At 48.3% G+C, this 71,179-nt stretch overlaps 2 protein-coding genes and 1 long non-coding RNA gene across 3 annotated transcripts; 2 read left to right on the forward strand and 1 right to left on the reverse strand.

Annotated features, from left to right (window-relative positions):
• Window positions 1–10,224: 10,224 nt before the first annotated feature.
• Window positions 10,225–31,138, forward strand: FSIP2 (fibrous sheath interacting protein 2). Its single transcript, XM_054039758.1, has 3 exons — window positions 10,225–12,399; window positions 27,567–28,067; window positions 31,094–31,138. Exons 1-3 carry the CDS (start codon window positions 10,225–10,227, stop codon window positions 31,136–31,138), a joined length of 2,721 nt encoding a protein of 906 aa, XP_053895733.1.
• Window positions 31,139–31,461: 323 nt separating this feature from the next.
• Window positions 31,462–38,358, forward strand: LOC128843731 (uncharacterized). The gene is made up of 4 exons (XR_008446337.1): window positions 31,462–31,568; window positions 32,562–32,620; window positions 36,769–36,826; window positions 38,159–38,358. It is a non-coding gene; the product is annotated as an uncharacterized LOC128843731 (long non-coding RNA).
• A 7,579-nt stretch (window positions 38,359–45,937) lies between these two features.
• On the reverse strand, window positions 45,938–56,007 carry RPS4X (ribosomal protein S4 X-linked). Its single transcript, XM_054040342.1, has 7 exons — window positions 55,806–56,007; window positions 55,144–55,221; window positions 54,276–54,456; window positions 53,354–53,451; window positions 50,313–50,484; window positions 48,144–48,301; window positions 45,938–46,103 (listed from the first exon to the last, which is right to left on the reverse strand). The coding sequence occupies exons 1-7, from the start codon at window positions 55,989–55,991 to the stop codon at window positions 46,002–46,004; spliced, it is 975 nt and encodes a 324-aa protein (XP_053896317.1). The 5' UTR covers window positions 55,992–56,007; the 3' UTR covers window positions 45,938–46,001.
• Window positions 56,008–71,179: the final 15,172 nt, after the last annotated feature.

The raw sequence follows: 71,179 nt of genomic DNA on the forward strand, positions 1-71,179 counted from the left end.
AGACGGGTGAGTGGCGGGGGGCGGGGGGGAGACAGGCACATGGGGCTTGTACTCACTGCGTGGTTCCCTACCGGGTCTTCGGCAGCACTTCTGCGGCAGGTCCTTCACTCACTCCGGGTGAAGGACCTGCCGCCGAAAACCCGGAGCGAGTGAAGACCCCCCTGCCACTGAAGTGCCGCTGAGGACCCGGTAGGGAACCAGTTCTTAGAATTTTGGGAGCTCATCACTGGGTGTTTGTCCAACCTATTCTTAACAACCTCCAATGACAAAGATTCATAACCTCCCTGGGCAATTTGTCCCAGTGCTTAACCACCTTGACAGGAAGTTTTTCCTAATGTTCAGCCTAAACCTCCCTTGCTCCAATTTAATCCCCTTACTTCTTGTCTGGTCCTCAGTGATTAAGGGGAACAAATTATCACCCTCCTCTTTTTAACAACCTTTTACCTACTTGAAAACTGTTATGTCCCCACATCCCCAGTCTTCTCCAGACTAAACAAATCCAATATTTTCAATCTTTCCTCTGACAGTATTTCTTCTGACACTGAAATAAGGGTGCCTGCCATCACATGTCTGTATGGGCTGGAGGCTGATAACACCCAGCTCTTATCTAGCTCTTTAGATTTCAAAGCACTTTACAAAGGAGGTCAGTGTCATTAGCCCCATGTTCCAGATGGGGAAACTGAGGCACATTGAGAGGAATTGACTTGCCCAAGGTCAGCCAGTAGGCCAGTGGTAGAGCTGGGAATAGAACCAAGCTTTCTTGCATCTCAGTCCCATGGTCTATCCACTAGGCCACATAGGGTGACCAGATATCCCGATTTTATAAGGACAGTCCTGATTTGGGGGGCTTTTTCTTATATAGGCACCTATTATCCCTCACCCCCGTCCCGATTTTTCATACTTGTTGTCTGGTTACCCTAAGGCCACACAGTCTAAACCTCTACTTGCATCCTTCCTAAACGGTCCATAAGTGCTGTGTGGCATTTGCAAGCTGTTCAGAGAACTTATGAACAGTTTGGGAAGTTTGCTGCCAGAGACTTGGACACTGCCCATGGTGGAGGCAGTATACCTAAAATTCCTCTTTTCTGGACAGCGTAATTCTGCAAACCATTTAACAGTCTGTTGACCAGTCTCCGAAAGGTTGCACCAGCATTTACCAGACCAAAAGGTAACACTGTAAATTCATAGAGCCCTATATCAGTGATAGAAGCTGATTTTTATTGTGCTTCCCCCTCTAAAGGGATCTGCCAGTAACCTTTGGTTAGATCAAAGGTACTGAGGTACTTGGCTTGGCTCAGCACATCCAGCATGTCATCAGTTCTTGGCATGGGATATGCATCTGTTATAGTGACAGCATTAAGTTTCCTATAGTTTACACCAGTGGTCCCCAACGTGGTGCCCGCGGGCGCCATGGTGCCTGCTGGGGCATCTATGTGCGCCTGAGTACTGGCTGGCAGATGAGCATCCGCCAAAATGCCACCAACAAGCAGCAGCATCCAGAGGCGTCGCCGCCGAAATGCCGCTGATTTTCGGCAGCATTTTGGCGGCAATGCCTCTGGATGACGCTGCTTGTCGGTGGCATTTCGGCGGCGACGCCTATTGACATTGCCGCTTCTCGGTGGCATTTCAGCGGGTGCTTGTCCGACGGCCACGGTCTGCGGTGGCTCATCATCTGGCGCCCGCCAGATGAAAAAGGTTGGGGACCATTGGTCTACACAAAATCTTACAGTGCCATCCCTTTTGGGGACCAAGACCACAGGGGAAGCTCACGCATTGTTAGATTCCTTAATCACCCCCAAGGTCCAACTTGCTTTGTATCTCAGCCCGAATTTGCTCCTTCACCTTGCCGGTGGCCCTGTAAGGCCTGGAAGGGGGCGGGAGGCTGAGTCCCTTTCGTGAGGATTCTGTGGGACAGCAAGTGTGTCCTCCCTGATTTGTTGGAAAATACCTCACTCTATCTTTGCAGCCTTGACAACGCTTCCCCCTTTTTGACTGGTGTCAGCTCACTACAGATTTCCATACTTTCCAGAGTTGACCCATCTTGGCATTCTGACATCAAATCAGTGAGTGGGTGTGCCTCAGTTTCCCCTTTGACACAACAGATCGTGTTTACCCCGGCCACTCTACTGTGATAGGCCTGGAGTCTGTTTACATGTACCAATTGGGGCACAGTATCATCAAGGGGCTTTTTAACTTTTTAAGTGTCCTCACTCACCACTTCCACCACTTTAAAGGGCCCCTCCCAGGAGTTTTGCATTTTGAACTTTTTTGCAGGGCTGAGTACCATGACCAAATCTCCTATTTCAAATGTGCATTTACAAGTATTTTTATCATACCACACCTTTTGCTTGGCATGACTGCTCGGAAGGTTGTTTTAGACAATTTCCATCAACTCCCTCCTGAACCTCTGGACATACTCAGTCATGGGTTCTTCCCTCACCATGTTGCATCCTTCCCAAGTATCCCTGATGAGATTGAGAGGTCCCTCAAATACTGTTTTACATCATCACTGCAAATATTCAGGAATTGTGCTTGAGTAATCAAATCACACATTTCTTCCAAGCTTGTAATGCCTTTCCCCCCACTTATCTAACAAATCTCTCATTTCATTTACATAAGCCACATTACTCAATCCAGATCCTCTCTTAAAACTCCTGAATTTAACCCTGTAGGTTAACAATCTGAAACTGTTTCATCATCAGTTGGCATTATATTGAATATGTCCAGAGCTCTGCCAGTCAATTTTGCTACCAATGTGGTCATTTTTTGATCTTCAGGAATTGCATGGAGGGTGCACAGTCTCTCAAAGGTGATGAAATATTCAGCAATATCACTGGATTTATCATGCTGTGGACATAATCGTTCCCATTTATGGATTTTTGGGGAAGTGGAGCCAGCTGCTGAAGGGTTCTGTCTCTTCCACTCCATTACAGTCAGTTCATGCTTCTGGGTCTCAATCTGGTCTTGTATTTCTGTGTCTTTTAACTCCAAAGCTTGTTGGTGTGCAGCCATTTTTTCATCAGCCTCCAGCTGCCTGAGTTCCAGGGCTAACCTCTGGGTTTCCATGGCTCTTTTCTGAGCAGCTTCCTCCCTGGCTGCCTCTGCCACCATAGCCCTTCTGTGTGCAATCTCCTCCCTGGCTGTCTCTGCTTCTTTGAGCCTCAATTGAAACTCACGGTCCTTTTTCTTCTCTTCTGCTTCCAGTCTGGCCAGTTCTAGTTTTGAAGCTGCCTTACTGATAGTCATTTTTCTGTTTTTTTGTGCTCATTTCCCTCACCCAAAAGAAACAAACAGAAATAACAAATCAGTAACCACTTTGTCCGTTCTCCAGTCACCACAATCAAAACTCACTTAAAATCACTACCAGTGTTTCAAAGCAATCATCTGTGCACAGATTCCTGCTCGACTATGCCACTGTGATAGGTTCGGTCACAGAGACCCCCTTGGGACTGCCACCTGATGTTCTGAGACTACCTCTGAGCCCGTTTTCCCTGCCAGCTTGGGACTTCAGTACGCTGTCTTGTTAAGCCATATGCAAACACAAACCCAGGTCTGAACCACGTCCCCCAAAAGCTGAAGTCTTAACTGAAAACAGCTTAAGAAGTTCTCCTGTCTCTAGCACCCAGAAACCCAGTTCCCAATGGGATCCAAACCCCAAATAAATCCATTTTACTCTGTATAAAGCTTATACAGGGTAAACTCAAATTGTCCACCCTCTATAACACTGATAGAGAGATATGCACAGCTGTTTGCTCCCCCAGGAATTACTTACTTACTCTGGGTTAATTTATAAGCTAAAGTGATTTTATTAAATATAAAAAGTAGGATTTAAGTGGTTTCAAGTAATAACAGACAGAACAAAGTAAGTTACCAAGCAAAATAAAACAAAATCATGCAAGTCTAAGCCTAATACATTGAGAAACTGATTACAGATAAATCTCACCCTCAGAGATGACCCAATAAGCTTCTTTCACAGCCTAGACTCCTTTCTAGTCTGGGCCCAATCCTTTCCTTGGTACAGTCCTTGTTCCAGCTCAGGTGGTAGCTACGGGATTTCTGCCACCTCCTTTGTTCTGTTTCACCCCCCTTATATAGCTTTGGCACAAGGCAGGAATTGTTTGCCTCTCTGGGTCCCCACCCCTCCTTTTAAATGGAAAAGCCCCAGGTTTAAGATGGATTCCAGTACCAGGTGACATGGTCACATGTCCTGTGAGACCCCCAAGCCTTCATTCTTCCCAGTCTGACTCACAGGAAGGCTTGCAAGTAAACAGAGCCATCTACCAACAATTGTCCTGGTTAATGGGAGCCATCAAGATTCCAAACCACCATTAATAGCCCACACTTTGCATAATTACAATAGGACCTCAGAGTTATATTTCATATTTCTGGTTTCAGCTACAAGAACGATACATTTATACAAATAGGATGACCACACTCAGTAGATTATAAGCTTTGTAATGATACCTTACAAGAGACCTTTTGCATGAAGCATATTCCAGTTACATTATATTCACACTCATTAGCATATTTTCATAAAATCATATGGGGTGCAACATCACAACCACCACATAAACTCTTGTGTTTCCATAACTATGGGATGCATTTTGAATTAATATAAAAGTAACGCTGTACGGCACTTGTAGAAGTTGCTAAACTGTGCACATACTAATGTCATTGTTTGCATAGAAACTAATATATTTCAAATAACAGTGAGACTTAAAGAAGGCCCAGAAATGCACAAAATAAATGGCATGAACTATGAAGCAGTGTAGTACAGGATAAACATTTTACTGCCACTTGATTTAGGAATATTCTGTATAATTCACTCATGGCTCTTCCATATGTGAGCAATGTATTCATCCCAAACTCATGGCAATAAATTCTTTTTAGCTCCCGCACGCCATCACATTTCCTATATGTAACAGTTAGACACCTGAAGTTTTTTGTAATTTATTTTCCAGGAGCTAATGCCTCTAGTCGCCCTTCAGTTAATGGAAAGAAAATCTTACTTTCTTCAAAGGTCTGTCAACAGCCTTTTGATCAGATTACTAATAATATCACGAACAAGAAAAGAGCATGTTTTCAGGTATGAACTGATTGCACATACAGATCTCCAGACATAAAACTAAAAGTAACATATGCATGTTGGCATATTGCACATATGAAATGTATTGTTATGTATAAGTCACCAGATGCCACTGTTATCTATACTCTTATAAGTTCTTTTTGTAGCCTGTGAGCGGGCTGTAGCCTTGAAGAAAAGTTGTATTGTTGTTAGTTTTGTGATGCATCGTCTTCTGGGGGAAGATGTTGCAAATGGGAAGAGAGTTTGTGCTCTCTCTCCAACTTAATCTCTCTGGCTAGAGTCAATTGTTGTGGCAGAGTTGCTTCCTGGGAATCAGGCACTGGTGCGTGTGCTGAGATTTTTGAAAGTGGGATTGCCTGTGTGCCGTTTGTGACCACATCTGTTCAAGGTCTGGTGTGTCTGATGTGAATAAACCAGTTACCCTAAGAATATACCCATACTCTGCATCCCTGATTTCTTCTCCAACGGGAAGCTGACTTGCAAGGCCCCAAAATTTGCTACTGCTTGGCTGAGGAACTACTGTATTGTAACAAGGTCAGGCCAGATTGCTACAGGAGAGTGATAGAAGGTAGCTACATTAGCCCCAGATTAAGCAGGTCCCTTTTCCCTGGGTAAGATAACAGGGGCGGTTCCAGAACAATCAGGAACTTGCTGGAAACAATTAAGGCAGGCAGGCTAATCAGGGCACCTGGTTTAAAAAGTACCTCACTTCAGTCAGTGAGGGGTGCGCAAGGCGCTGAGAGTGAGAGGGCGTGCTGCTAAGGATTGAGGAGTACAAATGCTATCTGGCATCAGGAGGAAGGTCCTGCAGTGAAGATAAAGAAGGTGCTGTGGGGAGACCATGGGGAAGTAGCCCAGGGAGTTGTAGCTGTTGCAGTTATTACAGAAGATGTTGTAGACAGCTGCTATCCACAGGGCCCTGGGCTGGAACCCAGAGTAGAGGGTGGGCCCGGGTTCTCCCCTTCCCCCAAAACTCCCTATCTGACATAGGAAGAGTTGACTTGGTCTGTGAGAGACACCGGAGGGGAAGGTCTAATTTGGAAAGGGATCTGGCCTGTCCTTGACCCACTAGGTGGGACAACAGAGACTGCAGAGATTTTTCTCCCTTTCCCCCATGCTGGCCAGTGATGAGGTTAGCTGAGTGAATGGCAGGTTTGTGCCACTAACGAAAGGGGCCAAACTGAGGACTGCCGTGAACCTCTAAGGTGAGAAAATCTACCAGAAAGCACAGGACCCACCAAGGCAGAGGAGGAACTTTATCACAGTATGTTCTCTAAAGTTACATAGTGCAGTACATCTGCACTCTAGATTTTGTGCCTCTGGCCTCTGACAGGTCAGATTTCATTAATTCAAAGTTCTGAGCTAATCATTCCAGTGGCATGAGCCAACACACTGGGGAGGCATCTTGACAGAAACAAGGTATCAAGCTATGTTTTTGTTGCACTGTCCCTGAAGCAGCTGTCCCTGTGGTAGCAATGAAGGGAATTTAGTGTAAACACTGCCTTAATCTCTCTGTGAGTCAGCCAATCTATCAAGGCATACCCAGATTTGTAAAGCATTTGGAGATCTACAGAGAAACATATGCTATGTAAATGTGAAATGACATCATCATCCCCACTGGGAAAAGTAAGAGAGTCGCTGAGTGATTTACCTGGAGGGCACCATGGTCCAGGGGCCATGGCTACTAGATAGGAGCTTTGGGCAAGTCACTTACCTCTCTATTCTGCCATCGGTAAAATGGGGATAATTACTTCACCTACCTCCAGGAGGAGGAATGGGGGCTGGAGGGACATTTAGCCAAAGTTGGCTAAACAGCCCTTTGAGTATATAAAAGTAGGCAGTATGGCAGTATTATTGGTGTTGCTGGATGCCTCTTCCTGCAGCTCGGCAGACCGGAGAGTAGCATGTACAGAGAAAACACAGACCCTTCCATGGTCACTATTGACACACAGAAAACAGCCTGCAGATTAGTTGATTCTCTACCCCAAAGAGAAATATGCTGATTGACAAGTGACTTCTGTGGGACATAGAGACAGTCCAGCACCAGGCACAGGCCCCTGTCACGCATGTGCTGTGCAGGGAGAACAGCTGCCTCCCAGTCAGGTGCCCATAGACATGCTTAGCCACTAGGCAAATATGACTGTGGTGTGCTGTTCCCGAGAGAGGGCCACAGCTGGCCTAGCTGTGTGATGTACTGGGATTACCGAGGCCCAGCAGGGCTGTAAAAGCCTCCTCTGAAACTCCCAGGAGCTCCAGCATGAACTGGCCAGAATGTCTCAGAGGTTTCACCCTCAAGACAGCAAGAGTCTAGGACCAAAGCTTGGGCATCAAGGCTGATCAGTGCAAGTTGTGATGGCCCTTGGCTAAGAATGAGACTCCATCAGACTGTATGAATGCTCAGGACTGTCCAGGAGTTAACAGCTGCACTTTGCTGCACTCTCCCACACAGCACGGGATGGAGTCTCTGACTTCACCCCACAGAATGTGCTCAGAGGTGTGTCATACTCCTAGCCCTCCCTGACACCTGTGGTAGGGACAAACAGGCAAACTTCAGTCACCTTGGGCTCATGGGGTTAGATCCTGGCTCTGTTGAAGTTAACGGCACAAGTTCCATGGACTCCAGTGTGGGTAGGATTTTCCGCAGGGTCTTTGGAAGATAGAGGCTGCCATAACTTCAGAGCTCCAGAGGAAGCAATGTGGCCCTAATTAGTCTTTCACTGGTGAGCCCCTTTCTAAACTAGCCGTTTATAGATGTCACAGCTGTTACTGTCCATCCTAAATGTTTTAATTAGATACAGTAAGTAGTTTATACTACGTGAAGAAGGTAAAACTGGAGTAAATGAACACATTAAAGTGTCCTTTCACATTTGCTTGTGTTGCAGAAGAACAGAACTGAAGACCTGAACAGTAAAATTCAGAATATAATGACATGGTTCCTGGCTGAAGTAACAAGTACCTTATACCCCGCTGTAACAAAGTACGAAGAGCGAATCAGAGCTAAAACACATACGACAGCTGTAGGGTCAGTACTCTCTTATGAGAACTCTAGTAGCTGCAATGAAGAGCTCATTGATGTATTTGGAAGTCTTCCATCCTCCAAGACCAGAAGGGTCATCTTTACAGACACAGGCATAAAACCCACCAGCTCACCAACTGATCACAAGACTGTGACAGGAGGGAAACCAACTCCACTACTGGCTCAAAAATCACCTTTCACACCTCTGACAAGGAGCACACAGGTGTCTCTAGAAAGTGAGTTCCACAAAGAAAATATTCACAAGGGAAAACCAGCAATAACACCTCAGTCTCAGACTGAAAATATTTCTAGTTTGCACAGGAAGGTCATGAGCATGGGAGCTATAGCTGAGTTTCCCAGAAAGAACTTCAAAACAGAGAAGTTTCCGTTTAGCCAAACTTATTTTAAACTTGAATCGACAATAAAAGATGCCAACCCCAAAAAAAGTCTGATTGGTGGGGATATTTCTTCAGCCTTAAACCAAAGTCTTCCTACAGAAGGGATTTTCAAAAAATTATTTGAGCAGGAAAGAGGAACAGAAGCAAATGGCATTGACAACTTGAAGATGCTGCAGGTGGCTGAGAATGTTGTCAAGGACGTTTTTATAAGGGTAAAAGATCTGGATCGTTCTGTTTGCATTTTAAAAAAGGCTCCAATTGAGCTTAGTGAAAGATTGTTCTGTAGTAAATTTAAAAGACCCGAATCTCCAGGGACTTTTCATAAAGATTTCCAGAAAGAAATTGGATTAGTTGCTAGAGAGATTGTAGCAACTGTGTTTGATAACTTCCACAGGTGTTTGGTGTCCTGCATATCCACTGCATCAGTTTCAACTAGCGGAGTTTCCAAATCAGAAAAAAATAGAGTCACGCAATCTGAATTACCTGTTTATGACCCACACTTTTCTTTGGCTTCTATCGATAAAATAGCCAAAGAGACGGTTGAAAGTGTTATATTCACACTGGAGTCATTTGTAGCCTTTCAATTTAAACATGACTTTAAATGTAAATTTTCTGAAATAATGAGACTCCCTGTTGAAAATAGGTCTGGTGCACAACAGAAACCATTCCTAAGGCCTCTCTCAACTCAAGTAGCAAATGAAATAGAATTATCATTTGAACATAAAGTGCCAGGAACTACAAATAAAAGAATTCTGCCCACATTAGAACCCTTTCATAGTTTTTCCGAAGTATCAAGGATTAGCAGTGTGATTACCAGAGAAAGCATACAGAATGCGATTTGCCAAGTCCAAAGACTCCATTCAGAACTGAGCATTTATGCTAAAATTGCTGTTACCAAAATTCTGGAAATCATCAAGTGGAAACCTGAAAAAGAAATTAGCCAAAGAGAAATATCTCCATTTAGTGACATCTCTGAAGAAAACATCATGGCAAGTGAGATAACTGGTGCCATATTAGAGCAATGCAGTCAAAGTCAGATGAAAATTACTTCAGAATCGAAGTTTGGAAATCTTCATATGGAAAAACCTGGACGAGCATTTGGAAATAATAAAATTCCTGGTCAGGGTGTTACAATGTCAGAAGGAATGAAAATGTCTGCTAAAAAATTAGAAGTTGACTTAAGAGAAACCTTTCCACCTATCAGTGTTCCTGGCATGGTGATTAATTCAGATGAAAAAACAGAAATGGAAAAGGAAATTCCACGTAATCTTCCAACTATCCAGTGTAACCAGTTCTCTGCACGGGATGCTCCCACTACATCAGAGAGAACCAGAAAGTCTATTTTCTACACCACAGCTCCCAAACCAAGATCTTCTAGACCAGCACTGGAAACAATAAGAACACTTAGCTCCAGGATAACTCTCCCCCCGATTGGAAGACAATTTGCAAGAAAGTCATTCTGTAAAATAGGCATAAAGAAATCTCCCAAAGGGGAAGCAATGCATAGGTCAATGCATGAAGAACATGGTGAGTTTCTGCCATCATGTGAAACTGAGAATCAGGCAATACAGTCACAGGATGGTATTAATTCTGCTGTTTTTTTGAAAGAAATGTGTAGTGAACTAATAAGCAAATTAATCACTTCTTCTCAAAACATAGACACCCAGGACAGAAAGACAGCTGACACTGATCCTTCTAATGTGATGACAAATTTAATTGATTCAATGTTAAATGAGTGTTCAAAGTCTCAAGTCAAGGAGCTGCCACTGTTGGAAAGTCCGGGCCCCCCACCACAGGTTAGCACATTGGCTACTAAAATTATTCACTCCAGTTTATGTGACATTTTGAAAGAATGTGATTCTGAAGCCTCAGATTATACAGACATTAAAAGTGACCACAGTGCTTCAGTAGAAACATTAGCTACTTCAATAAGGAGAGAAGTTATTGATTACCAATTTCAGGGACCATTGGCAAAAGCATCATCTTCTACTATATTTAAGCCTCTAGAATCTGGGTTAATTTCTGAAGAGGTTTTACAGAAGGCCAACAAACTCAGCACACAATGCCAGACTTCCACCACACATACTATTAGGGTACCACGTGGATTTTTAGAAGATATAATTACCAAACTGTTATCTAAAATTCTCCCTGAACACTCCAACATGTCTTCCTCTGCAGAAAAGGAAAATCAGATTGCAGAATTTGACTTTAATCACATGAAGCTAGTAAGTAAGGTTATGACAGAAATCTCTAAAGATCAGAATTTGATTATTCAGTATGTTAAATGTTTGCATCGAGATGGCGATGCCATTATTCAAACAGTCGTAGAATCCGTGTACAATAAGCTTTTGCCACAGTTTGGATCCCAATTAACAATACAGAAGTGTTTAAAAAGTGGGTGCACAATTCTTTCTGAAGCAATAGCTGGCTTGGTATTAAGAGAGATCTCAAGGAATCAATTGCAGAACTTTTTTTCTGGAGAATTAACACCTCACCAATGTGCTGAAGCGGACAATGTTGTTGAAGATATGCTTAGAGATCTCACCGAACCCTTGGATCACACAAACCCCATAACATCAGATATTAGTGAATTATCTTCTCTCATCATAGAAGAACTGTCAGCTAAACTTTTACATAAACTCTTGTCCATATTTCCCATTTTGGACTTAGATGCACAAAATATTTCTTCAGTGAAGGATGTAACTTCCAAAATAATGAATTCACTGCAAGTGCTCCTTTCAAAAAATCAGATAAAGATTAGTGAAAATATCAATGAACCAGACTCTTTACAAGAAGAAGACAGCAAAGCTACTGGAGATGTTGTCAATTCTGTTTATATGCGCATTTTGAAACAATCTGACTCTGATGTTTCTATTCACAAAGATCTAACAAACAAGAATGATGTTTTAGCTAATAGAATAGCTTCTTTAATGGTAAGTGATACTTCTAAACATGAATTTCAACCCATTTCGGAGGAAGAGCCACCACCCAGTTCACCTTTAATGCTGGAGGCTGTCAATATTATTAAAAAGATTCTTACCAATATAGAGATGCCGAAACATCCCTTGGCATCACATATCCCTGTGTTACCAGTAATGTTTGTGGAAGAAATATTAAGTAGATTCTTGTCTAAAATCTTAAAGTCAACTCACAGCAGAAGCCCAGAAAAAAGAAGTTTATCAAAGACTGAAGTGAATGAAGTTGCTGGGAAGCTGAAACAGTCCATGGAAAAACTAATGTCCAAAAATAAAATCAGTCTTGTAGAAGCAGCAGGTGATATGGCAAATCCAGAACACAACGAGACTCTTAATCAAGTGGCTCATGCTATTTACAATAATGTCCTGCAAAAATCTGGATCTCAGCAAGACTTTTATGATAATGTAACAAGTTCCAGAACAAATTTTCCTCAACAAGTAGCTAGTATAATAATTAACGAAATCTCTAATTGCCATCTAGCACTTGCTTTTAAAGACAATCCACCGATGGTCAGCCAGAGCGCTATAGCACTTGACAGAATTGTTGACAGAGTCCATGCACAAATTTCCCTTCATACAGTGCCTGCACCAGAATGTTCAATCAGAGATGAAAATGCAAATGAGCGACCAACAGAAACCAGGCTACCCATTAAAATAATCCCTTATATTGGAAATAAAGCATTACAAATAGATCCGGACATTGTGTCAGAACATTTAGCAGTTATTTCCATAAAAACAGAGCCTCTTGAGGAGCTGAAAAAAGCATGCTTCGCTTACACTGGACTGAGTATAGCAGACCTGAGAAGAGCATCAGTGGCTGGGAAGAGTCCTGCAGCTGAAACTAGTGGAGCTGAAGAAAAGAGAAAAAGAGAAAGACGTCCCTCTCTGGATGTGTCAGGACGGCTGGATGTAAAACCAAAGGAGGTAAGTAAACAGAGTGAGATTGGCAGTCTGGGGGATATGTCTGTGTCAACTTGTAAACTCCATTTTGTTTTGTGAATGCCCAGTGATGAGCTGCCAAAATCTTAACAACCGGTTCCCTCCTCCTCACCCCGTGGTCCGCCCCCCCGGGGGTCCTGCCCCATCCAACTCCCCACATTCCTTGACGCCCTCCCCCCTGGATTCCTGCCCCATCCACCTCCCTTCCCTGTCCACTGACTGCCCCCTGCCGCCCCATCCAACCCTTCCTATCAATCCTGATGCCCCCCCGGGACCCCTGCCCCATCCAACCACCCCTTCTCTCTGTCCCCTGGAATCCCTGCCCCTGACTACCCCCCACCGCCCCATCCAACCCCTCCTCCTTCCTGACTGCCCCCGGGACCCTTGCCCCCATTCAATCCCCCTGTTCCCTCCCCTCTGACCGCCCCGACCCCTATCCACCCACCACCACCCCGAACTCCCCTGGCCTCTATTCAACACCCCCTCCCTGCTCTCTACCCCCTTACCATGCTGCCTGGAGGTGGCTGGCAGCGCTACAGCCGCGCCGCTTAGCTGGGGCCAGGGCCGGAGCTGCTTGGCTGGGGCCAAGCAGGTCGGCCGGGGCCATGCCATGCCTCCCTGGAACGCTCCTCGCGCCCCCCGCCCCAGCTCACCTGTGCGAAGCCGCTGCTTGCTTCTCACCCCTCCCAGGCTTTCCGCATGAACAGCTGATTCGCGGGAAGCAGGGGAGGGGGAGGACAAGAGGGGTGGAGCATTCAGGGGAGGAGGCAGAGGTGAGCTGGGGCTAGGGGCGGGGTGGAGAGCTGCCGGAGCTTTACCGGTTGTTAAATTTAAAAGCCCTTTTAGAACCAGTTGTCCCGCGTGGGACAACCGGTTCTAAAAGGGCTTCTAAATTTAACAACATGGTGGGGGGCAGTCAGGGGCAGGGGTTCCAGGGGCAGTCAGGGGATAGAGAGTGCGAAACGGCTCCAGCTCACCACTGGTGAATGCCATGATAGTAACCTTCTCTGTAACTGTCCCTTTGCATTGTAACTTCCATCTTGGGTTAAGGCATCCTGGGATGTTAACAACCGGTCTATTCTGGGTAGTGGAGGCTCATGCAAAAGGGTTGGGTGTGGCGTTCCCCTCTGTTTTTATCTGGACCAGTGATCTGCTAGGTCACTCAGATCCTTGACCCTGGGAGTCAGCCTTACCCTGCTCTGCTGTGAGAAACCCCACTCCTGAGCTGTTCACGCAAAGCCTCTGGCATGTAAGCTGTTCCTTGGATTGTGCAACCAAATGACACTAGCCAACATCTCCGGTCCCAGACACAACCCTAGGAACCTCTGTCTTGCAGTGTCCAGTTATGCCCGCTGGACACTGCAAGCTTACATGACTTCGTCAATTTAACAAAGAAATTTATATGTACCAGGCTTGTTATCCCAAGGGGAGTCTCCGACACGCTTCAAACCAAACGCACTGCTTCAGGTAGATTAACCAACAAATTTATTAACTATGAAAGATAGATTTTAAGGGATTATAAGTCAAAGCATAACAAGTCAGATTTGGTCAAATGAAATAAAAGCAAAACACATTCTAAACTGATCTTAACACTTTCAATGCCCTTACAAACTTAGATGCTTCTCACCACAGGCTGGCTGGTTGCCCTTCAGCCAGGATCTCTCCTTTGATCAGTGCTTCAGTCACTTAGTGGTGATGTCTGTAGATGGAGGTGGAAGAGAGAGGAAGAGCATGGCAAATCTCTCCCTTTTATCATGTTTTTCTTCCCTCTTGGCTTTGCCCCTCCCCCCTTCAGAGTCAGGTGAACATTACCTCATCGCAGTCCCAAACTGACCAACAGAAGGGGAATAACTCACTGGAGAGTCCAACAGATCCTTTGTTGTTGCCTAGGTCAGTGTCTTTTGTTCCTGTGAGGCTGGGCTGGGTTTGTCCCATATATGCCCTGATGAGGTGTGAACTGGCCCTCTGCTCTTGGAGAATTTTTGCCTGGGCTTGCTTTAAGCCATGAGGACACATTCTCAGCCTCATAACTATATACATGAAATTACAACCTATAACATTATTATAACAACGATTACTATAACATTACTATAACAATGCTCGGTACATCATGAGCCTTCTGAAGACACCCGACATGACAAACTTTGCATTAGATACCACACAATTATATTATAAGGATGAACACGGGGGTGCTGGGTGTCCCCCCGAGGTACAGAATGTCACAGTGGGAACATGTCCTAGAAAGTTAACAATGAGCCCTCAGCCATGATGCCTGTCCCCTGCTGGGACACGGGGCTAGCTGCAAATAGGGCCACTGAATTTGAATGGATTCTTTTCATGGAAATCTGTCTGGGGAGAAGGGGCAGCTGGAATCGCCCCTGCTCAGCACACAGCTGGGAGAACTTCAGTTTCTCCACTTGACCACCTGCCCAAGCATGTCAGAGACTGGTGCTCTCTAAGCCAAAGGGCTTTTTCCATCACCAGAAACAGAAGACCCAGCTGGAGAGAGTGGAGGAAGGAGGGAGCCTGGGTGGTCAGACTGCAGGGTCTCATTCCCAAGAAGAGTGTCAGACCCAGGGTCTGCACCTGGGAATGCACCTGAGAGACCCAGAGCTAAGAATCATGACCAATCACCTGCCAGACCCAGGGGGCTCAGCAGCACATGGGATTCGGCAGTGGGATCCTGTCCCAACTGACTAGGATCTGTCCAGAGAGGAGGACTGGAGCAGGTTGTGACATAGGAATTTTCATATTCAGATTGATTAAAAAATTGTTCATCCTAACCTCCCCAGGGCCATGATCTCAAAAGCATTTACACACACACTTAACTTTAAGCATGTGAATCCCACTGAAGTCAATGGGACTAAGAGCTTTGCTGCATCAGTAAGGCCCTTTATTTCCAGTTTTTATGGATTTTTATTGAAAAAATCCTGGGTTTCACAAAAGCCATTATTTGTTTTTTTTACTGATTTTCACCCACATTTTGGAAGTGCTGAAACTTCCTGGATTTGGTTCCCTCTCCAGGAGGAGAGATAGTGGCTCGTAACCTCTCATTGACTTCAGCAAGACCAAGATTTCATCCTATGAGTGTCTCCTTTTCTCCTCTTTCTCATAGCCTTTGCTGTGGCAGCCCCTCGGCCAGCAGAGTAGGTTCTTCAGAAGAGAAAGTGGGACTCTGTTTTCCATTCTAGAGCATCACGTTGGATTGTCTTGGGGTTTCCCATGATTCAGTTAATTTAACATTTAGTTTCTCTCCTGGTCCTCCCTCGTCCAAAGGAGAATTCGTCCCTCTCCCTGGCCAGATCCCCGCTCTTGAGACATGTGCACCCTTGGCACCGTGAGCTCCGAACCACAGAGAAAGTCATACACATTGGAGCTACAGGCCAGCCACCTTGGGCACCCGGACATGGGGCAGAAGGCTATAAAAGAACCTATTGCCCCAGTCGCCCTTATTTCCTTTCTTGCTGCCAGAGCCAACTGGCTCCACAACCAGCTGCTCCTTTGCAGTGTTTCTACTTTGCTATTGTTGGTCACGTTAGCATTCCGTTGGTCTCTAGCTAGTGTTAGAGATTAGCAATACTATCTGAGCTCCCCTGCTCCTACCATGGTGCCCCCATTGCCTGACATCGAGACGTTGTTTCAGTCCCTTCACTTGACTGGTTCTGGAGCAAAGACTAAGGGCATGGCTACACTTGCGAGTTAGAGCGCATTAAAGCAGCCCCATGCACTCCACCCTGGCAAGGCACATAGAGCTCCCGGACTCCGCGGTTACAGCGCTCCTGGTAATCCGCCTCGGCGAGTGGAATAAGGTTTGATGCACCCCCGCTGGAGCACTGCGGCACCTGTCAGTTCTCTCTCTACTTCCACAATGCCCTGGTCTGTTAATGAGCTGTGATTGGTCTCCAGAAGTGTCCCCCCACAATGCCTATTCTAGCCACTCTGGTCATCACTTTGAAATCTACTGCCCTACCCTCAGGTGACCAACAATCAGACCTGCCCTTTAAATTCTCTGGGAATTTTGAAAATCCCCTTCCTGTTTGCTCAGCCAGGCATGGAGTGATCTCAGTGAATCTTTCCAGGTAACCATGCCTCCACGCGCCAGGTGATCCCCAGTATGGAGCAAGGGTGAGGTGCTGGACCTCATCAGTGTTTGGGGGGGGGAGGAAGCTGTCCAGTCCCAGCTGCACTCCAGCCGTAGGAATTATGATACCTTTGGGCAGATATCAAGGGACATGATGGAAAGGGGCCATGACCAGGATGCACTTTAGTGCAGGGTTAAAGTGAAAGAGCTGCAGAATGTCTACCACAAAGCCTGTGGGGCAAACCACCGCTCTGATGTTGCCCCTATGACCTGCCGTTTCTACAAAGAGCTGGACGCAATACTTGGGGGCAACCCCACCTCCACTCCGAGTACCACCATGGACACTTCAGAGCCCAGTTCAACAAGGCAGGAGGAGGAGGAGGAAAGCAGGAGCGAGGGTGCTGAGGAGGAGGAAGACACTCCGGCATCCCTAGATGCATGCAGCCAGGAGCTGTTTTCAAGCCAGGAGGAAGGTACCCAGTTATGGCAACCAGTGTTTTGGGAAGGCCAAACACCAGAGGAAGTGCCTGGTAAGCGGCTTTTATTTTGGGAAGGAAGTTATTCAGTGCGGGCTCTTGGGGCGAAGAGGGTTAGGGCTGCATCCATACCTACATGCAGAATAGGGCGTTGATGTGCTCTCTCACATCTCGGTAATCGGCCTCAGTGAGCTCTTCAAAGGTCTCATCCAGAACTTGGGCAATGTGTTTGCGCTGGTTTCTTGGGAGAGCCACTGTGGTCCTTGTCCCAATCAGGGTAACATGTCTGTGACACTGTACCATGAGGGGCGGGAGGACCATTGCTGCACAGAGGCAAGCTGCATATGGGCCAGGGCGGAAGCTGCATTGTAATAAGAGACCCTCCCTTGCTTCCCAGGTCACCCTCAGCAGCGAGATATCTTCCAGGATGAACTGCTGTGGAAAATGTGGGGACAGTGTTGCATATAGAAGGATTAACAGAATTAAGTCAAAGACTAGGGTTTATAATTTTAAAAAGGCTAATTTTAACAAATTAAGAGGACTGGTAAGGGAAGTGGATTGAGCAAACGTATTAATGGATCTAAAGGCAGAAGAAGCCTGGGATTATTTTAAGTTAAAGCTGCATGAGCTGTCGGAGGCCTGTATCCCAAAAAAGGGAAAAAGGTTAGTAAGCAAGAGATTTAGACCGAGCTGGATGAGCGACCATCTCAAAGGGGCGATTAGGAAAAAACAGAAAGCGTACAAAGAGTGGAAGAGGGGAGGGATCAGTAAGGAAACTTACCTTAGTGAGGTCAGAGCATGTAGGGATAGAGTGAGAAAGGCCAAAAGCCGTGTAGAGTTGGACTTTGCGAGGGGAATTAAAAGCAATAGTAAGAGGTTTTACAGCCCTATAAATAGGAAGAAAGCAAAGAAAGAAGAAGTAGGACCGCTAAAGACTATAGCTGGAGAGGAGATTAAAGATAATCTAGGCATGGCACAATATCTAAACGAATATTTTGCATCGGTGTTCAATGAGGCCAATGAAGGGATTAGGAATATTAGCAGCGAGACGGAGGGGGATACAGGAGGGGGGATTACTGTATCAGAGGTAGAAACCAAACTTGAACACCTTAGCGGGACTAAGTCGGGCGGACCGGATGATCTTCATCCGAGAATATTTAAGGAATTGGCGCGAGAAATAGCAGGCCCCTTAGTGATAATTTTTAATGAATCTGTAAACTCGGGGGTTGTTCCGTTAGACTGGAGAATAGCTAATGTGGTTCCTATTTTCAAGAGAGGGAAAAAAAGTGACCCAGGTAACTACAGGCCTGTTAGTTTAACATCTGTAGTGTGCAAGGTCCTGGAGAAAATTCTGAAGGAGAAAGTAGTTGAGGGCCTTGAGGTCAATGGCAATTGCGACAAATTACAACATGGTTTTACCAAAGGCAGATCGTGCCAAACCAATCTGATCTCCTTCTTCGAGAAAGTAACAGACTTATTAGATAAGGGAAATGCGGTGGACCTAATATACCTTGATTTCAGTAAAGCATTTGATACTGTACCGCACGAGGAATTATTGGTTAAACTGGAAAAGATGGGGATCGATATGAAAATCCAGAGGTGGATAAGGAACTGGTTAATGGGGAGACTGCAGAGGGTCGTATTGAAGGGTGAAATGTCAGCTTGGAGGGAGGTCACCAGTGGAGTTCCTCAAGGTTCGGTTTTGGGACCCATTTTATTTAATCTATTTATTACTGACCTCGGAACCGATTGTAGGAGTGGGCTGATAAAGTTTGCGGATGACACAAAGCTGGGAGGTATTGCCAATTCGGAGGAGGATAGGGATATTCTGCAGGGAGACTTGAATGACCTTGTGAATTGGAGTATCAGAAATAGGATGAAATTTAATAGTGAAAAGTGTAAGGTGATGCATTTAGGGATGACTAACAACAATTTTAGTTACAAGCTGGGGACGCATCGGTTAGAAGTAACGGAGGAGGAGAAAGACCTCGGGGTCCTTGTAGACCGCAGGATGACTATGAGTTGACAATGTGACGTGGCGGTGAAAAAAGCCAATGTGGTCTTGGGATGCATTAGGCGAGGTATATCTAGTAGGGATAAGGAGGTGCTGCTTCCGTTGTACAAGGCGCTGGTGAGACCTCATTTGGAGTACTGTCTGCAGTTCTGGTCTCCCATGTTTAAAAAAGATGAACTCAAACTGGAACGGGTACAGAGAAGGGCCACTAGGATGATCAGAGGAATGGAAAACCTGTCGTATGAAAGGAGACTGAGGAGCTCGGGTTGTTTAGTCTGACCAAACGAAGGCTGAGGGGGGATATGATTGCTCTCTTCAAATATATCAGAGGGATAAATACCAGGGAGGGAGAGGAATTATTCCAGCTCAGTACTAATGTGGACACGAGAACGAATGGATATAAACTGGCCGTGGGGAAGTTTAGGCTTGAAATTAGACGAAGGTTTCTGACCGTCAGAGGGGTGAAATATTGGAACAGCCTTCTGAGGGAAACGGTGGGGGCAAAGGACCTGTCTGGTTTTAAGATTAAGTTAGATAAGTTTATGGAAGGAATGGTTTAAGGGGATAACGTGATTTTAGTCAAAGGCAGGTAAATAGTATAATGGCTAATGAGGGTGAGGCTGGAGAATCTTGCCTACGTGCTCGGGGTTTTACTGATCGCCATATTTGGTGTCGGGAAGGAATTTTCCTCCAGGGTAGATTGGCAGAAGCCCTGGAGGTTTTTCACCTTCCTCCGCAGCATGGGGCAGGGATTGCTGGCAGGAGGATTCCCTGCTAATTGAAGTCTCTAAGCCACAGGATTTGGGGACTTCAACAGCAGAGTCAAGGGAAAGGGTAGGGACGGCTTTGTGGCTTGCATCATGCGGGAGGTCAGACCAGATTATCATAATGGTCCCTTCTGACCTTAAAGGGTATGAGTCTATGAGTCTATAGGGGCCCCCTGTAGCTGTTGGCTCTCCCCAAGGCACAGACACCCAGAGGACAGTACAGCCGTTGAACAATCACTCGCCCTTGACCCTGTGCTTACTCACCATTTTGGCAGGTTTCAGAATAGCAGCCGTGTTAGTCTGTATCCGCAAAAAGAACAGGAGTACTTGTGGCACCTTAGAGACTAACAAATTTATTAGAGCATAAGCTTTTGTGGGCTACAGCCCACTTCTTTGGATGCATATAGAATGGAACATATATTGAGGAGATATATATACACACATACAGAGACCATAAACATGTGGGAGTTGTCTTACCAACTCTGAGAGGCCAATTAAGTAAGAGAAAAAAAACTTTTTAAGTGATAATCAAGATAGCCCAGTACAAACAGTTTGATAAGAAGTGTGAGAATACTTACAAGGGGAGATAGATTCAATGTTTGTAATGGCTCAGCCATTCCCAGTCCTTATTCAATCCTAAATTGATTGATATGCAAACTAGATACAATTCCAGCTTAGCAGTCTCCCGTTGGAGTCTGTTTTTGAAGTTTTTCTGTTGTAAAATAGACATCTGCATGTAGGTAAGTGTAGCGGTCAGTAGGTTTCTGGTATAGGGTGGTATAACCCATAACCTCAGCCATGCTGAACACAACGCCATCTACAGCCTCAGAAACAACTCTGACATCATAATCAAAAAGGCTGACAAAGGAGGTGCTGTCGTCATCATGAATAAATTGGAATATGACCAAGAGGCTGCTAGACAGATCTCTAACACCACATTCTACAGGCCACTGTCCTCTGATTTCACTGAGGATTACTTAAAGAAACTACACCATCTGCTAAAAAAACTCCTTGACAAAGCACAGGAACAAATCTGTACAAACACATGCCTAGAACCCCGACTAAGGGTATTCTATTTGCTACCCAAGATCCATAAACCTGGAAATCCTGGATGCCCCATCATCTCAGGCATTGGCACCCTAACATCAGGCTTGTCCGGTTATGTGGACTCTCTCCTCAGGCCCTACGCTACCAGCACTCCCAGCTATCTTCGAGACACCACTGACTTCCTGAGGAAACTACAATCCATCGGTGATCTTCCAGAAAACACCATCCTGGCCACTATGGACGTAGAAGCCCTCTACACCTATATTCCACACAAAGATGGACTACAAGCTATCAGGAACAGTATCCCCGATAATGTCACAGCTAACCTGGTGTCTGAACTTTGTGACTTTGTCCTCACCCACAACTATTTCACATTTGGGGACAATATATACCTTCAAGTCAGCAGCACTGCTATGGGTACCCGCATGGCCCCACAGTATGCCAACATTTTTATGGCTGATTTAGAACAACGCTTCCTTAGCTCTCGTCCCCTAACGCCCCTACTCTACTTGTGCTACATTGATGACATCATCTGGACCTATGGAAACGAAGCCCTTGAGGAATTCCACCATGATTTCAATAATTTCCATCCCACCATCAACATCAGTCTAGATCAATCCACACAAGCGGCCCATTTCCTGGACACTACTGTGCTAATAAGCGAAGGTCACATGAATACCACCCTATACCGGAAACCTACTGACCGCTACACTTACCTACATGCTTCCAGCTTCCATCCAGGACACACCAGACAATCCATTGTCTACAGCCAAGCTCTAAGATATAACCGCATTTGCTCCAATCCCTCAGACAGAGACAAGCACCTACAAGATCTCTATCAAGCATTCTTAAAACTACAATACCCACCTGCTGAAGTGAAAAAACAGATTGACTGAGCCAGACGAGTACCCAGAAGTCACCTCCTACAAGACAGGCCCAACAAAGAAAATAACAGAACACCAGTAGCTGTCACCTTCAGCCCCACAACTAAAACCTCTCCAGCACATCAAAGATCTACAACCTATCCTGAAAGATGATTCCTCACTCTCACAGATCTTGGGAGACAGACCTGTCCTCGCTTACAGACAACCCCCCAACCTAAACCAAATACTCACCAGCAACCACACATCACTGAACAAAAACACTGACCCAGGAACCTATCCTTGTAACAAAGCCCGATGCCAAGTCTGTCCACATATCTATTCAAGTGACATCATCATAGGACCTAATCACATCAACCATACCATCAGGGGCTCGTTCACCTGCACATCTACCAATGTGATATGCCATCATGTGCCGGCAATGCCCCTCTGCCATGTACATTGGCCAAACCGGACAGTCTCTACGCAAAAGAATTAATGGACACAAATCTGACATCAGGAATCATAATTCTCAAAAAACAGTTGGAGAACACTTTAACCTGTCTGGTCATTCAGTGACAGACCTGTGGGTGTCTATTTTAGAACAGAAAAACTTCAAAAACAAACTCCAACGAGAGACTGCTGATCTGGAATTGATATGCAAACTAGATACAATCAACTTAGGATTGAATAAGGACTGGGAATGGCTGAGCCATTACAGACATTGAATCTATCTCCCCTTGTAAGTATTCTCACACTTATCAAACTGTCTGTACTGGGCTATCTTGATTATCACTTCAGAAGTTTTTTTTCTCTTACTTAATTGGCCTCTCAGAGTTGGTAAGACAACTCCCACGTGTTCATGGTCTCTGTATGTGCGTATATATATATATATCCTCAATATATGTTCCATTCTATATGCATCCAAAGAAGTGGGCCATAGCCCACGAAAGCTTATGCTCTAATAAATTTGTTGGTCTCTAAGGTGCCACAAGTACTCCTGTTCTTTTCACCATTTTGGGGCTCCCATGGGTTACATGCGCTTGCTTATGGATGAGCAAATTATGCTATTGTGTAGATTGTGCTTGCCCTTAAGTATGGGGGAAATCATTGCTCTGTCTGGTGTGAACAATGCTGCCTCTGTTAAGTGTTGCATTTTGCTTTTACAGATACAACCTTGAGATCTCAGCCGTCCATGTTATCACCGGCCGAAAGACTGCAAAGAATTAGGAAGAGGCCACGTAGAAGCAAAGACGACATGTTGCATGAAGTAATGCAGCAGTCACTTAACGAGAATCTAAAAGCGCAGGAGTGGAAGGAGGGTGAAAGGAGGATCCGCCAGCAGAATGAGGAGCGCCAGCACAAAAGCGCGGAGCTCCGGCAGCAAAGCACGGATCAGCTGATAAGCATCCTGGAGCGCCAAGCGGAGTCGATCCAGGTGCTCGTAGCCATGCACCCTCTCCCCCCCTGCAGCCCTTGTCCCAAAACTCTTTCCCTTGTGTCCCCATGTCACCTCCAACCCACTTTCCCCAACATCTGGGTTCTTATCGCCACCAGCTGCCTCCAACACCTGTAGCTTCACCACCCAGCTCTGAAAACTACAACCCTTACCCATTGCACTCAACCCCCATCATCATGCATTATAGCCATCCTGAAGTGCAGCAATCATTGCACAGCACTCCAGACAGGAAGGCTGAGTATGATAACAGGACATACACAAATCTGTGATTGTACCATTCCCCACCCCACCACCTTGCCCTTTCTGTTTCCCAGACAGTTGTGTTTCTTTTCAATAAATGGATTTTTTGGCTTTGAAAACATTCTTTATTATTGCATAAAGATACCTTAGCCCAGGAAAGCAACAGGCATTGCAAGTCAGAGTAGCAAACACAGATTCCTATTAGCATTGGAACCACCGCACTTCACTCCTGTGCAGGATACCAAACATTACTGGTGGCTTCCAGCCTCAAATTGCTCCCTAACCCTTGCAGCCCTGTGTTGGGCCCCTCTAATAACCTTGCTGTCTGACTGTTCAAATTCAGTCTCCACGTGCTGAACCTCCAAGTTCCATGCCTGAATGAATCTTTCACCCTTCCCTTCACAAATTTTATGGAGGGTACAGCACGCAGATATAACCATGGGGATGCTGTCATCGGCCAGCTCCAGCTTCCCATACAGATAGCACCAGCGGCCCTTTAAACAGGCAAAAGTACACGCCACAGTCATTCTGCACCGGTTCAGCTTGTTGTTGAACCGCTCCTTGCTGCTGTCAAGACTCCCTGTGTAAGGTTTCATGAGCCACGGCATTAAAGGGTAAGCAGGGTCTCCAAGGATCACAATGGCCATTTTGACTTCCCCTATGGTGATCTTCTGGTCTGGGAAAAAAGTCCCGGCTTGCAGTTTCCTGAACAGGCCAGTGTTCCAAAAGATGCATGCGTCATGCACCTTTCCAGGCCAGCCTGCGTTAATGTCAATGAAATGGCCACGGAGATCCACAAGCGCCTGGAGAACCATAGAGAAATAGCTCTTCCAATTAACGTACTTGGAGGCTAGGTGGGCTGGTGCCAGAATTGGAATATGCATCCCATCTATCGCCCCTCCGCAGTTAGGGAAACCCATTTGTGCAAAGCCAGCCAGAATGTCATACACATTACCCAGAGTCACGGTTCTTCTCAGCAGGATGCAATTAATGGCCCTGCAAACTTGCATCAACACGATTACAATGGTCGACTTTCCCACTCCAAACTGGTTAGCGACCGATTGGTAGCTGTCTGGAGTTGCCAGCTTCCAGATTGCAATTGCCATCCGCTTCTCCACCATCAGGGCAGCTCTCAATCTCGTGTCCTTGCACCGCAGGGTGGGGCGTGAGCTCATCACACAGTCCCATGAAAGTGGCTTTTCTCATCCGAAAGTTCTGTAGCCACTGCTTGTCATCCCAGACTTGCATGACGATGTGATCCCACCACTCAGTGCTCCTTTCCTGAGCCCAAAAGCGGCATTCCATTGTGGTGAGTATGTCCATGAATGCCACAAGCAATCTTGTGTCGTATGGGTTACTCGAGTCAATATCATCATCAGAGTCCTCACTGTCAGTTTGGATCTTAAGGAGTAACTCAACTGCCAAACGTGACATGCTGGTGAGACTCGTCAGCATATTCCTCGGCAGTTCGGGCTCCATTCCTGCAGACCGAAAGGGAAGACAGAGCGCACAGTACAAAAAACGTTGAAAGACTGTGCCAAATGTGGATGGAAGCACAGGGATTGCTGGGATGTGAAGCGATGCAACACGGGGTGTTGGGACAGGACCCAGAATGCCCTGCACCCCCCCAACCCCTTCCCACAAGCCACAGCGCCAGAATGGGAAGAAGTTGGGATAGCTGTCCATAATGCACTGCTCCCAGTGCCGCTGCAAATGCCGCAAATGTGGCCACACCAGTGCGCTTGCAAGTGTCAGTGTGGACAGACTGCAGCGCTTTCCCTACTGCGCTCTCTGAAGGCTGGTTTAACTCAAAGTGTGCTACATCTGCAAGTGTAGCCATGCCCTAAATAGATCAGTAATTTCAAGACTGAGCTTGATACATTTATGGAGGGGATGGTGTGATGGGACTGCAGGTAGCCGATCTGCAACTGCTAGCAGCAAATATCTCCAATGCCTGGTGATGGGACACTAGATGGGGAGGGCTCTGAATTATTAGAGCGAATTCTTTCCAGGTGCCTACCTACTGGGTCTTGCCCACATGCTCTTGGTCTAACTGATCGCCATATTTGGGGAAGGAATTTTCCTCCAGCAGAGACTGGTAGAGACTGTGGGGTTTTTTTGTCTTTATCTGTAGCATAGAGCACGGGTCACTTGAAACTATTATAAATCATGGATTCCCTGTTACTTGAAGTCTTTAAACCATGATTTGAGAACTTCAGTAACTCAGCCGGAAGTTCGGGGTCTATTTCAGGAGTGGGTGGGTGAAGTTTTGTGGCCTGCGATGAGCAGGAGGTCAGGCTAGATGATCATGCTGGTCCCTTCTGGCCTTAAAGTCCATGACAAATGCACCCAAAATAGCAAGGACACATACATTTGATTTTTTACATATTGTGGCAAATTGCCAGCACTACTGTCAAGGCTGCTTCCCCACTCTGAACTTTAGGGTACAAAGGTGGGGGCCTACATGAAAATTCTAAGCTTAACTACCAGCTTAGATCTGGTCCGCTGCCACCACTCCCAAAGTGCTAATTCCCTTCCCTGGGTAGCCTTGAGAGACTCTTCACCAATTCCCTGGTGAATACAGATCCAAACCCCTTGGATCTTAAAACAAGATAAATTAACCATCCCCCCTCCTTTCTCCCACCAACTCCTGGTGGATCAAGATCCAACCCCCTTGGGTCTAAAAAACAAGGAAAAATCAATCAGGTTCTTAAAAAGAAGGCTTATAATTAAAGAAAAAGGTAAAAATCATCTCTGTAAAATTAGGATGGGAAATAACTTTACAGGGTAATCAAACTTAAAGAGCCCAGAGGACCCCCCTCTAGCCTTAGGTTCAAAGTTACAGCAAACAGAGGTAAACACCCTAGTAAAAGGTACATTTACAAGTTGAGAAAACAAAGATAAAAAACTAACACGCCTTGTCTGGCTGTTTACTTACAAGTCTGAAATATGAGAGACTTGTTCAGAAAGATTTGGAGAGCCTGGATTGATGTCTGGTCCCTCTTAGTCCCCAAGAGCGAACAACCCCAAACAAAGAACACAAACAAAAGCCTTCCCCCCAAGATTTGAAAGTATCATGTCCCCTTATTGGTCCTTTGGGTCAGGTGTCCGCCAGGTTACCTGAGCTTCTTAACTCTTTACAGGTAAAAGGATTTTGGAGTCTCTGGCCAGGAGGGATTTTATAGTATTGTACACAGGAGGGCTGTTACCCTTCCCTTTATAGTTATGACAACTACTATGATGGGTCCCGCACTTTCTCTTCTTGTGGGGGTGTTCAGGGCACCATTTCTCATCCCTGATCTGGGGTATTAACTGTCCCACTAGTATCCCAGAGAAGGGGAGTAGAGAGGGAGGGACCCGGGCCCACCCTCTACTCCGGGTCCCAGCCCAGGGGCCCTAGGGATAGCAGTAAACCACTTGAACGAGCGATTCCTTCCCCTGAGCTACTTCCCTCTCCGGCCCTTCAGCTTGGGGGTTTCCTGCCCTCTCTCTCATATTGGTGAACCGGGCGGGCTCACCTGCCCACTACTAAAGGCCCCTCCCCCAGCCTAGCGGGAGGGACCACTGGACCCAGTACCAAATAATTTCCTGCCCTCTCTCTGCTTGGGCAAGGTTTCTCTCAACCCCTTGTGCCTGTGGAGTCCCTCTGCTCTGTACAAGCTGGGCTTCCCTTTACCTAGGATCTTGGTCTTCTGGCCCACCACAGCACTTTTCCAAACTCTCCTCTGCTTCCCTCCAAACTGCTCTCTGCTCAAACACTAAAACCACTCTGCTTCAACTTCTCCAACTGTCTGATTGAAGCGGGGGGGGGGGGGGGTTAATCAGGTGACTGGCTTCAGGTGCTCTAATTGGTTTAATTGGCTTCAGGTGGTCTAATTAATCTGTAGTAGCCTCTCTTCCCTCTACAGGGAATAAGGCTATCATCCTGGGGCTTACATATCTCCCATCTATCACTCTCCTGCTGCCCTCTGGCCATGCTATATCACAATATTTTTCATATTCCCATGGGGGTTTTTTTAGCTAATATTTTTAATAGAAAAAATCAGGATTTTTCTGAGGTCTCAACTGAAGTGAAAAAAATGTATCCAAATGCAAGTCTAAAAGCACCTCCATTTATTTCCTCTCTAACTAGTGAACAGTAGAAAAAAATCATAAGAAAACTGACTCTGAAATTAAGCTCTCTTCAAAAGCTCTCTCTTCAATTTCAGCCTGTCAGCAGAAATTCATTCTGGGACATGTTTAAACCTGACATAGCTAAAGTGGAACTTTTAAAAGATGTAGAGAACCAGCAGGATCTTATCATGCGACTAGTAACCCATGATATTGAGGCAAAGGTGAAGCAGCGAGAAGAGGAGGAAGAGGCAGCTTTTGAACAAATTTTAAAAGTAGAATCCTCTTTGATTTTTGAGAACCAATCACCCCCAGACACAGCAGGGAGAGAGGACATGGCGTCTGCTCGTCCATTGGAGAAGCAGCGATATGAGAGTGAAGCCTCATTGCCAGAAGTCAGGCCAAGCACTAGCAGCCAGAAGAAATTTCTGTCTTTGAGCAAGTGTTGCCAAGCCTTGTCAAACTCGATTCCTGATGATATTGAAGATATCGTCAGAGAAATAAAAGATGACCAGAATAATCTGAGCCTTCTCCCTTCGGCTAGTACACAGGATAATTTAATTGCCGCCCCATCAACTGGGAAAGAGGCTCAATACAAGGTAAGTGGAGTATGTGAAACTTGTACTAGTTCCCCTGATGACACTTGGTCAAGTCCTACCCCTATAGAAGTCAATGATAAAACTCCCACTGATATCACTGAGCGCAGGACTGTTGCCCCATAATGTGACGAGCAGCTCACCCTCGCAGACTGGAAATGTTCATACAAAGGGCTGTCGATAGTTAACAGGGGAGTGGAGCAGAGATCAGAGCTATATCATATTTAAGATCCCCCTTAACGATCAGAAAAAGGAGTCCCTTTGTAATTAAATTTTCAGTCAATATCAACCAGCAAATATACCTGAACATATGAAGAGGGGGGTGAGATCCAGGAAGGGACTTAGGCGGTGCAATGCGGAGTGTCATGGTGCCTGACTTTTAGGTGCCTAGAAAAATCACAGGTGCAATCCACAAAGTTGAGTCAGGCACCTAAGCTCCATCTACTCTGAATGGGGGAAAATAGGCACCTAAGAATACACTCCACAGGAGCCAGGAGGAGATGGAGCCCACCTTGTAACTTTTAGCCCAGTGGTTAGAGCACGCACTTGGGGTGTGGCAGTCCCAGGCTAACTTCCCTCTCTCTGCCAGCGAGGCAGATAAGATTTCAACAGGGGCCTCCCACCTCTCAGGAGAATACTCCCCCAATCAACCCTTGCTCCAATGGCGCTCATTATTTAGCCACCATGGAACAGCCTCAAGAGGATTTACTGAAGGAGCCCCTCACCCCCAGAATATGCCATAGCTCAGAGAACTGTCCTGTCAGGATCCCTGATCAAAGCCTCTCTCCCCCTCTGGAAGAGGGAAGTGAACCCGACTCTCCTACATCCCAGGTGAGTGCTCTAATCACCGGGCTATAAGGTGTGTGCTATCTCCTACCAGCATCCAAACGGGCCCTGATCCAAGAGACAGCCTCCGAGCACACCTACCAGACTGGGCCCCGCATGCGATGTAGTCAGCCCAACGCTTGTCTTCCCCTGGGCTTAGGCACAAGACAAGCATGTGGACCCCTTATGGGAAGCAGCAGCATGAATGCCCAGAGGTAGAAACACTGGCTCAAAGGGAATTTTCACCCTGAACATTTAGGCACCAAGTGAGTTAAGCCAGCTACAGGGTTTGGTGGGAGTTGTGTGAGGAGCCAAAACTGGGACTCAGGTGCCTAAACCCAAGATTAATGCACTTAAGTCTGGGGTTTAGCCACCTAAGTACTTTTGTAGATGCCACCCTGTACATCTTACTACACAGTGGAAACATAAAGGGCTTGTTTAGCTCATCTGGACTCCTACCTGTCCTCTCATCCTGCATGGCGTCTCCCACCTTTTGTCTGAGCCACGCTTTATTATGAGTCCTCTAGGTTAAATTTATTTTTAATGTAGGTTATTTTCTAGCTCTGGATTAGAGCTCCACAGGTGTCCACCTCCCTCATTGCCATATTACTTTGTTGTTATATTATTTTAACCTGAATAGCCAGTGAAAAAAATTAATCTCCCTAATGTATAAATGCTACTAACGAGGAGAGGTGTTGTGAATACCACTGAGGTCACAGAAATATATGCATCACTGCTTTTGTACCTGCCCAACAATGAGATTCCTTCATTACCCTTGAGTTTCCTCTCTGGGGCAGAAGCATTCAGGTGAGGTGACCATGAATGTAACAAAAGGGGACCAAGAGAGGCAAGGAATAGAAGTAGGGCAAAGATGAGTGAGCCAAGGAGCTGAAATGTTGCCTGAAATAATTGTAATTATTCTTCAGAGTGTGAAAGACACAATATTAACTCACGGTCCCCTCCCTGACTTGGAACAGAGAGTCCTTGGCTCAGCCTCGAGCACAGATGTGTCTGCTCTAAACAAGGACAGCAAACTTTTAAGGTAACTGCTTCTGTGGTGGAAACAAGAGACAGCCTGTGTTTGAGTGCAGGTGTGATGGGGCATTGGCCCCACATTGGTCTCGAAGGGGTTAATAGAGCCCTAGGGAGGCTGTGCAAGAGGCAGCCAATTAGAGAGGGGCTGAGAGGAGCAACCATTCCGGGCCAGGCAAACCCATTTAAGAAGAGCTGCAAGAAAGAGCAGTGTCAGTTACTCCCTGGAGTTCAAGGAAGGAGGACTGGCTGCCTTGCAGATAGAGGGAAGCCAGCACAGACAAAGCAATGCTGCTAGCAGGGACCAGGGGAGCTAGGGAAGAGCTTCTGGCTGGTGGCTGGGAGTTGCAGGCTGAGGGTCTGGGGCAAGGGCAAACAGGGTACTGGGGCTGCTGAGAAGTGGCTAGACAATTGGCTTCAGTCCCCACTGGGGAAGTGGTGGAACAGTTGGACTATAGCACTTGCCCCTGGAAGTGGGGAACCCAGATCGTGACATGGCCGGAGGGCTGCCTCATGAAGCGGATGCTGTGATCCTTGGAGTGAGGTGGGACTGGGAGCAGAATTGAGGGTGGGTGACTCACCAACAGGAGTGGGCCTATCAACCTGCAGAGCTAATCCCAAAGATGACCAGCAGGAGTCTCCAGAGGTACCAGGCAGAGCTCAGTCCAGGGCCGGTTCAAGGAAGTTTTGCGCCCTAGGAAAAACTTCCACCTTGCGCCCTCCAAGCCCTGCGGCAGCTCCCCGCCCCACGCCTTGAAGCGCCCCCCCGCAGCATTACAGAAGCAGCTTTTCCTCTGCTGGAATTGACACCTCCTCATCCATTATTGGGAGTGGACTACATCCACCCTGATTGAATTGGCCCTGTCAACACTGGTTCTCCACTTGCGAAGTAACTCCCTGCTCTCCATGTGTCAGTATATAATGCCTGCATCTGTAACTTTCACTCTCTGCATCTGAAGAAGTGAGGTTTTTACCCACGAAAGCTTATGCCCAAATAAATCTGTTAGTCTTTAAGGTGCCACTAGACTCCTTTTTGTTTAAGTGATTTAGGAACACAGGTTCCATTGAAAAGCTCCTAAGTCAAAGTCCAGGTGACTTTTAATGGGACATGTGCTCCTAGATCACACGGATGCCTTGAAAATCCTACTCAACTATACCTATGTGTCATGTAGGTCATTTCAACCATCAAGCTGAAAGTGTTCAACACGGGCGGGTAAGCAACACTGTGAGCTCTATTTCCCTGTGGGGAGAACTGTAGCACAAAGTCATTTGCTCAAGGTCACAGCAGGTCAGTGGTAGAGCCGAGAACAGAACCCAAGAGCCCTGATCCCCCGTCCACGTTGCCTCCCAGTGGCCCTGTACAGGGAAGTCAGGGTGGCACGACTGGATACAAAGTCTGTAAAGTTCTTGGGAGGATTATTTGTTAGGCACTGACAAGGCTCTTGGCACTGGGCAGAGTACAAAGTAGAGACACATCTGGTCCCGTGCAGCTAACAATCAAAACAAGATTTGCACATTGAACACAGTTATAAAAGCTACGCTTTAGTGCTCGTTATTGTGAGTGTTAATAATCCGAATCAGTGCTTCCTTTTGTTTTTAGTGAGAGTGCTGAAGAAATATCCTCTGTTCCTGTGGCACAGGACAAAGGTAAATGTTTGTTTGGTATTTTAACTTTTTTGAGGGTTTGATGTTTTTTCCTTCCTTTATCTCAATGATTTTATCAGTAAAAAGCTTCCCACTAAAAGATGATACTCAAGAAGCTGGACAAGCCTGGGGGGAGGGAACTGACTCACTGCAAAAAGAAAAGTCAGGCTTTAAAGGAGCTCATTAGGCCTTCGATCTAGTTTTCCTTTTCTGTTTGCAGTTCCCTGTACAGATTTGCACAGAATGTTGTCTCTGGGGCAGACCAGCTACAAATGGACCGTTTGGTTCATTGGTTGTCAAAAACATTCTCATGATGTTCCCTGCCATTGAAGATGCCTCAGGCCTTGGGGCGCCTCAGTCCCTCCGATTCTCAGGGCTGTAATATTTTAAACTAACTGCCGTTATTAGGCTCAATACAGGGGTAACTGGTGCGGGTTGGTGGCCTGTAAGGTACTGGAGGTCAGACTAGAGTCCCTCCAGGCCTTAAACTCTATGACTTCCTACGGCTCTTTGTCATTAATGATGGCCCAGATCCTCAAAGGTTTTTTGGGGCCCTAATTCTCATTCATTTCAATGGGAATTAGGCACCTAAATATCTTTGAGGATCTGGGCTGATGTTACCAAACAGACCAGTAATGGTTGCACTGCAAATCTCTTATTGACAGCTTGGTAAGGGATCAGTCAAGAGGGCAGTGAAGAGAAAGTATTATGAGAGTGAAAGTTAATGACGTTGGGCAAAATCACTGATACAGCAGCCTTCAGGGCCTCTGGGCTTTTTTGGATTACGTCGGAGGTAGCATGTGTGTCCAGACATGCCCCAAAAGTAACAAAAACACACCAGTGTATAAACACAGCTCCTAAAGATAAAAGATAGTACCCACTATTTTTACATTCAGATTAAGACACAAACGTTGCAAGACACTGCTCTATAGTAATGTTAGACGACACTGAAAGTGGAAATTAGCCATGGTTGAGCAAACTATGTATGTCTTACAGGAATGTATGTTAACATGCACCAAGCTCGGGACACAGAGGACACTTCAGAGATTTTTGAGGTAAATAAGTTCTAAAACAGCCAATAACAACATCCCAGAGAGTGGGATCGGGCTTCTCCAGAGTTCCACCTCCTTGCATTTTGCAGATCTCTTCACCGCTCCATTCCCACTAACAGTTTCCTGTAACCTATTCTGTAATCTGTAGTGATATTGCCTCCATCTGATCTACAGTGGAGTTTATTCCATGGTCCATTTGTTCCATCTGTTAAAATCTTTGACCCCCAACCTGTCTCTCACTTGAGTCAATGGGTATTTTTCCATTGGCTTCAATAGAAGCAGGATTAGGCACTTTTTCCTACTCTCTAATGTAAACATTTCCTTCACTCCCCTCCCCATCCATCTTCTGAGGTGGATTAATTCTCTTCCTTCATGTATATTGTTCCCTTGAATGGATATTTATAGCCTGTGATACATTTATTTCTCATAAGCCCCGATCACAGACTTATACATGTGCATAAAGTTATGAATTATGCAGAAAGTAATTGTAAATGGGGAATCATCATCCAATGGGGGTGTTTTCAAGTGGTCTCCTGCAAGGATCTGTTCTTGGCCCTAAGCTAATGATCTGGGGGAAAAAAACATAAAATCATTGCTGGCAGAGTTTGCATATCACACAACAATTGGTGGGGTGGTAAATAAGTAAGAGCAGGTCATTTTACTGAGCAATGTGGATCACATAGAAAACTGGGCTCACTTAAACATGTGTTTGAGTCCAGCTAAATGCAAGGTCCTACACCTAGGAACCAAGAATGTAGGTCACTCTTACAGGGTGGAAAGTAGTGCCTCAGTAAAGGACATTTAGGTAGAAATTGACAGACTAGGAGCTCCCAGTGAGATGCGGTGGCTAATAAGTCAGATGTAGTCCTTGGCTGTGTACAGCATAGAAGTAAGGATGTTATTATTGCTGTATATGAATTAGTGAGCGTACTACTGGATACTGAGTCCAGTACTGGTGCACACACTAAAAAGGATGTTGCCAAACTGTAAAAAAGTTGAGCAAGAGCTGTAAGAATGACTTGAAGCCTTGTAGTGAGAGACTACAGAAGGTCAATCTCTTTAGCTTAACAAAGAGAAGGTTAAACGGTGACTCGATCATAGTCTATAAATACCTACATGGGGAGAAGACTTCTGATAGCCAAGGGTTCTTACACTAGCAAACAAAGGCAGAGAAAGAAACAAAGGCTTGAAGCTGAAATGAGACAAATTCACACTACAAATGAGGAGGTGCACATTTTTACAGTGATGGTAATTAACTGTTGGAACATCTTGCATGGGACTGCAGTGAATGGAACATTTAAATCAAGGTGGGATGGCTTTTTAAAACAGACACTAGCTCAACCAGAGTCTATTGGGCTCAATGGAGGAATCACAGGGTGAAATTGTGTGTCATCAGTCCTGGACCCCAGCAAGTCTAGTGCCAGCCCTTGCGACCCTATTAAAAGAGGGTCACGACCCACTTTGGGGTCCCAACCCACAGTTTGAGAATGACTGGGTTAGATGATCATAATGGTCCATTCTATGAAGTCTTTGTACAGGAATGGAGCCTTAGTCTCTCCTCTCTTTTTTCCAGCCTTGCATCCTTTTAGTTGCCTTTCTTTGTATTTTCTCTAGTTTCTCTATAACATTTCTAAATGGTGGGGACCAGAACTGCTCTCTACCCTCCCTAAATTTGTGAGAGAGACACAGCTTGTGTAGCACTGGGAAGAGCATGTCCTTCTGTTAGCAGTGGTGTCACACTGGGAGCTTCTATTTAGTTTGCTATCTCTCAACACTCGATCTCCTGGACTCTCTGCTTTCTAGATACAGTTACTGACGGTGATGGTTATCTGTGCACTGGATATCCTCTGCTTAGGTTTATTAGTTTTGTAGGTTTAGCATTGAAACTCATCTTATTTCATGCAGCCCTTTGTTGCTCACTTGTACCTTGGGCTGAATACTCAGATGGAGTCAGGTGCCTGAGTCCCAGTTTTGGGACCACTGTGAGGCACAATTCCCACTTAAACCCTGTACCCTAAGGTTTGGCAGCAAAAGATCTCAAGGCTCTTATGTTTCTGCCTCTGGCATGCTCACTGCTGCCTCCCTGTGGGTGTTTGGATGCCTCTGTCCCACCTAAGCCCCAGTGCAATCCACATACACGGAAGGACAGGCGCTCCTCTGCCTGACTCACTTGAGGGGCTGATCCAGTGGGCATGCTCAGAGGCTGCCTACTGGATCGGGCCCCCCTGGCGAACTTACACAAATTAGAGAGGTGTGGAGGGCTCCCTCATCATTTATAGCCCAGTGGGTAGGAAACTCACCTGGGAGGTAGGAGACCTCCATTCAAATCCCTCCTTCCATCTAAGGGGTTTGAACAGGCCTGTTACCACCCAGGTGAGTGCTCTGGCTACTGGGCTATGGGATATTCAGATATAGGGAATCCCTCCCTCCCTCTCTGGACCAAATGACCCTTGGAGAGAGCATGAGAGAGCGCGCACACAAGTATGAGAATGACCCTGTAGCCTGGTGATCAGAGCGCTCACCCAGGCAGTGGGAGACCCAGGATCCAGTCCCTCTGCTCCAGTCACTCTTTCATTATTTAGCCACAGTACAATAGCTTCAACAGGAGAGATTGAGGCAGCCCCACACCAGAGTATCCATAGCCTAGTGCACCCTCTGAGAGAAGGCAGGCCCTTTTTAAATCCTCTGGCCTCCTCAAGTGGAGGGGAATGTGAACTGGGTACTCAGCCACCGGGTTCCTCCTCCTATGCTGGCACAGGGGAAGGAGGGACCCTTGCAACAAAGAGGGTCCCCACCAGGTGAGAACTGCAAGCAGAGCAAGGCACCTATCTCTGCGAGGGGAGGGGCTTAGCACATACCCCTCTGGTCAGCATCTCCCATTGGCTAGCTTAGCCAGCTCCCCCCACCCTGCCCAGCATGCTGGCTTTGTGAGTCGCATTCTAAGGCTCCTGTGGCTCCCCATTCATTATATAGGAGCCAGGGTGCCTAGCTCAGGCTTTGTGAATCCCAGTGGGTTTTCCAGGTACCTAAAAGTTAGGCTCAGCATCACCTAGATCATTCTGAGCAGTCAACCCTTTGGGTCAACTCTCGTAACATGGGTAATGCTGCTCAGAGTTTGGGGCCAAAGCTCACAAGTCAGAGGTCAGACACCATGTCCATGAATTGTGGGATTTGGCCAATAACTTCTGCTCCTACCCATGCAGCCCCTGCCTCACTGCAGCATAAGGAAATGGGTGCTGATGCCATTGAAGAAGGAGCCAGCAGAGCAGGAAGGGGAAGCTCCTCTGTTGGCAAACAGCAGTAGGGCAATGAGGTTTGCAGGAGGGGTTCACGCACAACAGGAGTGGCCAGGATGGAAGGGCAGAGGAAATGTTTGGCGGAGAAGGGACAGCACTGGGAGCAGGGAGGGAGAAGAACGGAGATGGATCCATGTCTGACTTCAAAACGGAGATCTTTACATTTGACATAAGGGGCTGAAATTCCAATTAGTGACTCACGCTTCACCCTTGGGCATGTCTACACTAGAAACTTAAGTCAATCTATATTAGTAATTACTACGCTGGCTGATGTCCACACTACCCACCTTCTATCGGTGGTGTGCGTTCTCACAAGGAGCACTTCCACCGACTTAAAAGGGGCAGTGTAAGGGGCTGAAAGCCCAAGCTCTCAGCTCCCCACCTCCAGGACCTGGGGGGCAGCCCGGCTGGGAGCCAGGACCCGGGGGGCAATTGGGCTCGAGTGGAGCCCCCCACTTGCCCTGGGGTGACAGCCTGGCTTTCTTATCAATTTCATGGCTCCAGCATTGACAAGAATGACAGCCAACAGTCAACGTAAATAACCTTCAGTGTCACCCTAGCGACACCGACATAAGCCCAACACCTCTCGTGGAGGTGGTTATGATGTCAGTGTAGTAAGGCATTTACATCGGCGGGAGCAAGGCTGTAGACTGGACACTGACATAATTGTTGACCTAACTGTGTCATGTAGACCAGGCCTTAGTCATTCACGACATCCTCAGGAAGCATGGATGGAATGACAGGCCTCCACCCCCTTTAACAGCTGCCTGTTACTCATCCTGCAGCTGCATAACCCTGGAGAGCAGGACCAAAACAGACTTATACACTGACTCTCTTACTCTTCTCACGGTGCAGTTTGTCTCGCCCTACGAAGATGTTGGCCATAAAGACTTCCCGTTGCAAGAGAAAACAGGTATTGAAGTACTTCTATGGTCCTTCTCACTGCACGCTCTCTGCACCTCCCACTCCTTAGTGGAGTTTATCTGCAGAGCTCCTGTTAGGTAGGAAAGAATTCTCTCTTCCACACAGAGGGGGAACGGAGACACTGGATGGATTAAGTGACTTGCCCAGGGTAACCCAGGAAGCCTGTGGCTGAGCCAGGATCTAAACACAGGCCTCCTGAGTCCCCCATTCACTGCCCTACCCACTACACCAGCTGTTACCAGGTAGTCCAGTACCCCTCTGGCCAGTTACCAGTCTGTTGCAAACAGATCCAGTTCCTGACTCCCACATGCTTCCAAGCCAGTGGGTTCTGGGTCAAGTTTGGTTGTTGTTCCTAGCTCTGGGGCTCAGGGCACACTGCCAGGCTCAAGCCTCTCATCTGATGCATTTCTTGGGACATGGGGCACTGTCGCCTCACTGCCCCAGACCCTGAAATCAGTGTCTGCACCTTTCTGAGGCCACCCTCCCAGGCGCTCACATGTGCTCCCCCAGAGTTCCACTTATGCTGCAAGTGCTCAGGGACAGCGTGACAGGAAAGCAAGGAATACAGGTGTAGCAAAGGAGTTTCTTAGCCACGGGGACTTTAATAGCATGCGTAAATTACAGATCTCAAAAAATAAACCAAGCCCTGAGCTGCTCCCACCCCAGTCTGGGCTCACCCTTCCAGTGCGTCCAAGGCTCCTCAGCATTGCAGGCTGCCCAGCGTCTGTCCTGCCCTCTCACTTCTGTCAGTCCTTATGGTTGGTCTCCTCATTCATCGCACAGCAGCACCCCCTCTTATATAGAGTGTCTTCTCTCTTTTCCACGTGCTTCCCTGGGATGCCTCCCTCCCTGACGCATGCTCAACCCACTCTGTGGGCCGCAAAGCAGAAAGCCTATTGTTTCACAGGGTGGGGTTAGTAGCTGAGAGACAATCAGAGCCAGTGGCCCGAGACCGTTTTTATTGCTTCTCATCCATTGTCCTGTGACAAGATGTCAAGCATCTTCACTGACTGTCTGCGATGCAATCAGCTGCTTGGGCAAATCTCCATGCATTCAGCACATAATACAAAATGGAGGTCACAATTCTACAGACCTCTCTCACCAGGCCGCACTGACACTACCCTTCCTACCTGAACTAGCATTTCACACACAGTATTTCAGCAAATGCACACTGAACTCTACAATGGTTGACCACAGCTGAGGATCCAGCCCTGTAGTTTATTAGTGAAATCCCTCAGTCACTTCCAATACAGCTTACTAATGCACAGTGTATTCACCCCAATCTGGTACGTACTACACCACTGCTCTGTTTTCTCCACAGTAGCTGCTGCTGTTTCAGACTCCAGTGTTCCCAGACAACGGTCTTCATTGTTTAAGAAAGTACCTACTGCTCTGTCCAGAGTTTTCTCACGATCTTCTTCTATTAGCGCACCGAATGGGCCCCCACCAGATCCTGAGAAAGCATAGGAGATCCATGCCATGCGAGAAAGCGTATATGCCAGAGAGAATAAATATTTTAGTCAAAAATGTGTGGGTTTGAGCTGTTTGGGGGGAGTGCCAGTTGTTGTAGAGATCACATGTAGCTTAAACCTCATGGAGTTAAGCCCAGCAGAAAAGAAGGGAGGAGCAGACAAAGGGACTAATACCTTGGACACAGGCTGTACAGGGAGGGGGCCCCTGGCAGATGCCCCATACAGGAGATGGGGAGCTCTCCCAGTCAGCAGGCAGTGCCATGGGGAGCTATGCAAGCTGGCCTGGTGCATTGTGGGGACCCCAGGAGCCTCTTAAGACAGCAGGCAGTGCCATGACAGGATAGAGAACACCACAAGCTAGCTGGAGGTGCCACAGAACAAGGGATGAGGAGTCCCAGACAGCAGGCAGTGCCATGGGAGGGATGGGCACCTTCTGCATCAGCATCACAGGGGATCAGGAGCGCCCCCCAAACCACAGGCAATGACAGGCGCTCCCAAGGCCAGCAGAGAGAACCGAGGTTTCTGAGCTATTCAGCACTGCTGCTTAGGATTGATCAGAGCTCCCAGAGTAAACAGCCACAAGATCAGTCCCCAGTGATAGCAGATGCCTTCATGTCATGGCACTCTATCCCACCCAAGAGTCAGGCACAGCCTTTCTTGGCCTGGCAGCCAGACGACAGAGTGTGCTGAGGAGATGAGAGGGATGCTGGAGGCTCCCCCCTGCACAAGGGGAACTTGTTCCCAGTGGTGACTCCGTGAGAGGGCTGCTCTCAGTGCTCCAACTGGGCTTTTCTACCTGTTCCCCTCCCAAATATCACATGGTTTTCCAGGATCTTCCCCAGGACGAGGTGGTTGGGCCAGGCAGGAACATCCCACCACGGCTGTGGCTGGCAGGAACATCCCACCCTAGGAGCTGGCTGCTCCTGCAGCTGCTGGGCAGGGAAATGCTGTAATTATGGGGGCTGCTCAGCATCCCAAGCCCCTTGGGTGCACGGGCTCGCCCACGGGACTGCAGCTCAAGACAAGCACTGTAAATGCTTCAGCAGCTGGGCTGGTAGGCGCTAACCCTGACGGGGGCCAATAGCCGTTCATGGTTAAAGGAAGGGCATTTCCCTAGGGCTGGCAGGAAGGGGGAATGCTGTAGTCCCAGACACCCTAGGTACAGAGGCTTAGCCAGTTCCAGAGCAGAGTAAGCACTCGTGGTTCCAGGGGGGATCCCTGGGGCAGGTCTACTGCCTGGAGGGGTCGCTCTAGCCAGGGTCTGCACCAGTAAACAGGCGTTTGCAAGTTTCCAGGCCAGGCTCAGTTAGTGTCTCTCCTTGGGGCCCCTTGCACTGGCTCCCTGCCCAGCTGCTGCCGCTCCCCCAGAAGCCCCACACAGACCTGCACCCTGCAGTGATGTCCGGCCATCACAGCCTGTTCCGCACACACCTCTGCAATCAGTTCCTGGGGAATCTTTTCTGCCTCCAGCTTCTTTGCAGCTCCTGGCTAGCCACGTGGCCTCTGCATTCAACTTCCCTGGCTAGCCCTGAGGCTGCTATCTTCCAGACAGATCCCAGCCACTTCCTGGTCCAAGAACTTTCTCCTTACCTGGCCAGGAGGAAGGGGAAGGGGATTTGCAGTGGAGAGGGGTCTGATAGCAACTGTAGCCTCGGCTCAGCTGCTCCATCCCAGTGCACTGCCCCACAGAGCTCAGAGCAGACTCAAGCTCCCCATTCCTTTCCTGAACTGAGCAATGCACAGGTGGGAACTTCATTAAGGCAGAGGGAAAGGAGAGGAGAGGGGTGGGCTGGGGAGAGGAGGACGGAGCTTGCTCCTTGGGGCAACCCTCAGGCAGCTGAGGGCACATGCAGGGCACAAACCCTCTCTCTAGCCATGTCACTGAGCAATAGCTGCAACCTGGCTCCCTCACCCTACTCGGGGCAGCGCATGGGCTAGGGTGACCAGATGTCCCAATTTTACAGGGACAGTCCCAATTTTGGGGTATTTTTCTTATATAGGCTTCTATTACCCCCCACCCCGTCCTGATTTTTCACACTTGCTGTCTGGGCACCCTAGCATGGGCAGTAGTTGCTTGATCCCCAAGTCCCCCCATTGGGGAGGCTCTGAAGGGAAGCATCTCTGGATGGTGCATCCCACTGTCATCCACCCAGCCAGCCTGGCCTCAGCTCCCACTAACCCCTCACTGCTCACACAGACAGACCCCTGCAAGGGAAAGGCCCATGGGGACAGCAGGGGCAAACACCCCAGGAGAAGAGGCAGCTAGCTACAGGGGAAGCGAGGGCAGCCATTCCCATCACAAGGCCCTAAGGGGCCATGCGACCACAGGGTGCAACCTCATCCCCTCACACACATCCCTGGGCACATCAGCCTAACCTCTCTGATGCCCCTTGGGTGCCCTCCCCCACCCACAGCAGTGTGGGCACGAGCCCCCCTCTCCAGGTTGAATGTGCCCCACTGTGCCCTGCCCCGCCCCAGCTGGTCTTGCTGCCCTTTCCTGGGGTCACAGAGTAGGGAAGGGGGGCTACAGCAAGCAGTGCAGAGAAGCAGCATGGTCTCTGGAGGGAGCCCCAGACAGAAGAGGTCATGCCCCGTTTCTGCTCTGGCAGGCAGGGGTTAAGAGCTGAGCCCATTCCCCCAGATGTAGGAGGACCCCTTCATGGACAGCACCTTCCCAACCCCTACTGCTTGGCTACCGAAATGTTACATCCCACAACCACCAGAAAGGACATTGCAAGGCCTGGAACACAAAGCCTGGACTGAGAATCTCAGCTCAGATGCCCTGGACAAGCTGGGATACCAGCATCACGCCTGTCAGCACTTCCGGTTCCCCTTCATCTGATCAGCCCTTAGGGTGACCAGATGTCCTGATTTTATAGGGACAGTCCCGATTTTGGGGTCTTTTTCTTATATAGGCTCCTATTACCCCCCACCCTGTCCTGATTTTTCACATTTGCTGTCTGGTCACCCTATCAACCCTGCTGAGAACAGCGGCCGAGCCTCTGAGGGATTGATTGCCCGGGATAGGCTGGCTCTCCCTTAGCTGAGTTGCTGTGTCCACACTGGTGCTGTGCTCACCCAGGAGCAGTGCTCCTATTTCCAGGGGCACATCCAATCACTCATAAGGCTGCAGTGAGCTGAGCCGCTGTGATCCCTTCCCAGTGATTTGTGGGAGAACTTGTCTGTCCTTCTGGACTGATAGGGCTTCGGCCAAGATTTCTGGTGTCTTAAACTTTAGAAACTACAGGTCTTGCCCCTGCTGCACGACTCGGGCAGTTAGAGAACTAGCAACTCTCTGAATGATTTAGGTGCCATGTGTAGCCCTAGCCCATGTACCGTACAATAGAACTCAGTTATGAAAACTTCAGGAATGGAGAATCATAGAAGATTAGGGTTGAAAGAGACCTCAGGAGGTCATCTAGTCCAACCCCCTGCTCAAAGCAGGACCAACACCAACTAAATCATCCCAGCCTGGGATTTGTCAAGACAAGCCTTAAAAAACCTCTAAGGATGGAGATTCCACCACCTCCCTAGGTAACCCATTCCAGTGCTTCACCACCCTCCTAGTGAAACAGTGTTTCCTAATATCCAACCTAAACCTACCCCACTGCAACTTGAGACCATGACTCCTTGTTCTGTCATCTGCCACCACTGAGAACAGTCTAGCTCCATCCTCTTTGGAACCGCCTTTCAGGTAGTTGAAGGCTATCAAATCCCCCATCACTCTTCTCTTCTGCGGACTAAACAAGCCCAGTTCCCTCAGCTTCTCCTTGTAAGTCATGTGCCCCAGCGCCCTGATCATTTTCATTGCCCTCTGCTGGACTCTCCAATTTGTCCACATCCTTTCTGTAGTGGGGGGCCCAAAACTGGATGCAACATTCCTGATGTGGCCTAATCAGTGCCGAATAGAAGGGAATAATCACTTCCCTCAATCTGCTAGCAATGCTCCTACTAATACAGCCCAATATGCCCTTAGCCTTCTTGGCAACAAGGGCACACTGCTGACTCATATCCAGCTTCTCATCCACTGTAATCCCTGGGTCCTTTTCTGCAGAACTGCTGCTTAGCCAGTCGGTCCCCAGCCTATAGCAGTGCATGGGATTCTTCCATCCTAAGTGCAGGACTCTGTACTTGTCCTTGTTGAACCTCATCAGATTTCTTTTGGCCCAATTCTCCAATTTGTCTAGGTGACTCTGGACCCTATCCCTACTCTCCAGTGTATCTACTTCTCCCCCCAGCTTAGTCTCATCGCGAACTTGCTGAGGGTGCAATCTATCCCATCATCCAGATCATTAATAAAAACATTGAACAAAACCAGCCTCAGGACTGACCGCTGGGGCACTCCGCTTGATACCGGCTGCCAACTGGACATCAAGCCCTTGATCACTACCCATTGAGCCTGACAATCTAGCCAGCTTTCTATCCACCTTATAGTCCATTCATCCAATCCATATTTTTTTTAACTTGCTGGCAAGAATACTGTGGGAGACCATATCAAAAGCTTAGCTAAAGTCAAGATATATCATGTCCACTTCTTTCCCCATATCCACAAAGACAGTCATCTCATCATAGAAGGCAATCAGGTTGCTCAGACATGACTTGCCCTTGGTGAAGCCATGTTGACTCTTCCTGATCACCTTCCTCTCCTCCAAGTGCTTCAAAATGGTTTCCTTGAGGACCTGCTCCATGATTTTTCCAGGGACTGAGGTGAGGCTGACTGGTCTGTAGCCCCTGGGTTCTCCTTCCCTTTTTTAAAGATGGGCACTATATTTGCCTTTTTCCAATCATCCGGGACCTCCCCCAATCACCACCAGTTTTCAAAGATAATGGCCAATGGCTCTGCAATCACATCAGCCAATTCCCTTAGCACCCTAGGGTGCATTAGATCTGGACCCATGGACTTGTGCATGCCCAGCTTTTCTAAATAGTCCTTAACCTGTTCTTTCACCACTGAGGGCTGCTCACCTCCTCCCCATACTGTGTTGCCCAGGACAGCAGTATGGGAGTTGACCTTGTCTGTGAAGACCGAAACAAAAAAAAGCATTCAGTACTTAAGCTTTTTCCACATCATCTGTCACTAGGTTACCTCCCCCATTCATTAAGGATCCCACATTTTCCATGACCTTTTTCTTGTTGCTAACATACCTGTAGAAACCCTTCTTGTTACCCTTCACATCCCTTGCTAGCTGCAACTCCAGTTGTGTTTTGGCCTTCCTGATTACACTCCTGCATACTCGAGCAATATTTTTATACTCCTCCCTAGTCATCTGTACAAGTTTCCACGTCTTGTAAGCAAATATTCTGGTTCTTTCAAATGTTCTTGACTTAGTACAGCTTAGAAACCTTACTCTGCAGAAGAAACTGCAGTTTTTAACCATCTTATTTCAAATGAAAAGCACAGAAACCATTTCCTTACTTTGTCAAAAAAAATTTTTTTTTAAACTCTGAGGTTCTACTGTGTCAGCATAAGAGGCCTTTCTGTCTTTAGTCAACTCAGATTTACCGCATCAATAGGGTGCAGGAGCAGCAATCCATGATCCAGGCTGGGCCAGGGTCACAGAAAACGATGTAGTAGGGCAAGATGTAACAAAAGGAAAACAACCTGAGCTAGCAGCAGTTTGGTCATAAACCCTCCTCTTCTGCTTTGTCTCTGAAGATCTATCTATATTAGAAGATGATGCTGTTGTGTAGATATACAAAATATGACAACCCATTTTTTGGTTTAATTTTGTTGGGAGGCAGCAGACAGCCTCAAACTTTTGCATTGGTGAACCCTTTCACACAGCAAGCCTCTGAATGCAACCTTCCTTACAAATTAAAAATACTTTTTAATATTTCACACTTATAAATGCTGCAGGTGAAGCAGGGTTTGGGGGTTGAGGCTGAGAGCTCACGACCGCCCCCCCCCCCCATAACCTCGTGACCCCAAGGGGTCACAACCCCCAATTTGAGAACCCTTGCTCTAAGGGGAAAAGCATTAGAGGCTTTGTGAAGAAGCTTCTCACAACTGACCTGTCTTAAGACCCCAGTAGCAAGGAGTCTTCCCCACCCCACAACTTTAAGTTAGAATAGGGGTCGGCAACCTTTCAGAAGTGGTGTGCCGAGTCTTCATTTATTCACTCTAATTTAAGGTTTCGCGTGCCGGTAATACATTTTAACGTTTTTAGAAGGTCTCTCTCTATAAGTCTATAAACTATTGTTGTATGTAAAGTAAACATGTTTAAGAAGCTTCATTTAAAATTAAAATGCAGATCTTATCAGTTTAGTACAGTGGTTCTTAACCTGGGGAGCATGCACCCCCTGGGGCAGGACCGGTGCAAGGCTATTTTGCGCCCTAGGTGAAACTTCAACCTTCCCCCCACACACACACACATCGGTTCATTGCGGGGCAAATCCCAAGCCTTTATAGACCCCAGGGGCTGCTCCCCAGACCAGGTTCCCCCCTCCCTACCCCCTGAACTCCCCTGGAGAGTGCACAGTGCCCCCACGAGCCCTCCCCACCCCACCGGCCCCCGCCCTGAGTCCACTCACTGGCTTTGTCGGGCTCGAGCTGCTGCAGCAGCTCAGCAGGGAGAAGCCGCCTTCCAGAGGCACGGGAGAGCCAGAGCATTCCACTTGCAGCGGCAGCAAGCCCCAGCCATAGAGAAGCCGGCGCACTGCAGGGGGGTAGCAGCCCTGCAAAGGCGGCAATGCTACTAGCAGGGAGCAGCCACGCCCCCCCGGCCCCTGGGGCTCCTGCAGGCTGCAGCGGATGCATGCACCCCCCCTTGCCTAGGGTTACCATATTTCAACAATCAAAATAGAGGACGGGGAGGAGAGCCCCGCCCCCACCCACTCCCCCCATTTCCCACCCCGACTGCCGCCCCCGGGACCTCTGCCCCTAACTGCCCCCCAGAACCCCACCCCCTAAGCCTCCCTGTTCTTTGTCCCGACTGCCCCCTCCTGAGACCCCCCCACCCTAATTGCCCCCCCCCCCCCCCGCCGGGAACCTACCCCCTACCTGACCCAACCCTTATCCACACCCCCAGACAGACTCCCGGGACTCCCACACCCCATCCAACCACTCCCTGCCCCGACAGGACCCCCCGAACTCCAGACCCTTCCAACCCACCCCCTGCTCCAACTGCCCCTTCCATGTCCATGCCGGTCAGACACTGGCTCCACGCTGCTGTGCGCACAGCCCCTCCCCCGCAGAGTGCTGAGGCAGCAGGAGGGGTGGAAGCTCCGGGAGGGGCAGTGGCAACTCACACTTCCCGGAGCTGCAGAACCCGAGCACAGTGAGGGGGCGCGTGCCTGCTGCCGGCCCGGAGTCCCGGCCACCAGCCCAGCTCAGCCTCCTGCCGGTCTAGGGTTCCGTTCATTCAGCCAGCAGCGAGCTGAGCAGGGCCGGCGGCTGGGACCCTGGCTGGGAGCTGCGTGCCAGGCAAAATAGGCACGCGTGCCGTAGGTTGCCGACCCCTGGGTTATAATGTGGGACAGGTAGTAGCTCAGCTGCTTCCTTCTACATGTGACCTAGTATTCTAGAGTGACCAGAGTCCTGTGATTTGGTAGCCTGCAGTGCGGTGCCAGCTTATCAGAACCACAGGACTGCAAGAACTGGTGTTCAGAGGGTGGGGAAAAAGGCAGTGTTTCAGTTGGTAACAATTTTATTTAACAAAGGAAATGGCCTGCTGTTTGTCCACTTTTGAGCGTTTAACTGCTGCTCTGTTTGGCTGCCAGTCTCTTGTCTCTCTCTTCAGCAATGGTCAGACGGATTCCCTTTCCACGGGGCAGGGAGATCCATGGCTTGTTACCCTAAAGCAAGAGGGGAGAATCACAACACAGTACAATCAAGCAACCTTCATAGTATCGGTGCTTTACCCAACTCCAGACTACACGCCCCCGCTCCCTCCATGTTATTCCAGGCCTAAGAGAACCTCCCTCTTGAGAAGTAAATTCGGTTCTCTTTGCAGCAGCTTCTAAGGGCTTGTTAGATTCATTGGTGCAACTTTGTGTTAAGGTGGGATTTAAAACAGATTCAGTTAAAACAGATGCAAAAGGCTGCATGGACACATTTCAATTTAGCTTATTAGGAACAGATTTAAGCTACGCTGAAATAAATGCTTCAAAGCAGAAGAGCAGCCACACAAGGATTTGTACCAGTTTAACTAAACTGGTTGAAAAAACCTTGTTTAGACAAGACCTTAGTCTTTCATAAGAAATCCATCATGGGGATCAAAGTAAAGTTAATCCTGAAATGCCAGGGTAGTCAGCTGCTCTGCCAGTGCATTCCCTAGTTCCAGCTCATCAGTCAAAAACCCACAGCAGATTTCACACACAGATTACAGGATCAAGTGGAACATTTCCCCTACGTGCAGGACATAACTCAAGCACCGCTGCACAGATCCAGTATAGCCACACAGTATAGTTTACTGAGTGACAGAACTCATGGACAGGCACAGGACTAAATTCAGTCTGGTGTCCCACAGGTCAGTGGGGTAACACCAGGGACACACATGGTCTCAGAATTTTGCACTAGCAGCCGAATCCCTGCCTCCTGCCTCTTCGACAATATAAAGGCAACATAGCTGCAGGAATTTGTTACCCATCATGTACTGCAGCATTGGTGCAAAGTGCCCCACTTTAAAATATATATTCCTTCTTATGGTCCGAGCCTGTAAGCGGCAGGCATCCTCCTCTCCCATCAAGATCAGTGGGAGCTGAAGGCATTTAGCACTTTGCAGAATCAGACCCTTAATGGCTGGGCTAATATGTCCAAAGCATATTTTAATACCTGTTCCTTTTCCTTGCTGCTGGAAGTACAAATGAGGAGTTACTTGTATGTAACTATTTTTAAAATACTGTATTCAATGAGCAGAGACTGTCTTCCTAATGCTTGCTGTTTGGTCAAGAGCCTTTAGTGACTTGTGAACTGCCTCTTTAGCAGTTATTAACTAGTCCTCCACCTAGTCACTGTATCTGGGGTAACTGCACCTGTGACCCCTTTGCAGCCTTACTGAGGCCACCCCACTTTGGTCTCAGGCCTCAAACAGTCACCTCTTTCAGAACGGGACCCCATGAGAATAATTAACCATTGGAACAGTTTACCGGGGTTGTGGTGGCTTTGCCATCACTGGTGGTTTTAAAGTCAAGACTGGATGTTTTTCTAAACCATCTGCTGTAGCTCAAATAGGGAATTATTTCAGGGCAGTTCTGTGGCCTGTGTGTGTTACACTGGAGAGCGGGCTAGATTATCACAGGATCCCTTCTGGCCAACACGGTAAAGAGCAGGTGGATTTCCATTAGCACAGCACAGCATCTTGTCGCTTTGTAGAGTGATCTCTGCTAGCTGATCAGAAGCCACAATCTGCTCTCAAGTTCCATAGCATGAGGACACATTCATGGGAAAATGGCCTGCATGAGTGGACATGCTCAGCTTATGGTTCACAGCCAGTGCCCTGAGGTCACCACTTTTCAATTCAGCGCACACAATGGTTTCTGTACATTCACGGAGCAATTTGGCTGTTTTGGTCAAAAATATTTGCATTACAACTAATGTGGGTGTGAGGGCAGCCATGTGAACAGGCCACAGCCTGTAGGAGGTTGGGACCACATGGGGTGGAGCCAGATGGCAGCCCCAGCCAAAGTTTAACTTTTGCTACGAACAGCAGCTGGAACAGCAGCTTCAGACAGAACAAGCTCAGAATTAGCTTGGGAACACATCCGTCTCTCTTGCAGTTAGCACCTTGTTTGCCCCTTCCCCCTAAGTGAGACATCTATCCAGCAGGAGGCTCTTCAGCACAAGCCCCGACATGGGGAGGGAAAGCAACAGGGATTCTATTAGCTCACACTTACTTTGCCAATAACAAAAATGTTAGAGAGCCTGGTGGCAAAGCTGTTGCCATTGGCATCCTTCACGTGCACCACATCGAACGAGCCTGGGTGTCTCTCCCGGTTAGTGATCACACCAATACGGCCCAAGTTAGCACCACCAGTCACCATACACAGATTACCTAAGTGGAAGGAAGACCACTAGTGAGTTTGTGAATCTGAATAAACCCCATGCACTTTATGACAATGTGCATCATCATTTGTACCCTGTGTGGACCACTGCTAGAGATGGGACACCACTGTCTGGTCTGATGCTGCTGCAATAAGGTAATGCCCCGGTACAGAGGTCAAGCAGAAACCCTACCAGTCAGACCAAGATGCTACAAAGAAAAAAGACCGGACAGCACATGGTCCGATTAGTTGTGTTGGCACCCGATGACCTACTACAATTAGGCTGACTGTCCAACAAGCGAGGCCACCTCAGGCCATGCAAGTCCATGGACAGGCGCTAGCGGCATCTGTTTAAGTTTACACCAAATGTGAACAGTTGCAGTGAGAAGCTGGTGTTCACTGCTTTATTCCAGTGCAGTCATATTTCATTCGCTCAGTTTTATTCCTACTGTCATAACCTCACTCCTCCTATCCAAAAGACTGCACTATACAGAGGGACCCTCAAAGCACCATCACAATTTAGAGACTATCAGGACAAAAGAAGTAACTTTTTTACAAAGTTTGAAACATGGGAGGTAAGGGTGTTATTTTTGAGACCAAGTGTTTCACTTCTATGACCCAGGTTTCTCCAACCCCATCAGCACTGTCCTACTGGAAGTGATGATCGATATGAAGGAGTCAGTTAAAGAAATCAGGGCTTTCTTTAAGCTCCTGCCTTGATCAATACTGAAGTTGAGATGTGGCACATCAAATGTGTGCATCTCAACTTCAGTATGTGCCACACGTTTAGAAGAATTTACATACAATTGCACACCAACATTGCACGTGTTACTGCCTTAGCATGGCACAAGATGTTACGTGAATGGGTTACTGTCAGCCCCTCCACAAGACACAAATGCAACACCAGGGCAAGAGATTATCTCAACAGCAGCGATGCATTTGGGTTTGCAGCAGGGAACACACACACAGTTCATGCGGCATCCCTTCCAGTTTGGGCAAGGGAAGAGGAAACATCTTGAAGAGAAACAGTCTACAACCAAAAAATGCAATTCAAGTGCAGGCATTGGGGCTCTTCCACTTCCCCCACTCAAGCCCCTGTGCACTCAGTCTGAGTAAAGTCAGGAAGAGTCCCCACTCCTCCCCCTACCCCAGGCCACACATGGAGGGCACCTCCTCTGCCAGGACAACTAGAGAACCACCTTCTCTCCTTGCGGGACTAGCAGAGGTCTGTAGAGCAGCCCCGGAAGCATGAACCCTACACTGCCTGTGGAGAAGACCCTATTGAGAAACAGAAAATAAGATTTGGCCCTGGTCTACACTACAAAATTACTTGAGTATAAACTACATTGTTCTGTGAGAATAATCCACCCCTGTCCAATGCAGTTATACCAACCTACACACCAGTGCAGACAGCGCTGTGTCTGCACCAATGCAGTGTTTCAAGTGCAGACCTGCCTTAAGACAGTCTTTGGCAATCCACATTTCAGAGAGGTGCCTCATTTGAAACAGCACTAGACATCATAAACCATGTACACTGGGGGAGTTTATATCTGGAGTGTGACGAGGGAGGAGCAGTGAAACTTCTATAATCTAGAAGTTTCCCTACCACTCCTATTCCATCCCATGCCTGGAATCAAATGCTCGCCTTACAACATGCAACAGTTAGCCCAAGGGCATTGCCTATTTTATTCCCACATGGCAAAGTGATATACCCCAGGTGCTGCTGCCTGCATGTTAGATCTGTGCCAATTTTCACTCGGTAAGTTCCCCAGCAGCTATACCGCACAGTGGTCTAAAACCAGGAAGTCAGTATTGCTGTTACACTTGGACATGGGACTATGAAACTGCTCTGGCACCTCCAAGCCCACTTTGTGCCCATCTAATGAAATCTGATCCCATAGACAGTGCAGCTCAGCTAAATACCTTCTTCCCTTTGAAGGGGGGATGCTATAGCCCCATTTATTCAAACCCCTGGTCTCCTATTTTGGAGAGCTGAGTGCCGGAGGAGATGGAATGACATACCTGTGTCAAACTTGATGAAGTCTGTGATCTTGCCAGTCTCAAGGTCAATCTGGATAGTGTCATTCACCTTGATGAGGGGATCTGGGTAGCGGATGGTACGGGCATCATGGGTCACCAGGTGAGGGATTCCTTTAGTACCCACAAATATCTTCCTCACCTTGCACAGCTTGTACTGTGAACACAAGCCAACAGCAATGAATGCAAGCAGACTAAACTGACAGCTTATGTGGCTCAGGGCAGGACCTAGATACAACATATGAAGCATCACCTCTGCACAATAGCATCAGCACTGCTCGATAAGCCATGTGCCAAGGGCAGAGGCCAAGCTCCACTCCAGAACAAAGTGTCCAACTAAGAGGCTTTCAAAATACTCATTTACTCCAGAGTGAAGTTAAAGAGAGCAACTTTCCCCCCTCTCCAGCACTTCCACCACGACTGTCTTGCTGCTGGCCTTGGGAAGGTCAGCAGGGGTATACACTGACATCCCAGCTTAGTAACAAAAGACAGCTTGAGGCCAAGTCCATTTTTAACACAAATTACACTGCACTTGAGGCTTTTCAGAGTAGACCTCTTACAAAGGGAACTGTGAACCTGGCAGGCAAGTAAAAGAGAAGCTGATTTCCAGATTTTGCTTCCAGTGTAGGTCCCTGGACTGTGGCCCATGACCAAGAGCAGTTGCCAGAACCCTTTCATGTGGTCTACAAAGCTAATGGTTTTCTAACCTCTGATCCCTACATGGCTACTTCATGTTTCTGTGGTGTAAATTTAACAGTGATCAAATTTGAGAGTCACAACATAGCTCAGAGGGCAGCAAATACAGGAGAGAATCAGCCTGCAGCGTAGCCTGGAGATTAGAGCAGTCAGGCATTGAGTACTGTACATACCCATCCCCACTGCAGCAAAGCAAGTTTATTTTCACCTTCTCCTAATGTTACCCTAATTTTACTTTCTAGATAACCCAAGTGCTCCAACAGATCTAGATTGGGAGGGGAGGTATCCACAAAGAGATCTGAGCATGGTTCTACTCAGAAGTATAACCAAAAGCAGCACCATGAAGATGTGTCCATTGTGCCTCCCTTAGATCTAAACTGCTGAGTTTACAAGTAAAATGATGTTTTCCTCTAAATACCAGCCCTAAAATCTCCTCCTGGGATCTGGGAGTCAAGTTGAGACCTTTCCTGCTCATGTACCACCAATAGGAGACACTTTTGTAGACCAAATTATCCCATCGGACACTTGTGCAACACTAAATGGCAACAAAGGGGAAGGAACAAATGTCGCTGAGGGAGTGATTTGGCCTACAGTGTCTACAGTGAGATTACATGTATGGCAGAACTAACCCAGCCAAACCACAGGGCTGGCAGTTACAAGTAGAAATGTTTATTGTTTTCTAAACTAAGAACACTTAAGCAAGGTACCACATCATGTAATTTCACAGAACAGCCACACTGAGATAAATTCTCTGATGCAAGAGTTGGAGAACCATTATTTTAGTGTCTGTCTGTAAAGACAAAGGTTTTGACTTCACATTTGAATTTGAGAAACTTTGCTGAGTCGTATCCAATTAATAGCTGTTTTACAGCTCGCACTGCCCTTCCTGTGCTCCATACCGTCCATCAAGAGCAGATTTTGCATACAAACACAAATAAGGGCAGCAGTTTTCAGACATCCTTGCGGCTTCCAATTTAAAAAGACAGATGAAACCACTAGTGAGTCTGAGATTACTCCAGTGACCAGGACTCCTGGACCCAACCCAATGGCCATTTCTTCCACAGATACCAACTTCCCCAAATAAGTGACAATTCATGCACCACCAGATACAGAATATTGGCGCAGGCCTCTTATCATAGAATCACAGACTATCAGGGTTGGAAGGGACCTCAGGAGGTCATCTAGTCCCCCAACCCCCTGCTCAAAGGAGGACCAATCCCCAGACAGATTTTTGCCCCAGATCCCTAAATGGCCCCCCTCAAGGATTGAACTCAAAACCCTGGGTTTAGCAGGCCGATTTTTCATTCCAATTTTTACTGTTGCAAAATAGGGATCAAGTCTCAGAACTTGATCAGACAGTGTATAATTGTTTAAAGCAAAGGAACTTACAGGCAGGTTTAATATTTACTGCACCCAGAAAATTCTGCCTTCAGCATTTGGTAAAAATAAGGCTGTCTCTGTACTAGAACTGTACTCAATTTAAAGTCACAGTAATCTATATTGGGAGGTTGCACCAGATTAACCAGAGCTAAAGGAGGGATAGTCAATTATTTTTTTTATCAAGGTCCAAATTTCTTGGTCAAGATATAGTCGAGGTCCAGACTCCAGAGAAAACAATAAAAAACCAACAATAATAATAAGTAAATAAAAAGAGTTTGGGTTCCATTCAAAAGCAACTGGCAGTCCAGATTTGGCCCACAGCCCATGTATTGACTACCCCCTGTAGGGACTAGTTTGAACATAGATGCAGGGAGAGTAGCAGACTGCACAACAACTTGGGAGTGCACCAGAGCGAACGTTTGCCCACAGGGGGGCCCATGTGACAGGTCTTCAGTGAAGAGACAGTTAATGTCATCTAAAGTGATTCATTCTAGTACAGCTGTATTCCTCCTCTAATCTTGTAGCCCACTGTGTATTTTGACCGTTTGCCCTCTACTGTGATGCTTCAACAAGCACTTTGTAAAGACCCCAATGAACAGCTGCACATGCACCCCACTCAAAAGGCTCCAGGGAAGGCTTACAGCAAGGATAATAAAACAAGTTTTAAACATAGATCACTTTGGACTGCCACGTACTAGACAGCCAGCTGCACCCTTCTGTGTATGGAGACTACATAAGCCCTCACCACTTCCCCTTTAACCCCATGGAGACTGCACCTGGTACATTGAATGTCTCAGATTATCTCTCAAGGCAGTAGGACTGACACCAACTTTTAGATTCATGCACATGGGAGTTTTGATACCTGCAGCAAAACCCAGCCACTCTGCTGGCTGCACCAAGATCAGAAGCAAACAAAACATTCCCAAACACTGCCAGAGAGAGGGGCTCACCTTGGCCTCTTCAGCTGTGATGCGGTGAACTGCAAAACGACCCTTGGTGTCGTATACCAGACGGAAGTGCTCACCTGTCTTCTCAATACTGATGACATCTGGTTTCAAGCAAACAAATTCATTAGGAGAGGCATTTCCAGGTTCTTAGCCCTTTATCATAGCTTGAAAGCTACCCCATTCGGTAGCATTCACACTAGAGGTTCCAGCATCAGTGAGAAATTTTCATTTATATAGCACCATGAAGTATATAAAAACTATGTACAGTGGGTCAGCCGTGTCGACATAAGCCCCCACTCCTGAATAGCTACCAGTCTACATGGTAAGTGGCTACAATTAGAATGTGTCATGGAATAGTGGGCTATGCAAGACTCACGTCAGATAAGTTGGAAAATAGTTCCAGGTGCAAAGGACCACTCAGAGATTGCAAATATTTGTTAGTAATACTAGTGGCAGTATGCAACTTAAAACTAAAGCAGAGCAACTACTGGCAGAGTCCAATGCTTAAGCAAGGCCAACAACATGGTTTGGAAGTGGTTTCCCAGTACAACTGCAAGTCTCACAAAATATTGGACTTTCCAACAGTTCTGAAGAGTCAGCTAGCTGCTCTCTTCCGTTTAATCTGTTGAGGCTCACAGAAACTACCTTCACCGTCAGAATCAGGAACAAGTGTGTCAATAATGCACCGATTGCTGGTTTTGGCCAATTATGGCCTCTGGTTAAATGTGCACTTAAAACATTAACCAACACAAGCCACACTGCACAGCAACAGCTGCCCCATCCACCCAGTTGGGTAACCCCCAAGATCAAACACTGGCTTTCACGGCATGGTGATGAAAGGCTCATTTTTTGCCATGCAGCAGTTTATTAAGCTGAGCATTTGCGCCAATCCTCCCCATCTCTCCCAGGATTTGTCTCCACTCACCCATGAAGCCAGCAGGATAGGTGATGTCAGTGCGGACTTTGCCATCAATCTTGATGAACCTCTGCATGCAGATCTTCTTGACCTCATCTCCTGTCAGGGCATACTTGAGTCTGTTCCTAAGGAAGATGATGAGTGGAAGGCATTCCCTCAATTTGTGGGGACCTGTTGATGGACGGGGAGCCTACAAAGAGAAGAAAAAATAAATTTCTGCCAGCTGTTCAATCACATCGGCAAACAGCAAAGCCCATCTTCCAAAACAGAAATAGCACATGCTCAATAAATACTAGGTTAGACTTATGATTTCTTCACAACTTCATAAAGTTTGGATCCCACTGGCTCACAGACTGCCTTGCTCCTTATATGCTAGAGACAGCTGCAGTAGGGAAACACCCAACAACAGTTCCTGGTTCTAAACATTTGAGTTATTCTGTGACAAGCCAACCCAATAACTGTATTAATACATCCCACAAATGTAAATGGCCTCCCTCTCTTGCAAACTCCACTCTAAATCTCCCTGAACAACCCTTGCCAAGTTAAACAAATGGTCACAAACCAAGATAATTTTCTCTTACTTGCCACCAGTGGGCAAATTATGCCAAGGATTTGTGGAGGCGAGATAACTGAAACCTCACAAAAAGAGCAGGAATACTTGTGGGACCTTAGAGACCAACAAATTTATTTGAGCATAAAGTACTCCTGTTCTTTTTGCTGATACAGACTAACACACCTGCTACTCTGAAACCTCACAGAAGCTCCCAATCGCCTACCAAGCCAAATACAGGCAGATTAAAGGGAGACAAACATTCCAGCTGTGAAAGGGTATTTTTGTTTTGATTTTGAGGTGCAGAATTCACAAAGAGATACTTACAAACACTCCAGTCAATTTATCCAGCATCCAATGCTTTGGAGCTGCTACACGCTTCAGGTGCTTCTTGGGACCACGAGCCTTGGTAGGAAAAAGATAGATTAAGACACTACTAAACTGCTCACGAGGTAGTCGTTCCTAAGAACCTGTGGTGCTGTTAACACAGAGAATGAGGAGCTGTGAGGCGGAAACGTATCGCGGTATCTGTCTCCTCATGTTACCACCACAACCCCCTCTCCGAATTGGCCGCCTCAGTACCTGCAAGACTGCACAGATTAAAGCTCCCATGTAACACCCCACACACAGCTCCACGCACAGCCCTAGCAGCGTTACCCTGTGTGCACCCGGCCTGCTTCCGTAAGAGCTCCCTTAACGCCGCATGTACGCTGGAGCCACGGCAGCTGCTCGGGCCCGTCCTTCCCACTCCCCGGGCCCGCTCGGCGGCCCGGTCCAGCACCCGCTCGGCGCCAGGGGCAGCGCGAGTCGCGGGAGGAGTTCGGGAAACCCGCTATTCCCGCTCGGCCCCGCGTGGATCTCTGGGGCCGGGGCGGGAGAGCGCCTCAGGACTCCGGCCCGGCTCCCTCCGGCCCGATGCGGCGGCGGGGACCACGGCAGGCGGCGGATGGCAACGGATGGCGGGACCAGGGACCGGGCCGCGTACTCACCATGGCTGCACTTTGCCGAGGAAAGGACCGCCCGCTTCCGTCTAGCCGCGGATATCCGGACGGCGACCCGGCTAGGATAAGCCTGGTTAAACGCGAGTGCCAGACAGCGCCCTCTGCCGGCGGGGAGGCTTCAGCGCGGCAGCGCAGCCGGTCTCCGAGCTGCAGCGTAGAGCCCCAGGCTGCCATATAGGCGCAGCGTGGGTTGGAGAGGTACCCGTGGGCTGTTAGGCATCTACCTTCTTCCAAGACCCAACAGATCCAGCCCCTGCATCCCCCAGAGACAGTCCCCAGGGAGGAGTGTTATTTTGCTGTTAATCAGGGTGGCTCCTCTCCCTAGGCAGGGCCGGATTTCCAATTAGGCACGGTAGGCACGTGCCTAGGGGTGCCGGCGTTCTAGGGGCACCTAAAAGTTAAAAGTGGGTTAAAAGTTAAAAAGTTAATACAAAGAGCTCCGGGTGCAGGTTGGTGGCTGTCCAGCAAGTGGGGCTGGAGCAGGGTGAGTGTCGGAGTCAGCCTGCCTGGGGGCGCTGTGAGCCGTGGCCGAGCAGGGCAGCTACTGAAGGTGCTGGGAGCGTCACAGCCCCTTCCCAATCTTGGACGCCCCACTGCCTCCGTCCTGTGCTGGGGAGGAGCGTTACCAGAGACCCATTCACTTGCATGGGCAGAGCCAGAGCGTGGCTGCCATGCCGGAGGGATGGAAGACACCCAGGGACTGCTCGCCATGGGGAGAGATACAGTTCCCCCTCGCGACTCACCTGGGGCAGGTGGTCTGTGCCCTGACTCGGGCTGTGAGCAACATGAGTAGCAGAGGGTATTGTGCCTTCCCGGGGAGGCTGTATTTATATTTCTTTTCTTTTCATTTTTACGGAAAACACAAAGGTCATGTGTAGGCAGTGGGGTTGCTGAAGATGCTGTGCCTAGGGGTGCGCAAGATGTAAATCCAGCCATGGCCCTAGGAAAACTGGTATGTACGTGTTTATGTAGGGACTAAATATGCACTGCATGGGCCAGACCAGTAACCAGGGCACTGCCCCAGGCCACTTACAGGCCCATTCACATTAATGGACAACACACGATTCTGGGGCAAAAAGGGGCAGTGGTGTGGGGGAGGGGAGCCTTCACACATAGGGGGACCTGATAGAGGTTTTGAGGCAGGAAGGGAATTTGTGATTTAGGGGCTATTTAACATTTTCGTGACTGCAGGAGTTCAGGCTTTAAGAAAAAACACCAAAATAGTGCAAGACTCACCATAAAATCATGAGCATTGGCAACAGTGCGATCAGTGAACTGAGGAGTATGGTATTTGTTAAGCACTTTGAGATTTACAGATGAAAAGCGCTGTATGAGAGCTGAATATTAAAAGTTTCTTTACAAGTTTATATTATTTCAGTAATTAATTAAAATCAATGCAAACAGCCCGTGCAGTGTGTAACATCCAAATGTGTCAGCACTGCAGAAAACAAGGATTGTCTGGATTACATTCACAGCCACAGAGAAGTTAAATAAAGTACTCTTTCTGGAAGGTTGCAACATAACACTCCTTTACTTCTTAGAATTCAGAATGAAAAACAGAGATAGAGGAAACAGGCTGCTCCCCAAAACAGAGAGGAACAACTTAATGCATTTTACTCTAGGCTGGCTCTCTGTAGCTTCACTGCTGCTGAACCCAGATCCCATGCTTCCCTACAGAGCCCCCCTAGCCTACATAGAGTACTCCAGGGGGGCATTCTGTGCCACTGCACACACGCAGAATTCATGTTCTGCGCAGATTTCTTTGCTTCCTCACAGAAAAATGACTTTCTGATGGGGAAGAAAGGAAAGCTGCAAGAGCAATAACACCCCCTCCCCAGCATGGGTGCATCGTTTCTGACAGCCGGCAGAGCGGTAAATCACTGGGGGGGGGGAGTGGAGGGCCTGGGGATACCATAGCCAGGCCAGGTCAGACCCACCTGCCATCTGCCCAACCCCTATGCATACAGACCCGCCCCATTCGCAGGCTCCCCCTGCTGAGTCTCACCCACCCTGCACCCAGAACCCCGCCACTGAGCTCTCCACACATGAACCCCCATCCCGCCAACCTGTTACCCAGACAAAATTCTCTGTTACTCGCATACTCTAAGGGCACCTACCTTTACCCAGCTCCCAGGGCTCAAGACTTAACCTTACGCTGTAGGGCACCCACCTTTACCCTTCTGTGGGCTCAAGGCATAACCCTCTTAATGTAGGCACCCACCATGGACTCGGGGCGTAACCTTACACTCTGCGGGTATGCAGGGTGTTTTACCAGTGAAAGAGCCTTACACAGTAATATCCTACTTAACCTCTATTTATTAACAATCATCAAAACAGAATGCACATGCTAAGCGTATAATGCTCACCACTCCCAATAAGGCAGATTAACTTTAATTGATGGCCAGTCAGGATCAAGTCATCTGGGGGACTCCAGCTTCTGCTCTGCACGGTGTGGTTGGGACAGTGTTGAGGTCTGGCAGCTCTGATCTAGGGGCTGTGTCCTGTAGTTAGTTCCCACGAACTTCCTTTTGGACCCCAGTTTATATAGTGAAACTTGAGTCTTGCTTAGTTATACCTTAACCAATCATTTTACTAAAATATTACTATGCAATTTTCTAACCAATCCTAACATATCGTAAAACAATTCTTTAACCAATCATTCCACACCACCTTGATTTACACCTAGCAAAATTAGTTATGCAACAGACAGAAACTATCAAAGTAATAGACAGAGACCATATAGATAAACAATAGAGAAGTGGGGATCATAAAGGCAAAACAATAGAAGTATAGATTTTACAATCACAACTGTCGATAAGTGATTTTTTGTCAGAGAGGTTGCTATCAAACAAAGTTTTCTTTAACCATCTTAAAATCTGTTTCTTTATCTGGTGATGGTGGGTACTGTTAGGCCAGGATCACCTTCTTAACAGCTCGATGTTACATTGTTTTAATGTAATTTAGATGGAAGGCGAGGATGTAACTTCCTGCTTCTTGGCTAATAGCTGCTGTTCTCTTAATATGGCTTCAGACAAAGGCCTCAGATCTTACTATATGACTACAGGAAAAGACCTTATCCTTACAGTCCCCTCCTTAATGACGGTTTTATCAAAGCCTTCTATTACAAAACTATTACAGGTTTCAGAGTAGCAGCCGTGTTAGTCTGTATCCGCAAAAAGAACAGGAGTACTTGTGGCACCTTAGAGACTAACAAATTTATTAGAGCATAAGCTTTCGTGGACTACAGCCCACTTCTTCGGATGCATACTGAACTATTACAGGAGTCTAATACTCAGACCTGCTGAGCTTGGGTTTGCCTCCTGGGTATAATTAACAAGGGCCTTATTTGACTTTGCATGCCAGCTTCCTGTATTCTTTGAACAGTTCTCTTCATCCAGCAAGCCAAAGCTATTATGCTCACTAATAAAGCCAATTAGATTCCAATGATCTCCACAATGGATCTCTATTTAGCATACCAGTTGCAGAAGGTGACCACCCTAGTAGCGTTTCCCACCAAGAGTGATGTCCTGCATCTGCAATAGTTTTCAGTACATTAGTGATTTCTGGATTATCATGTTGTACTTCAATAAGTATTTGTTCTCTTGTCTGTGCAATATATTGTAAATGTGAATGTAACATAGGATGGATTAACAATTTTCTTATCATGGTGATATTCATGCCTAAGGTTACATGCATTACATTGTGATTTAAACTTCATACAGGTACATAGTATTCAAAATCACAACTTTTAATCTTTGTAATATTGCAAAAACATCTTTTAACTAAATAAGTCATAAAATACAATTCCTTCTTGTCTACTACTACCATTGGATAATGACTCCTAACACAAACATACCCCCTTCCTGCACATACAACAGCTGACTTCTGTTCAGTGACTATATTAAACCTAAGTCTTTGGGTTCCTTTGTCTTTAACACAGAAACATTAATCTCTTTCTTGTAAATTTTGATCCTCACACACACATCCCAAATTTTCATGGGCTACTCACTGAAACATGTCACTGGTTTTCCGTTGTTGGTTTTCTTTATATGCCCAGGAATGATGACCAGTGGAATACATAACCAATTTTTTTATTAGCTGGATTCCCACAGGTACCACTGTATATACCGTATATACTCGTTCATAAGCTGAATATTTTTGGCAAAAAAGTGATGCATCAAAGAGCAGGGATCAGCTTATAAACGGGTCTATGCCAAAATTTTATGATTTTAAATTCTATGGAATCATTGAATTGAATATCTAATACATTGTCGTTTTGTTTACCTGGAGCGTCTGCAGGCATGGAGCCCCTTAGCTCCCATTGGCTGGGAACGGTGAACCGCGGCCACAGGGAGCTGAGGGACTCCATGCCTGCAGACGCTCCAAGTAAACAAAATGCCCCGACCTGCCAGCAGCTTACCCTAATGGGCCAGGAGCCAAAGTTTGTCAACCCCTGAAATATAGAGTCGGCTTATGAAAGGGTCATACAGTTTTTGCTATTTTTACCTAACCATCTTGGGGGGTTGGCTTGTAAATGAACGGGCTAATGAACGATTATATACAGTATATCAATAGTTAGACTGGGGTGTACAGATACTACATATGCTTGTAGAACCATTTAATCTTTATTTAGGGTAAAATTTACCAATTTCCACCATGCCATTAATTGTTTTTCCCCTTCTGTAACTTGTTCCCACAACTTTTTTATTTCCAAAAGCAAATTTTCTTGCATACCTTCCTGAATTATTTGAATGACCAATTGCTGACTTATTTCCTGGGCCTGTGTACAGGCTAATGCTGAGGACACATTTTCTTGTATTGATTCCATAGTCCCTGCTAAAAGTAACAAATCCTTTTCACCTTGCTGTTGCCAAACTGTCAGTATTTTAGAAAATAATTGTTGCCCCATTCCTAATTTTGACAAGGATGCACTGATGGGCTTTCCCAAGTCTTGTATTTGATGTAACATAACTTAGTTTGTTTGCCATTACCTTTATGTTAGGCCTGGTCTACACTACGAGTTTAGGTTGAATTTAGCAGCGTTAAATCAAATTAAGTCTGGACACGTCCACACGACGAAGCCCTTTTTTTCGACTTAAAGGGCCCTTTAAACCAATTTCTTTACTCCATCTCTGACGAGGGGATTAGCACTGAAATCGGCCTTTCCGGGTCGGATTTGCGATAGTGTGGATGGAATTCGACGGTATTGGCCTCCGGGAGCTATCGCAGAGTGCTTCATTGTGACCGCTCTGGACAGCACTCTAAACTCAGATGCACTGACTAGGTAGACAGGAAAAGCCCCACGAACTTTTGAATTTCATTTCCTGTTTGCCCAGCATGGAGAGCACAGGTGACCACGCAGAGCTCATCAGCACAGGTAACCATGATGGAGTCCCAGGATTGCAAAAGAGCTCCATCATGGACCGAACGGGAGGTACGGGATCTGCTCACCATATGGGGAGACGAATCAGTGCTAGCTGAACTCCGTAGCAGTAAACGAAATGGCAAAATATTAGAAAAAGTCTCAAAGGCCATGAAGGACAGAGGCCATAACAGAGATGCACAGCAGTGCTGCGTGAAAATTAAGGAGCTAAAGCAAGCCTACCACAAAGCCAGAGAGGCAAACGGAAAGTCCGGGGCAGAGCCACATACATGCTGCTTCTACGCGGAGCTGCATGCCATGCTAGGGGGTGCAGCCACCACTACCCCAACCCTGTGCTTTGACTCCATTAATGGAGAATCACACAACAGGGAAGTGGGTTCGGGGTACGAGGAAGATGATGATGAAGACAATGAAGATAGCTCACAGCAAGGAAGCGGAGAAACCGGTTTCCCCAACAGCCAGGATAAGTTTATCACCCTGGACCTGGAACCAGTAACCCCCGAACTCACCCAAGGCATGCTCCCAGACCCTGAGGGCACACAAGGGATCTCTGGTGAGTGAACCTTTGTAAATATTACACATGATTTAAAAGCAAGCATGTTTAATGATTAATTTGCCCTGGCAATCGCAGCCAGTACAACTACTGGAAAAGTCTGTTAACGTGTATGGGGATGGAGCGGAAATCCTCCAGGGACATCTCCAGAAAGCTCTCCTGGATGTACTCCCAAAGCCTTTGCAAAAGGTTTCTGGGGAGGGCTGCCTTATTCCGTCCGGCATGGTAGGACACTTTACCACGCCGGGCCAGTAGCACGTAGTCTGGAATCATTGCATAAGAAAGCTTGGCAGCGTATGGTCCTGGTGTTTGCTGGCATGCAGACAACATCCATTCCTTATCTCTCTTTGTTATCCTCAGGAGAGTGATATCATTCACGGTCACCTGGTTGAAATGGGGTGATTTTATTAAGGGGACATTCAGAGGTGCCCGTTCCTGCTCGGCTGAACAGAAATATTCCCCGCTGTTAGCCATGTGGTGGAAGGAGGGGTGAAGTGATCATCCCAGAGAATTGGGTGTGTTGGGGGGAGGGGGGTTAGTTGGGTTTGTGCTGCATGTTAACCTGGAAACCGCAGCCCCTCCTTTTACATTGCAAACCCATTTTAAATGGCCAACCCAACGGGTGCTTGGTATGGAAAATGAGGGCGCTGCTGTTTGAAACCATTCCCACATGTTATGAAGGTTAAAAAAGCCAAAAGACTGTGGCTTACCATGGCTGCCTGCAAGCCGAATTCTGTTGCCTGGCACTGCGTGAGTGATCTCTCACACCAAACCGGCAGGCTCTCAATATAAGAGGAAAAATGCAACCTCGTAACGAAAGCACATGTGCTGTGAATGTGAACAGCAAAATTTAACGTGAAAGAGTGTACCCATTGTTCTCTAAAATGTGTCTTTTTTAACCACCTCTCCCTTCTCCTCCACCAGCTGCAAATCTTTCTCCTTCACAGAGGCTAGTGAAGATTAGAAGGAGAAAACGGTGGACTCGGGATGATATGTTCTCGGAGTTCCAGATGTCCTCCCACGCTGACAGAACACAGCAGAATGCATGGAGGCAGTCAATGTCAGAGTGCAGAAAAGCACAATATGAACGAGAGGAGAGGTGGCAGGCTGAATCGCGGGCTGAAAAGAGCAAGTGGCGGGCTGAAGAGGATAGGTGGCGTCAGCTTGCTGATATGCTCCAGCGTATGGTAGAGCTGCAGGAAAGGCAGCAGGAGCAGAGACCACCGCTACAGCCCCTGTGTAACCAACAGTTCTTTTTCGAGAGATGTCCCTGTGAGTGCTCCACTCTAGGTGTTGGTGCGTCCCTGCGCCTTCACTCGGAAATTTTTCGTAGCAGTACTCGTACTGGCCACGCATGCGCAGAGGCTGCCCCTCCCCCCCCCCCCAACAGTGATTCTAGGATAATAGTGCACATGCGTGGCCAATCTCCTCAGTTCCTTCTCTACCGTCCCTGGCCTGAGACGGAGCTCAGCAGACTAGTTAGGAAATCCCTCACTTTGTTACAATTACCTGTTCTAGTAGTTAGTTTGTTGTCAGTTCTTGTTAGTGTAGCTCATTAGTTCTTTTATCTGTTTAAAAAAAAAAAATTTTCTCTCAGCCGCAGCCGCTTCTACCATGCCTGGCTCCACAGGCTTTAAGCGCTGCTCTACCTGTAAAGACGCTATTCCGCTCTCTGATGGCCACTCTCATTGTATAAAATGCCTGGGGGAAACACACATTCCCCAAAAATGTGCCCACTGTACCAAACTCAGTTCCAGGGCACGAGAGGACAGGGAGCTTAAACTGAAACTGCTCCTCCTGCAGAAGTCTATCGGGTCAGTTTCAGACCCAGACGCGGACTCCAGCTCTACTGCCCGCCACAGCACCCCTGCTTCAAAAAAACTGAAGAAAGCTAGAAAAAAGGGGCAGACCTCTCCAACAAAGAAGTTGGTGAGGCACAAAAGTGCCTCAGGCAGGTCAACAGTTTCCCTGCCTGTGTTTCCTCGCCTCAGCACTTTTGAAGAGCCGGGCTCCTCAGGCACCGCAGGAAAGCCGCCTCAGGCTGCGGCAGCGGCGCGAAGCTCCAGTGCCGAGGCTTCAGGCTTTCAGTTGCCTGCCTCGTTTATGGCACCGTTCGGCACCGAGACGGACGCGGTGCCAACATTTCCAGCCTTGCCTGACCCTCTGCGGGCTGATGTTGCCCCCCCCCGGCCCCGGCACCTACCACGGCACCGGCAACCGCGGCACAGGCTGACAGGGAGATCAAAGGAAAAACCCCTGCTCAGAGGAATGTTCCCTCAGGGCAACTTCCTCCTCCACAGCTTTCACCTCATGCAGGAGCCTCACCTTTTCAAAAAGAACAGGAGTACTTGTGGCACCTTAGAGACTAACAAATTTATTAGAGCATAAGCTTCTTCGAAGCGGGATGGTGAAGGGGCCAGTGTGAGGCTGGACTCCGGAGAGTGAGGGTGAGCCAGTGGCAGGAGGTAAGAGACCAGGCAAGTGAGCTGGCGGTGGGGGAGGGGTGGCTAAGGTGGCGAGCGGGGGGGCAGATGAGCTGGCGGTGGGGGAGGGGGAGCTGAGGAGGCGAGCGGGGGGGCAACTGAGCTGGCGGTGGGGGAGGGGGGCTGAGGAGGCAAGCGGGGGGGCAGCTGAGCTGGCAGTGGGGGAGGGGGGGCTGAGGAGGCGAGCGGGGGCCAGCTGAGTTGGCGGTGGGGGAGGGGGAGCTGAGGAGGCGAGCGGGGGGGCAGCTGAGCTGGCGTTGGGGGGCTGAGGAGGCAAGCGGGGGGGCAGCTGAGCTGGCGGTGGGGGTCTGAGGAGGCAAGCGGGGGGGCAGCTGAGCTGGCGGTGGGGGAGGGGGAGCTGAGGAGGCGAGCGGGGGGCAACTGAGCTGGCGGTGGGGGAGGGGAGGCTGAGGAGGCGAGCGGGGAGGCAGCTGAGCTGGCGGTGGGGGAGGGGGGGCTGAGGAGGCGAGCGGGAGAGCAAGTGAGCCGGAGTAGGGGCTGAGGCTGCGAGCGGGGGGCAGGTGAGCCGACGGCGGGGGAGGGGTGGCTGAGGAGGCAAGCGGGCGGGGGCAGTGGTGGGGGGACAATTGGGAGAGAGGTTTTTGTGTTACACGTGCAGCTGAAGAGGCAAGCAGCGGGGGAGGGGTGGCTGAGGAGGCAAGTGGGTGGGGGCTGTGGTGGGGGGGCAATTGGGAGAGGTTTTTGTGTTGCATGTGCAGCTGAAGAGGCAAGCGCGGGGGCAATTGGAAGAGAGGTTTTTGTGTTACACGTGCAGCTGAAGAGGCAAGCAGCGGGGGAGGGGTGGCTGAGGAGGCAAGTGGGTGGGGGCTGTGGTGGGGGGGCAATTGGGAGAGGTTTTTGTGTTGCATGTGCAGCTGAAGAGGCAAGCGGGGGGCAGTGGTGGGGGACAATTGGGAGAGAGGTTTTTGTGTTGCATGTGCAGCTGAAGAGGCAAGCGGGCGTGGGGCAGTGGTGGGGGGACAATTGGGTAGGGTTATCATCCGTCCAGGTTTCCCCGGACATGTCCGGCTTTTTCAGCCTTAGAAATGTCCGGGATTTCCCCTCCTGTGGAGTTGGCGTGGCTGATTGGACGCCTGGCCTGATTGAAAGCCGCTCACAGCCACTACGGCCTCTAGCAGCCAGAGTCCCTCCCCCGCTCCCTCCTCCCCCACAGAGCAGCAAGGGAGTGTTTGAGTCAACGTGGAGCCTGCAGCTCTCCCTCTGCCGGGTGTGTGTGTGTGTAGAGGCTGCAGAGCGAGTGGGGAGCAGGGGGCACAGAGGCTGTGGGGGGGCTGCAGGGTGAGTGGGGAGCAGGGAGCACAGAGGCTGCGGGGGTGGGGGGGTGCAGAGGCTGCAGGGCGAGTGGGGAGCAGGAGGCACAGAGGCTGCAGGGGGCTGCAGAGGCTGCAGGGCGAGTGGGGAGCAGGGGGCACAGAGGCTGCGGGGGCGGGGGGGTGCAGAGGCTGTAGGGCGAGTGGGGAGCAGGAGGCACAGAGGCTGCAGGGGGGGTGCAGAGGCTGCAGGGCGAGTGGGGAGCAGGGCAGGCAAGGGCATAGAGGCTGCAGGGCAAGTGGGGAGCAGGGAAGCACTTAGCAACCCCCAACCAAGATCAGAGCGGGAGGGAGGAGGGGGAATGCGGGGTGCTCAGAGGAGGGGGCAGAGTTGGGGCAGGGACTTTGGGGAAAGGGTTGGAATGGGGGCGGAGAAGGGTTGGGGCAGGGCCAGGGGCGGGACCGGGGCCCCCTGGAGTGTCCTCTTTTTTAAATGTTTGAATATGGTAACCCTACAATTGGGAGAGGTTTTTCTGTTGCATGTGCAGCTGAAGAGACAAGCGGGCGTGGGGCAGTGGTGATGGGGCAATTGGGAGAGAGGTTTTTCTGTTGCATGTGCAGCTGAAGAGGCAAGCGGGGGGGGGCAATTGGGAGAGAGGTTTTTCTGTTGCATGTGCAGCTGAAGAGGCAAGCGGGGGGGCAATTGGGAGAGAGGTTTTTCTGTTGCATGTGCAGCTGAAGAGGCAAGGGGGGGGCAGTGGTGGGGGGCAATTGGGAGAGGTTTTTGTGTTGCATGTGCAGCTGAAGAGGCAAGCGGGGGGGCAATTGGGAGAGAGGTTTTTCTGTTGCATGCGCAGCTGAAGAGGCAAGCGGGGGGGCAATTGGAAGAGAGGTTTTTGTGTTACATGTGCAGCTGAAGAGGCAAGCAGCGGGGGAGGGGGAAGGTGAGCTGGCAGGGGAGGGGTGGCTGAGGAGACAAGTGGGCGTGGGGCAGTGGTGGGGGGCAATTGGGAGAGAGGTTTTTCTGTTGCATGTGCAGCTGAAGAGGCAAGCAAAACCCCTTTTCTAAAGGTTACCAAACCTCCCAGACAAATCCTACCTGGCCTAGGAGAGCTCAGCGGATCTGGTAATTTTTTGGAGAAGTTACAGGGAATGGATCTTAGTTTTAAGTTGTGATCAGTCTGAACTATGGAGTGGTTACCACTGGCCCATTACATCCAGGTGAGCATCTCTATATAGCAGCATTGGGCCTGATCTGGCTCCCATCCCCTCTCTAAGGGTTGCAGCTGTCTGGAGGTGCTGCCTTCCGTGCCTTCCTCATTCACACCTCATTCATTCAACAGGACAATCGATTACAAAGCGGGGAGAAGATCTTGTTGCCGAAAAGAGATGTAATATCTCTCATTAAATTTGCAAGATAATTATGAAAAGTACAAATGTTTTCTTTCAATGAAACCGTTTTTTTTCATTTTTCCATTGTTCATAAAAAAAAATTTAAAATAATTTAAAAAATTGTTTGCTTTACTTGAAAATTTTTTAATAAAGTATCACACACACCCAAAACCTTCCTTTTTGGCCCACAGCTGTTTCGGCATGGCGGCGCTGGGGAAGGAGGGTTTGTTTCCGTGGTGCGGGCGGCACTGGGGCGGGGGATGTTTCGGGGGGTGTAGCAGGGTGGTTACCCCGCTCCTGCCCTGAAGGGCTTAAAACAGCCCTGGGGGAGGGCTGTGGCAGGGGAAAAGCTGGGCTGATTGGGGAAGCTGCTGCAGCTGGGCCATGTCCCAATCAGGCCCCAACTGGCCTGTATAAAAAGGCTGTGAGCCAGAGGCCCAGATGAAGTCTCCCTTGGCTTCTGGAGAAAAAAGGGCCCTGCTGCTAGGGAGCTGAGCAGGGTACTGGGAGGGGAGCAGGGCTGGGGGAAGGCTAGAGGAGCTGGGGAGCTCCAGCCTGGAAAACCCCCAAGCTGTGGCCCTAGCTAAGGGCCTAAGACCAGTACCAGGGCTGCAGAGGGGCAGCCCAGCTATAGAGAGAAGCAGCAGGTCCAAACGCAACCTTGCCTGTGATGAGTGTCTTATACTGCAGTCTGCCCCAGGGCACAGGGGCTAGTTGCTGACTGGCAGTAGCCTTATACTGAGGCGAGGTGGGGAGAGGGTTGGGGGTTCCCCAGAGAGGGGAGACCTAGAGCCAGAGTGTGCGGGTATTGCCAGGGGGCAGCACACCAGATCAAAGGGCACCGGGGTCTGGGAGGAACACGGGGCCAGCGGCAGCGGGACACTGGCCTGCAGAGGGCGCTCCAACGGCTGGATGAGCTAATTCCCAAGAAGACCAGCAGGAGGCGCTGCCTTACACGAGTGCTGGGGGGGCTGTTTCGGCGGGGCTGGGCGGGGCTGGGGGCTTTCGGCCCTCGGCTATTTTCTTTGGAGTAATGTGGCTCTCGCCGCTTTACGAGTTGTGCAGGCCTGACCTAGACGATTGCCTCCTCAAAGCTTCAACGTTCAACGAAGCTCTCCGATCCATACGGCTTACCATCAATTGTTTCCCATCTTTAGGCCTGCAAGTAAACAAAAACAAATCCACATTATACCCCACCCAACATCTGGAGTTCATAGGGGCATACCTCGACTCCCGGACGGGGTTGGCATCTTTCCCACCAGCCCGCTTCAATTCTATAAGTCAACTAGCCACAAGGATTCGCATCAGTCCCCAGGTGACTGTCCGGGACTGCCTACAAATACTAGGTCACATGGCCTCGTGCACCTCCGTCGTTCAAAATGCACGTCTATACATGAGGTGCTTCCAAGCGTGGTTGGCCACGGTGTACAGATCGAATGTGCACCCTCTAAACAAGACTCTCTCCATACCTGTCCGAGTCAAAGATTCTCTATAGTGGTGGAAAATTCACTCCAACCTCTGCTCTGGAGTCCCCTTTCTTCAGCAGGCTCCATCCCTCATACTGACGACCGATGCATCTCTGACAGGATGGGGTGCACACGTGTCTCACCACACAGCCCAGGGGCTTTGGTCTTCAACCGAGACCTCTCTCCATATAAATGTCCTAGAACTTCGAGCCATTCGCAATGCGTGCCGTTAATTCCTACCACTGATCAAGAACCAACATGTATGCATAATGACAGACAATATTGCATGCATGTTCTACGTGAACAGGCAGGGGGGAGCTCGATCCCAGTCTCTGTGCACAGAGGCTATGAAACTCTGGAACTGGTGCATTGCGAACAACATCCGGGTATCAGCGGCCTATCTTCCCGGAGTGATGAATACCACAGCGGACGAACAAAGCAGATGTTTCCCGTGGGATCACGAATGGGAATTAAACGAGCACACCATTCACAACATATTCCGCATTTGGGGCTACCCAGCAATAGACCTCTTTGCAACTGCAAAAAACAAGAAATGTCCCAATTTTTGCTCCAGAGCAGGGCTAGGCAAACATTCATGATCCCATGGCACCAAAACTTACTGTATGCGTTTCCCCCGATACCGGTTCTGAACAGGGTCCTGATAAAAATACGAACAGATGGAGCCAAGGTGATCCTAATTGCCCCATCATGGCCCAGACAGCCCTGGTTTCCGTTTCTCACCAAAATGTCGATTCGACCACCAATCCCCTTGCCTCTCATTCCGAACCTCCTATCACAACAACACGGCCGTTTTCTCCACCCCAACTTATCCATGCTCCACCTCAAAGCATGGTTCCTACATGGTTCTCCCAAAACAAACTAGATTGTTCTGAACAAGTTCAAAGAGTGCTCCTACATAGCAGAACACAATCTACTCGCACCACCTATCTATGTAAGTGGAAACGATTCACACACTGGTGTTCAACTAAACAACTTAGTCCCACGTCAGCATCTCTTCCGCTCATACTTGACTACCTATTGGACCTTAAGCAATCCGGCCTTTCTTCCAGTTCCATCAGGGTCCATTTAGCTGCTATTACAACTTTTCATGACAAAATTGATGATACTTCTGTATTTGCTCATCCTATCACCAAGTGCTTCCTCAAGGGACTCCAAACCCTATACCCAGACATAAAACCACCCACTACCCCGTGGGACCTTCATCTAGTTCTCTCTTGCCTAACCCAACAACCATTTGAACCCCTAGCCACGTGTTCCCTTTTACACCTTTCGATGGAAACAGCATTTTTAGTGGCAATTACCTCCGCCAGGCGGGCAGGAGAAATAGCAGCTCTTATGGCAGACCCACCATATACGATATTTTTCAAAGACAAGGTTACCCTCAGGTTACACCCCAATTTTCTTCCTAAGGTACACTCCTCATTCCACATTAATGAGCCGATTCACTTACCAACCTTTTTCCCGAAGCCACCTGCGAACTCGTTCGAAGCCTCAATGCATACACTAGACGTACGCAGGGCCTTGTCCTTCTATTTGGATAGAACCAAACCTTTTAGAAATTCTTCCAGACTTTTTGTTTCCATCGCGGAGCGTTCCAGAGGTACGCCTATTTCTACCCAGAGACTTTCAAACTGGATTTCTCAGTGCATCCAGTTGTGCTATCAGATGAAGAAAGTTACACCTCCAGATGGCATCAGAACACACTCCACTAGATCTATGGCTGCCTCTGTAGCATTCTTACGCAAAGTTCCCCTGGCTGATATCTGTAAAGCAGCTACTTGGTCCTCTGAGCACACATTTGTTAAACACTATGCCCTTACTCAAGGCCCTCTATCTGATATACGTTTGGGCAGGGCTGTACTATCAACGGCGTTCCTATCAGATCCGAAGTCCCTACCTCCTTAAGATACACGGCTTTTAAGTCACCTAGAGTGGAGCACCCACAGGGACATCTCTCTCGAAGAAGAGGAGGTTACTCACCCTGTGCAGTAACTGACGTTCTTTGAGATGAGTGTCCCTGTGGGTGCTCCGCTACCCACCCTCCTCCCATCTACTTCGGAGTTGGGGTAGCCTCCGTTGTAGAGAAGGAACGGAGGAGATTGGCCATGCATGTGCACTATTATCCTAGACTCACTGTGGGGGGGGGGGGGGGCAGCCTCTGCGCATGCGTGGCCAGTACGAGTACTGCTACGAAAAATCTCCGAGTGAAGGCGCAGGGACGCACCAACACCTAGAGTGGAGCACCCACAGGGACACTCATCTCGAAGAACGTCAGTTACTGCACAGGGTGAGTAACCTCCTCCCCAAGTTCCATAGCCTCCTCACCCAGATGCCCAAGAACGCGGTGAGGGGTGCTCCGGTCACCCAGCCACTCCACCCCAGATGATTGTCCAAGCATGAGAAGGCTGGCCTTCAATAAGAGTTAAAGTTTTAAAGTTTTAAAGTGCAGTGTGTCCTTGTCCTTCACTCCTCCCCCACCCCTCCCGGGCTACCTTGGCAGTTATCTCCCTAGTTGTGTGATGAATTAATAAAGAATGCATGAATGTGAAGTAACAATGACTTTATTGCCTCTGCAAGCGGTGCTCAAAGCGGGGAGGGGAGGGTGGTTAGCTGACAGGGAAGTAGAGTGAACTGGGGGGGCGGGTGATCAAGGAGAAACAAACAGAACTTTCACACCATAGCCTGGCCAGTCACAAAACTGGTTTTCAAAGCTTCTCTGATGTGCACCACGCCCTGCTGTACTCTTCTAATTGCCCTGGTCTCTGGCTGCGCGTAATCAGCGGCTAGGCGATT

This window comes from Malaclemys terrapin, chromosome 9 (genome assembly GCF_027887155.1).
Source record: "Malaclemys terrapin pileata isolate rMalTer1 chromosome 9, rMalTer1.hap1, whole genome shotgun sequence".
NCBI classification, from domain to species: domain Eukaryota; kingdom Metazoa; phylum Chordata; order Testudines; family Emydidae; genus Malaclemys; species Malaclemys terrapin.

Excerpts from the sequence above, each read along its gene's own strand:
- FSIP2 (XM_054039758.1), top strand. The coding sequence starts at position 10,225 with ATGTTAAATGAGTGTTCAAAGTCTCAAGTCAAGGAGCTGCCACTGTTG. Across the intron at positions 12,400-27,566 it reads TGGATGTAAAACCAAAGGAG|CCTGTCAGCAGAAATTCATT; the intron begins GTAAGTAAACAG and ends CTTCAATTTCAG. Across the intron at positions 28,068-31,093 it reads GGAAAGAGGCTCAATACAAG|GTCATTTCAACCATCAAGCT; the intron begins GTAAGTGGAGTA and ends TGTGTCATGTAG.
- RPS4X (XM_054040342.1), bottom strand. The coding sequence starts at position 55,991 with ATGGCAGCCTGGGGCTCTACGCTGCAGCTCGGAGACCGGCTGCGCTGC. Across the intron at positions 50,485-53,353 it reads TCACAGCTGAAGAGGCCAAG|TACAAGCTGTGCAAGGTGAG; the intron begins GTGAGCCCCTCT and ends TTGTGTTCACAG. Across the intron at positions 48,302-50,312 it reads CTTCATCAAGTTTGACACAG|GTAATCTGTGTATGGTGACT; the intron begins GTATGTCATTCC and ends CCTTCCACTTAG.